Source organism: Zea mays, chromosome 4 (assembly GCF_902167145.1).
Source record: "Zea mays cultivar B73 chromosome 4, Zm-B73-REFERENCE-NAM-5.0, whole genome shotgun sequence".
In the NCBI taxonomy this organism is placed as follows: domain Eukaryota; kingdom Viridiplantae; phylum Streptophyta; class Magnoliopsida; order Poales; family Poaceae; genus Zea; species Zea mays.
In genome coordinates, this window is record NC_050099.1 from 204,153,249 (window position 1) to 204,223,983 (window position 70,735).

Below are 70,735 nucleotides of genomic sequence, written 5' to 3' on the forward strand. Positions count from 1 at the left end.
TGCAACTAGAATGAATCAATTTGGAGCTAAAATGAATTAAATATGAATTCTACAAGTTTTTGGATTTATTTTTGTATTAAAAATCCATTTCTAATATTAATTTCTGAATATCCTAAGTGTTCTGGACTGGGCACAATATTTCTTAAAAGATCAGGGGCTAAAGCACAATTTTCCCAAGACTCAGTATTCCCACAGTGTGGACTGCGGGGTGTTTTTGAATAAGCCAAGGGGCTAATCTGTTAATCCACCATAACGAAGGGGTACCGGAGGATCACAACCATCTGATCGATCACCAACCATTCAGATTAGATCAGAGAAGTGGCATGTAATGAAGCCAATCCAGACCGTTGGCGTTTGGATCCACCGTCAAGATTTTACGCGGTCATATTCTAATCCCATACGCCTGATCTGGAATCAACGGCTGCCATTAGTTCTGACCGATTCGCCGCTGGCACCAAATCTCCACCGCTCACTGGTGAACCGAAGGCCAAGGGGCATCTTCTCCACCCAACACTGGAGCACGGCGGCGCCCAGGCAGCCACGGCAGTGCATACCCAAAGAATCCGCCATCGACGCCCTAGCGCCCCAATATGCAAACGGACGGGTGCATCACATCGAGGGGAAAATGGCGAGCCTTATAGGGGACATCTTACCAGTGATTGCGCTGCGACAAACCCCGACCACGGAAAATGGCGCCCAACAATGCCCGCCGAGCCCCGGCGAGTAATTGGTGTTGCCAACGACAGCCGATCTTCCCTGTCTCGGCCACGGCACATCTAGGTGACAAGGTAAAGCATCCAAAGCTGACACCGAGGCCCGGGCATGGTCGAGCGTGATAACCAGTTGGGGCAAATCTGGCGGCCACCACGATGGCAATCTCTCTTCCTCTCCCTTCTCTCGGTCACTCCACTTCTCTCCCTGTTCACGATGAAGCCCTCGATGAATGTCAGGTGTTGGAAAGGGGTGCGGTCATGAATTTATATACCATGGGTAATGGAATTCCGACCCAGACTTCCTAGCTCGCAAATCGGGGTAGCCGCAACGGCATCCGCGCATCGCGCGGGGTTTGGCGGTGCTGCCCTCAGCTGGGCGATCGGGGGGCTGGCTAGGGAGGCCCGCTGGGCAGACGGCACATGCAACGGCATCCGCGCATGGCGCAAGATTCCCGGCACCAACCCCACAGCAGGCGCGCGATTGTTGCGCAAGTCGTTAGGAGGGAGACGGATCTGAGCGACTGGCCCACAGGTCGGCGACGAGAGGAGCAGGTGTGCGCGCGTGAGAGGAGTGAGTCACCGTTCATAGGGGCCCACCTACCATTCACACGCGGAAAAAAAGGAAAAGGGAAGGGAGTGATGATGGGCCAGCGGGCAAAGAGCCGAGATGGGCCAAAATGTGGCGGTCAGGGCCCAAACACAGTTATTCTGCTTTTCTTTTTTTCCATTTCTATTTTCTATTTTCCATTTCCTTTTTTTATTTCCAAATTTTGAATTCAAATCCAAGATAAAGTTTAATAATTCAAATTTAGTGCACACTCAAAATCAATCATGATGCAGTAGATATATGTTTTATTTTAATTAATTTATTTGTTTGGTAGATGTTTGAAATATGCAACACACTCATATTGTTCCTTTCCTTTTAGGAAAATAGCCTTTTGAATGTGGAATAAGGATTAAAAGTTACTTCAAAAATAAATATTCATTATCTATTTATTTTGAAAGAAGGTATTGTATACTTTCATTTAAAGATTTCTTGTTTGTTTTAAGAGTATGTATAATTTATGAGGATAACCAATCAATGGAGTATCATCATTATTTATTTTCTCGAGTTTCATTTTTTTGTGTCAAAAAAAGTCTAGTCTCGATTTGAGTAATCTAAATTTAATACTTATTTAAATTAAATTCTTTTAATGAAATGAACAATCATCTAGTTAGACAAGGAACCTTTCTACTATTTCTTTTGGTTTCAAAATTCAGTCTTCAAAATTCCAAGCTCAGGTATAATTTTGAGATATCTAAATTTACTATTTTATTTTATTTATTTATTTATTTTATTATTTTTTTTCCTCATGCAAATTTTGGGCCTTACAGATCCTACCCCCCTTAACAGAAATCTCGTCCCCGAGATTAGTAAGAAAGAAGTTGCAACAAGTTTGATTTGTAGCCTATGTCCCAACTTCCAAGTGGTTTTAATACCAGAATTCTCTTTTTCTAAGTTTATAACACGAATTAGTATGTGATTAGGAAACCATGGGTATATATATATGTATATCCACCTTATTATGTGGGGTAAAAAAATGTCTTTTAAAGCATATATAGGTTTGGGTAATAAAGAGTGCGGTAAGGAAAGACTCCATCCAAGATTTGTGGATCTTGATTCCTTTGAAGATTTGGCTTGAATCCTTTCCTTCCTTGATCTGATGAGGTCGATCATCTTCGATCTTCGGCCTTAGAGTCATCACCCAAGTTGGGGACATATCGTTAAGATGACTTGTAGGTAAGGACAGATGGTTAGTGGGTAGGTCGCATAGAATGAGTGTTGACATGGCATAATCTAGCTTCTTTTGGGGGTCTAGCTTGACTTCTTTAATGAGATTGATCTCTTCCTTCTGGAGCTTTGGTGTCTCCATCCGGGTTTGGGACAAGAGGTTAAGATAGATCTGTAGGTAACAACTAGGTAGAGGGTGTAGTAGATAGCTATATGCTAGATGGGGTTAGTTATGTAACTTGCTTTTGTAGGTCAAGTTATTGGGTAGGGTCAGGTTGAGCTAAGATCTCAAACTTGTTTATAGGTGCAGGGTCTAATGTATTTCCTCAACATTAGCTAATCATGTTTGCATGACTTACATTAGGTTTGCTCATAATAGATTAGATAGGATTGTGTATGAGTAGAATAAACTAGTTTAGGCTAGATAGATCTACTAGGGCAGAATAAATATTATTAGGATATGTTAGGATGGAGTATATGATGTAGATAGGTCAGAATTCCTGATGGGTTAAAATAGAGGGGTCAACCATCAAATGTTTAAGGTAGTTGCATAAGGTCGAGTTGGTCGGTCGTTCTTAACTTAGTGCAGAGTGAATTAAAACATTTTTATAGGGGTAGAGTCTCATTTATTTTACCACTATTAACTGGTTAAGTGACTAACCTTAGGTTAGCTCAACTTAAGGTTAGACTTCGTTAGGTTAGATTAACCTATTAGATTGGATCAGATCTAGAATAAATTGATATAACTATTTTAGACTAGATAAGATCTAAATATACTTTGGATTAGCTCATGGTTGTTATTCTAGAGTGGGATAAATATGCTATTTAGGGCACGATGAATCCATAAGGATAAGGTAGAATCTTTTGAGGTCAGTTAGATCTATTAGGATGACATAAGATCTTTTCAAGATAGGATGATTCTATTAAGGCAGTAGAGTATCTCTTAAGATAAGGTAAATCTATTAAGCTAGATTAGGAAAAGTTAGGATCTTTTTGAGAGGAGATGGATCTATGAGTGTAGGATATAATATTTTAAGATGGGATAGATATTGTTAGGCTAGCTGCATTAACGGGGCATAATCATTTTTATAAGCATTTTTTCCTATATGCATATGCAGATGTAATTGTGGACATTACTCTACAATTCATCACACTCAATCAAAGATCCAAATCATACAAATATCATAAGAACAAACATTCAAGTTCATATATATCTATAAAAATAGTTTTATTTTTTTGTTCCTAAGAATAGGTCTCCTATTCCTAAAGGTCACTTTAGGTACAGGATTTTAAAGTGTGAAATCCACTTTTGTCTTTAGAGTGAAAAGGTAAGAATAATCAGAGTAAAGCGGAAGTAGACGAGAAAATATTGAGATAAGTTTAGAAAAGAATCAGAGTAGCAAAGGTAAGTAAGTATTGGTTGTCCAGTTCTATCTAGGTTTCGTCCTACAATCAACATTTCTCTGATACCACTTCTGTCACACCCGGGTTTCAGGGCACCAAGACCCGAGCGCGAACATAATCACCAGGTGTGCTAGGACCAAGTCTCACACATATGATGAATCATGGCATAGGATCGAATGTCACATCTTTACTATATAGTAGGAGTTCTGTACAAAATAATTAAATAATTACATTATAAGGAGACAACGGTCCAGCAACCCAAAGTTGACTGGGAGACGACAGCCTAGACCTCTCATGAACACATCGCAGCATCCTCCATGCGCCTCATCCTGGGGTACCTGTTCTTGACCTGTGGGGGGTGTGAGACAGCAAGAGTGAGCTCACATACGTTCATCGCTCAACAAGTTGTGGGGAATAATGTGCATGAACTCGCCAAAGGTGGGAGCTCACGTGATGTGTAAGGCTTACCAAAGAGGATGGTTGTAGCTGAGCATTGCTTTTAAAGTTGGTCAAAATTTTATTAGCAATTACTAAGTATAAGTAAATACCAACCCAATTAAATAGTAGAACAAAAGTAACAACCTCACCTGCGATGCAATGCATATGACAAATTGAATTTAGTTCCATAATTTAATCATGTGAGTGTTCGAGCTGCTCATGACCGTGAGCACGGCTAGTATACCAGTTTTACACTCTGCAGAGGTTGCGCATCTTTACCCACAAGTCATGTTACCCATCTGCCAAGAGACGGCCAATCCCATACACCTCTACCGAGGAGGCGAGGCAGGGTAACACTACGAGGCCTTTACAAAGTTCCACTAGCTTCAGAAAACCCGCTACAGTTTATAGGAAGCTCCAGTGCAGGAATCCCTCGACTAACAGCCATCGCAGCAAAATCAACCAAGGACCTCCCTACACCGACCACTCCCCTACTGCCCTTGCCCCTTTCGGGTAAGGTAATCATCCACTAGCTTTCCTAGTTAATCAGCCAAGGGCGTCCATAAACCCTTATGGTAGTATTGTTTTCCCGGGTGGTTCTCCATGTTCCAATTAACATAATGATCTTAACATGAACAATAAATAACAACTGATAACAAAAGTATAATCATGAATAGTGTAATCTTGATACCCAAAACCACATAAAGCAATAGCAGGTACTACCCAAAAAGTTTAGTGGAGTCAAGGTATAAAGATAATCAAACTAGGGTAACCTATTGGGTCCCATCAAAATTAACCTATGTAGATTATTATGATTAATCAGAACATGACTGGGTAAAAAGAAGTGATCAAGGGCACAACTTGCCTGGGACTTGAGATTCCAGGTACCAACTTGCTCTTCAGCTCACTCGTGACCTCATGCTAGTCGTAGTAATACAAACAAACAATGTGTAGGCAAAATTAACATCACACCAAACATAAGAACAACTTGAGTAATAATGATCTACGCGTTGCTACGAGATCGTGAGAACAAGAACCACTAAATTCGGAGCTACGATTATTAAGTTATGGTTTTCCGAAGATCTACGTTGTTAAATATAGAATAGACTAAGTGCAACATTTTAACCTATATTTCATGACAAAACAAAGTTACCATATAATAATAAATATTATTGTGAGACTAATGCAACTAGAATGGATCAAAACGGAGTTACGGTTGTTGAGCTATGAATTTCTAGAGTTTATTTAATTCTTGGTATACACTAATTCAAGTGAACATATTTAATCTAAGTTTCATGGCTAAACAGAGATACTAGGCGATAGATAATATTAAAACAAAACTATTGCAATTGGAATGAATCAATTTGGAGCTAAAATGTATTAAATATGAATTCTACAAGTTTTTGGATTTATTTTTGTATTAAAAATCCATTTCTAATATTAATTTCTGAATATCCTAAGTGTTCTGGACTGGGCACAGTATTTCTTAAAAGGTCAGGGGTTAAAGCACAATTTTCCCAAGACTCAGTATTCCCACAGTGTGGACTGCGGGTTGTTTTTGAATAAGCCAAGGGGCTCATCTGTTAATCCACCATAGCGAAGGGGTACCGGAGGATCACAACCATCTGATCGATCACCAACCGTCCAGATTAGATCAGAGAAGTGGCATGTAATGAAGCCAATCTAGACCGTTGGCGTTTGGATCCACGGTCAAGATTTTACGCGGTCATATTCTAATCCCATACGCCCGATCTGGAATCAACGGCTGCCATTAGTTCTGACCGATTTGTCGCTGGCACCAAATCTCCACCGCTCACTGGTGAACCGATGGCCAAGGGGCATCTTCTCCACCCAACACTGGAGCACGGCGGCGCCCAGGCAGCCGCGGCAGTGCATACCCAAAGAATCCGCCATCGACGCCCTAGCGTCCCAATATGCAAACGGACGGGTGCATCACATCGAGGGGAAAATGGCGAGCCTTATAGGGGACATCTTACCAGTGATTGCGCTGCGACAAACCCCGACCACAGAAAATGGCGGCCAACAATGCCCGCCGAGCCCCGACGAGTAATTGGTGTTGCCAACGACAACCGATCTTCCCTGTCTCGGCCACGGCACATCCAGGTGACAAGGTAAAGCATCCAAAGCTGACACCGAGGCACGGGCATGGTCGAGCGTGATAACCAATTGGGGCAAATCTGGCGGCCACCACGACGGCAATCTCTCTTCCTCTCCCTTCTCTCCCTGGTCACGATGAAGCCCTCGATGAATCTCAGGTGTTGGGAAGGGGTGTCGTCTTGAATTTATATACCATGGGCGACGGAATTCCGACCCAGACTTCCTAGCTCGCAAATCGGGGTAGCCGCAACGGCATCCGCGCATCGCTCGGGGTTTGGCGGTGCTGCCCTCAGCTGGGCGACCGGGGGGCTGGCTAGGGAGGCCCGCTGGGCAGACGGCACATGCAATGGCATCCGCGCATGGCGCAAGATTCTCGGCACCAACCCCACAGCAGGCGCGCGATTGTTACGCACGTCGTTAGGAGGGAGACGGATCTGAGCGACTGGCCCACAGGTCGGCGACGAGAGGAGCAGGTGTGCGCGCGTGAGAGGAGTGAGTCACCGTTCATAGGGGCCCACCTGCCATTCACACGCGGAAAAAAGGAAAAAGGAAGGGAGTGATGATGGGCCAGCGGGCAGAGAGCCGAGATGGGCCAAAATGTGGCGGTCAGGGCCCAAACACAGTTATTCTTCTTTTCTTTTTTTCCATTTCTATTTTCTATTTTCCATTTCCTTTTTTTATTTCCAAATTTTGAATTCAAATCCAAGATAAAGTTTAATAATTCAAATTTAGTGCACACTCAAAATCAATCATGATGCAGTAGATATATGTTTTATTTTAATTAATTTATTTGTTTGGTAGATTTTTGAAATATGCAACACACTCATATTGTTCCTTTCCTTGAAAATAGCCTTTTGAATGTGGAATAAGGATTAAAAGTTACTTCAAAAATAAATATTCATTATCTATTTATTTTGAAAGAATGTATTGTATACTTTCATTTAAAGATTTCTTGTTTGTTTTAAGAGTATGTATAATTTATGAGCATAACCAATCAATGGAGTATCATCATTATTTATTTTCCCGAGTTTCAATTTTTTGTGTCAAAAAAAATTCTAGTCTCGATTTGAGTAATCTAAATTTAATACTTATTTAAATTGAATGCTTTTAATGAAATGAACAATCATCTAGTTAGACAAGGAACCTTTCTACTATTTCTTTTGGTTTTAAAATTCAGTCTTCAAAATTCCAAGCTCAGGTATAATTTTGAGATATCTGAATTTACTATTTTATTTTCTTTATTTATTTATTTTATTATTATTTTTTTCTTCATGTAAATTTTGGGCCTTACACTTTCTCAAAATGAACATTGGTTAGTCCCAAAATGTGTTCTCTCTTTAGAAGCTTGTGAAGATTCTTCATTCCAACGTGGGCTAGTCGGCGGTGCTAGAGCCAACCCATGCAGCTCTTTCAAAATCAACTAAGTATAGCTGACCCTCTAACACTCCCTTAAATGCTATTGAATCGTCACTTCTTCTAAAGACAGTAACGCCTAAATCTGTAAAAAAGACAGTTGTAGCCCATTTTGCATAATTGAGAAACAGAAAGCAAATTGTAATCTAAAGAATCTACAAGAAAAACATTGGAAATAGAATGGTCAGGAGATATAGCAATTTTACCAAGTTCTTTGACCAAACCTTGATTTCCATCCACGAATGTGATAGCTCTTTGGGAATCTTGGTTTTTCTCGTAGGAGGAGAACATCCTTTTCTCCCCAGTCATGTGGTTTGTGCACCCGCTATCAATTATCCAACTTGAGCCCCCGGATGCATAAACCTACAAAACAAGTTTAGGCCTTGTTCTTAGGTACCCAAACGGTCTTGGGTCCTTTGACATTAGAAACAAGCACCTTGGGTACCCAAACACAAGTCTTTGAGCCCTTGTGTTTGCCCCCAACATATTTGGCAACTATTTTGCCTGATTTGTTAGTGAGCACATATGAAGCATCAAAACTCTTAAATGAAATGTTGAGTTCATTTGATGCAATAGGAGTTTTCTTCTTAGGCAATTTTGCATGGGTTGATTGCCTAGAACTAGATGCCTCACTCTTATGCATACAAGCATGATGAGGGCTAGAGTGAGACTTCCTAGAATGAGTTCTCCTAATTTTGTGCTCGGGATAACCAGCAGGGTATAAAATGTAACCCTCGTTATCCTGAGGCATGGGAGCTTTGCCCTTAACAAAGTAAGACAATCTTTAAGGAGGGGCATTAAGCTTGACATTGTCTCACTGTTGGAAGCCAATGCCATCCTTAATGCCAGAGCGTCTCCCATTATAGAGCATGCTTCTAGCAAATTTAAATTTTTCATTTTCTAAGTCATGCCCATTAATTTTGGCACTAAGTTGGTCTATGTGATCATTTTGTTTCTTAATTAAAGCTAGGTGATCATGAATAGCATCAACATTAATGTCTCTACATCTAGTGCAAATAGTAACATGCTCAACGGTAGATGTAGAGGGTTTGCAAGTATTTAATTCAACAATCTTAGCATGTAAAATAGCATTCTCATCTCTAAGATTGGTAATATCATCATTGCAAACATTTAAATTTTTAGCCTTAGCAATTAATTTTTCATTCTCAATCTTAAGGCTAGCAAGAGATTCATTCGACATGTCAATCTTAGCAATTAAACTAGCATTATCATTTCTAATATTAACAATTGAATCATCACAAACATTTGATTTCTCAACCTTAGCAATCAAATTGGCATTTTCTTTCTAAGGCTAGAAATAGTGTCATGGCAAGTGCTTAGCTCACTAGTTAATTTTTCACATTTTTTTACCTCTAGAGCATAAGCATTTTTAACTTTAACATGCTTTTTGTTTTCCTTAATAAGGAAGTCCTCTTGGCTATCCAAGAGTTCATCCTTCTCATGAATAGCACTAATCAATTCATTCAATTTCTCTTTTTGTTGCATGTTAAGATTGGCAAAAAGAGTAAGCAAGTTATCCTCATCATCACTAGAATTATCCTCATCACTAGAGGTTGCATACTTAGTGGAGGATCTTAATTTTACATTCTTCTTTTTGCCGTCTTTTGCCATGAGGCACTTGTGGCCGACGTTGGGGAAGAGAAGGCCTTTGGTGACGGCGATGTTTGCGGCATCCTCGTCGGAGGAGGAGTCAGTGGAGCTCTCGTCGGAGTCCCACTCTCGGCAAACATGGGCATCGTCGCCCTTCTTTTTGTAATACTTCTTCTTTTCTCTTCTCTTTCCCTTCTTGTCATCGCCCCTGTCACTATCACTAGATAATGGACATTTAGCAATGAAATGACCGGGCTTACCACACTTGTAGCATACTTTCTTGGAACGGGGCTTGTAATCTCTCCCCTTCCTTTGCTTGAGGATTTGGCAAAATCTCTTGATGATGAGCGCCATTTCCTCGTTGTCGAGCTTGGAGGCGTCGATGGGGATCCTACTTGGTGTAGAGTCCTTCTTTTCTTCTTCTGTCGCCTTGAATGCGACGGGTTGCACCTCGGGTGTTGAGGTGGCGCTTTGCTCGATGATTTTCTTGGAGCCTTTGATCATCAATTCAAAGCTCACAAATTTTCCTATCACTTCCTCGGGAGACATCAGTTTATATCTTGGATTACCACGAATTAATTGAACTTGAGTAGGGTTAAGAAATACGAGTGATCTAAGAATAACCTTGACTATTTCATGGTCATCCCATTTGGTGCTCCCAAGGTTGCGCACTTGGTTCACCAAGGCCTTGAGCCGGTTGTACATGGCTTGTGGCTCCTCTCCTTGGTGAAGCATGAAGCGACCGAGCTCCCCTCGATTGTTTCCCTCTTGGTGATCTTGGTCACCTCGTCTCCTTCGTGCGCGGTCTTGAGCACGTCCCAAATCTCCTTTGCACTCTTCAACCCTTGCACCTTATTATACTCCTCTCGACTTAGAGAGGCGAGGAGTATAGTAGTGGCTTGGGAGTTGAAGCATTGGATTTGTTCGACCTCCTCCGAATCATAATCCTTGTCCCCCTTCTTCGGTACCTGCGCTCCATACTCAACAATATCCCATATGCTTTTGTGGAGTGAGGTTAGGTGATGCCTTATTTTATCACTCCACATTGAATAATCTTCACCTTCAAACATAGGTGGTTTGCCTAATGGGACGGAAAGTAATGGAGTGCGTTTTGAAATGCGAGGATAGCGAAGGGGCATCTTACTATACTTCTTGCGCTCATGGCGCTTAGAAGTGGCGGATGCCGATTCCGAGCCGGAGGTGGAGGGTGGCGAAGAGTCGGTCTCATAGTAGACCACCTTCTTCATCTTCTTCTTCTTCTTGTCACCCTTCCGTTGGGACATGATGGAGCAAGAGGATTCCTCCTTGTGCTTGTGGGCGGACTCCCTTGAGTGTGTTCTCCTCGAGCTTGCGGATTTTTCGCCGGTCCCGATCTCCCTCATGGCGGATGCTCCCGACATCACTTCGAGCGGTTAGGCTCTAATGAAGTACCGGGCTTTGATACCAATTGAAAGTCGCCTAGAGGGGGGTGAATAGGCAAATCTGAAATTTATAAAGTTTAAGCACAACTACAAGTCGGGGTTAGCGTTAGAATTATAAACGAGTCCGAAAGAGAGGGAAAACAAATCACAAGCGAATAAGAACGGATGACACAGTGATTTGTTTTACCGAGGTTCGGTTCTTGCAAACCTACTCCCCGTTGAGGTGGTCACAAAGACCGGGTCTCTTTCAACCCTTTCCCTCTCTCAAACGGTCACTTAGACCGAGTGAGCTTCTCTTCTCAATCAAATGGGACACTAAGTCCCCACAAGGACCACCACACAATTGGTGTCTCTTGCCTTGATTACAATTGAGTTGGGAACAAGAAAGAAGGAAGAAAAAAGCAATCCAAGCGCAGGAACTCAAATGAACACAATTGTCTCTCTCACTAGTCACTATTTGATTGGAATGATCTTTGGACTTGGAAGAGGATTTGATCTCTTTGTTTGTGTCTTGGAATGAAGTCTAGAGCTCTTGTATGAGGTTTGATGGCTGAAAACTTGGATGCATTGAAGTGGGGGTGGTTGGGGGTATTTATAGCCCCAACCACCAAATTGACCGTTGGTGGAGGCTGCTGTCGTATGGCACACCGGACAGTCCGGTGCGCCACCGTACACTGTCCGGTGCGCCACCGTACACTGTCCGGTGCGCCAGCTATGTCACCAGGCCGTTGGGTTCCGACCGTTGGAGCTTCTGACGTTCGGGCCACCGGACTGTCCGGTGCGCCTTCTGACGCCTGCTCTGACTTCTGCGCGTGCAGTGAACACTGTTCACTGTTCCTGTACCGTTGCATACGACCGTTGGCGCTTGGAGCCGTTGCTCCGCTTGGCACACCAGACAGTCCGGTGAATTATAGCGGAGCGGCCTCCCAAATTCCCGAAGGTGGCAAGTTCAGAGTGGAACTCCCTGGTGCACCGGACACTGTCCAGTGGCACACCGGACAGTCCGGTGCGCCAGACCATGGCTGCCTTTGGGTTGTCTTTTGCTCTCTTTATTTGAACCCTTTCTTGGTCTTTTTATTGGTTTGTTGTGAACCTTTAGCACCTGTAAAACTTATAATCTAGAGCAAACTAATTAGTCCAATTATTTGTGTTGGGCAATTCAACCACCAAAATCAAATAGGAAAAGGTGTAAGCCTATTTCCCTTTCACTAGTGCATTTGCATCCATTGGTGATTCTTGAGGCACTAGGTGGTACACCGAGCAAGCGTCATCGACTTGTTACTCTTGGAGGTTGTCGCCTCCTAGACGGCTCGGGTGTTATCTCCGTCGAGCTCTCCAAGAAGATTGTGAGGAGCCGTGATGTCGATTGTGAGGGGTTCACGCCTACCTCGCTGGAGCGGCAAAGGTGACATTAGTGGAAACGAGGTATTGAGTGATTTCTTGTCCACTTGGCTCAAAGATCAAGTCGTGTCTTGATAGAGGAGCAAGTGAGAGCTTGAAGTCCACCTCAACGTGGATTAGGGTGATCGGCAAATCACCGATACCACGGGATAAAATCCGGTGTCTTTCTTTTCTTGCATTACTTAATGTCGTGCAAGTGATTAGTATTTTGCATATTGTTCTTCGAGTATACAATCACCATAGTTGATTCTCATAGATTGTTTACTTGTTGTCACTAGAGAATTTATACCTCTTGTCATATTGATTAAATTTCTCTAGTGTTTTTTTATTTTAGTCAAAACCGTCTATTCACCCCCTATAGCCGGTGTCCTAGATCCTACAGTGTTTAAGAGTCCTATCAACCCGAGGCAACAAAAGGGAACACGCCTGGTATATCAGTCGTGCTCGTGGTAAAAAGCGACTCAGGACTCTCGTATGATTAACTTATGAAATTTAACTTAATATATCATATGCATTGCATTGCGAGAGTTATTATAATTGTGGACTATTTTTTATTGGGATGATATATACTTATATTTAGTAATTGCTAATAAAATTTTGACCAACTTATTAAAAGCAACACTTAGCTTTAACTATTATTTATTGATCAGCCTTACACTATACATGAGCCCCCACAGTAAGTGAGCACATGCACATTATTCCCCACACTTGCTGAGCGATGAACATCTGTGAGCTCACCCTTGCAATACCTCCCCACAGGTGAATAGTAGGGGCCACCGGAGGAGTACTACTATGACGAGTTCGACAAGATTTAGGTGTCAGTCTTCCAGCCAGCTTGATGCGGCCAAGGGATAATAATATTAGATCGATTTATTTATTATCAATTTTTTGTAAGATATTTTTGTTATGTTATAAAGATTATGACATTCGTCTTTATACACTGAGTCATTGTACGTGTTGATCTCGTTTGGTGCACATATGAGTTTGCCCTTAAAATCGTGTGTGACAAGGCTGGATATTGTATATAGGAGTGACTGTTTGGTGTGTGGGGGTGTCAATCAACTCTAAGACATGTGCGGTCTGACTAGAAGAAGGAGGTGCGACACATAGATTGCTCGAGCTAATTATGTCGGCCCATTACATGGAGAGATAGAATAAACACACAATCTATGTGTTTGATGTGTGACTCACGATAATGGTGGAAACTAGTGCGTTTGTAGTAGTAGAGACGTGTTTACTTCATGCATCCATGCAAAGATGTACTTGAACCTCATTCTAATAATCATAATTTAGGTATAGATCAACTAAGTGTTGACACCTTTTTAGGGCGCCAATCACTCAACACGAACCAGCGGCGGTGCTCTCTGCACAGGGGCGGACGGTCCGCGGCCAGGGGCCGGACGGTCTGTGGCCTGGCGCGAGGCTAGGGTTCCTGCCTGACGGCTGGACGGTCCGCACCCTGGGGCTGGACGGTCCGCGCGTGCGTAGGGGCGGCGGAAGATCGTCGGCGGTGTCTAGATCTCCCTCCCGGGAGGGACCCCGTCGGGAAGGAGAGATCCTAGGAGTTGTCTAGGCTCGGGCAGGCCGACCTAGACTCCTCTAATCGACGTAGAGTCAAAGAGAAGCGGAGAATTTGGGGATTAGAAGGCTAAACTAGAACTAGAATAGAACTACTCCTAGGAAATAAATGTGAAATAGAAGTGTTATTAATTCGATTGATGATGACAAATCGGTCGTATACCTCTCTATTTATAGAGGAGGGGGCTGGACCCTTTACAAACTTATTTCCGAGCTAATTCCGTGAATCTAGCTAACAACCGTAGCACAAAACTCGGAACCCTAAACTGCTCTGCGCACGCGCGGACCGTCCGGACCGTCCGCCACGCTCAATTTGGTGCCCAACATATGCCCATGCCTTTTGGTGGAGCTGAGCAAATCAAAAGCAACTAACTCGATGTGATTACATCGGTTCTCTTAGGCATCTTGCCACATACTAGGGTGATACTATTTGAGGAAACGTCCATTCAAAGCCTTGGGTAAATCCTTGCCTTGTAATGTTTGTAGTAAATAGGCGTTACCAGACATTACCTGTTTTACTTTATAAGGACCCTCCCAGCTTGGCGACCATTTCCCAAACTTCCAGACTTTATTCCTTAGAGGCAGGATAGTCTTCCACACCAGGTCCCCTACTTGAAATAACTTTACTTTGACCTTCTTGTTGTAGGCCCTGGCTACCATGATCTTGTCCTTTTCTATTGCTCCTAAAGCTATCACCCTCTTGTCGGTCACCTCATCAATATTATCCATCATTGAATTATAATAATCAATGATGGTTAGATCATTTTGTCTGGCGAACCTGACAGCATTCAAACTTATTTCCACAGACAACACTGCTTCCTGCCCATAGACAAGCTCAAAAGGAGATACTTTAGTAGCACTATGTTTAGATATTTTGTGAGCCTATAAAGCTTCGGACAAAATCTTATGACAATGCTTAGGATTATCGGATATCTTCTTTTTTATCAAGTTAATCAATGTCCTATTACTAGACTCGGCCTGTCCATTGGCCTGAGCATAATATGGAGATGAATTAAGCAACTTAATTCTATATAATTCATCAAATTCACGTACCTCTTTTGACATAAAAGAAGTTCCTTGATCTGTAGTCAAAGTCTAGGGAATGCTGAATCTATGAATAATATGCTCAGTTATGAACTCAATTACCTCCTTGTGTGTCATGTTCTTCAGAGAAACGGCTTCAGTCCATTTGGTAAAGTAGTCAGTGGCAACTAACACGAACCGATGCCCCTTTGATGATGAAGGATGAATTTCTCCTATAAAGTATAATCCCCATCCTCTGAAAGGCCAAGGTTTGATGATAGGATGTAATTCGACTGCAGGGACCAACTGTAGGTCGCCGAATTTTTGACACACTTGGCACCCTTTGTAGTACTTGAAACATTCAGCTATCATGTTAGGCCAATAAAAACCAGACCTTCACAACAACCACTTCATCTTTGGAGTCGATTGATGGGTACCACAAATTCCTTCATGTACTTCGGCCATGGCTAATATAGCATCATCTGGGCCCAAGCACTTAAGCAGGACGTCGTTGACTGTTCGGCGGTAGAGTTCATCACTCATCAAAACATACTTGAAAGTTGTACGCTGAATGTTCTTATCTGTTCTGATACTGGGATTTCGTAAATAATTAGTTATGGGCGTCCTCCAATCACTTGCATCGGCTTCATTATCAGCCGAATCAATTAGAAGAACTTTCCTGGCAACCCCGGACAGTCCGGAGTCTCTACTCGGACGGTCCGCGACCTGGGAATTGGCCCTGCACCGGTTATCAGATTTTCAGTGTTGTGAAATCTTCCTCGCTTTATCCGATAACCTGATGCATCTTGTGTCAAATTGTTAGCTCTATGATTCTCAACTCTAGAGATATGTCGAATACTGAATTCGTCAAAAGAATGAATTATGCCCCAACATTTTTCAAGGTAACTATTTAGAGTGCCATCAAAACATTGATATTCTTCTAACACCTGTTGGACGACCAGCTGAGAATCACCAAATGCCTTTACATTTTTTACTCCCATACAATTTAAAAGTTTCAAGCCGAACAAAAGGGCCTCATATTCGGCTTGACTGTTAGTGCAATAAGTTTTCAATCGGCTAGAGAAGTCGAAGGAGACATCGTTTGGTGAAACAAGTACGATGCCAATTCCTTGCCCTTCATTGCAAACTGATCCATCAAAATATAAAGTCCAAGGAGTAATAGTGAGGTATGACATATCTAGTTTATGAGTATCATTAATCCGATGTTCTACAATAAAATCCGCTACGACCTGGCCTCTCATAGATTTCAATGGTTCATAGGCCAAGTCATATTCTATGAGTGCATAAGCCCACTTACCAACTCTACCACTCATAATTGGGTTATGCAACATGTATTTGATCACATCGGCTTGACTAGAAACAGTGCAATGACTAGACAGTAAATAACATCTACACTTGGTGCATGCATAAAACAAGCATAAGCATAACTTCTCAACAAAAGTGTACCTCGTTTCAGCATCCACCAACCTCCGACTTAGATATGTCACCACATGCTCCTTTACTTTAGTTTCTTGTGTCAGAATATCCCCAATGACCTTATCTTCAGCTGCAATGTATAATCAGAATGGTACTCCTGCTCGTGGTGCTTTTAATACGGGAGCCAAAGACAAGTATTTTTTAATGAGATCAAACGCTTCCTGCTGCTCTGCCCCCCAAGTGAATTCGGCATCATTCTTAAGCCGAAGGATAGGGGTGAAGGCATCAATCTTCCCGGCTAGGTTAGAAATAAACCTTCATAAATAATTCACCTTGCCGAGAAACTTCTGCACTTCGACCTTACAGGTCGGAGGTCCCACATTCCGAATAGACTTGATTCGGTCAGGGTCTATCTCTATACCATGTTCATGGATGACAAATCTTAAAACTTACCAGCCGACACTCTAAAAGCACATTTACGTGGGTTCATTTTCAAACCATACCGACGCATCTTATCAAAGGCTTTGCGCAAATCAGCTAAATGAGAACTAAACTCAGCCGATTTTACTACAATATCATCAATGTAGACTTCAATAGTGTTTCCCAACAACTCGTGAAAGATCAAATTCATAGCCCTCTGATAAGTAGCACCGGCATTTTTTAGACCAAATGTCATGACAACCCACTCAAATATATCAATGAAGCATGGACATACAAAGGCTGTTTTAGACGCATCCTCTTCGGCCATGAAAATCTGATTATATCCGGCATTACCATCAAGAAAGCTAATAATCCTATTTCCCGATGCATTATTGATTAATGTGTCAGCTATGGGCATGGGATACTCATCTTTAGGAGTCGCTCTATTTAAATTGCGAAAATCAATGCATACTCTAAGCTTACCTGACTCCTTTTTCTCCATCGGCACAATATTGGAGACCCACTCTACGTATCTGCAAGGTCTAATAAAATTAGCTTCTAGTAGCCGGTGGATTTCGTCCTTGATTCGTGGGAGAAGATCTGGACGAAATGTTCTAGCTCTTTGCTTGAAAGGTCTGAAACCGGACTTAATGGGCAGTCGATGCTCTACGATCTCTCGGCTTAATTCCGGCATCTCAGTGTAATTCCAAGCAAAGCAATTCGAGTATTCCTTCAATAGACCGATCATTTCATTTCTAGGATCGGCCTTCAGGGTCTTGTTTACAAAAGTCGGCCTTGGAGTTTTACCATCTCCTATGTCGATCTCCTCCAAAGGATCGGCCGATGTAAACCCCTGTCCTAATTTATCGAGATCTTTGAATTCCTCTATCATGTCCCCCACAGAGGAATCAGATGATCTTTGTGTGATGGCGGACTCTCCGGTCTCGGGGGCCGGATCATCCGTAATACTATCTTTACACTGTGGTAGATGTTCGGTCTTAAAGTCTGAACTGTTTTGTGAAAGACCAGACCATCCGGCCTTAGAAGCCAAACTGTCCGTGACCAAGGACTCATGAATTTTGTGTGTACTCATCATTTAAACTTTATTTAGGATTTAGCTGATTCTCCATCGGCTCTAGCATTACAGGAATGAAACCCTTCTTATCTATACTTATGGACTGGTAATCAGAAAAATCTACTCCCGTGAGACATGTAGCAGTCTCATAAGTCCAGAGTACAGGGGCATCGGCCACAGCGATACAGGCCGATACATCAGCATGTACTTGTTCTATATCATCACCTACCCATTGTATTAACATTTGATGTAATGTAGAAGGTATACATTGGTTGGCATGAATCCAATCTCTGCCTAGGATTAGACTGTAATTTCCTTCTACATCAACGACAAAGAATGCAGCAGCAAGGGTTTTAGTCCCGATGGTTAATTCAACGGACGTGACTCCCCTGGCTTTGATCGAACTATCAGTTCCAACATCGCTGAGGGTCATGTTGGTCTTGACAAGTTCGTCATCTTGTTTACCTAATTTTTTGTACAATGAATAAGGCATTAGAATTACAGCCGCCCCTCCATCTACCAATATTTTAGCAATCGGTATCCCATCAATGTGACCGCGCACGAAGAGCGGCTTTAAATGATTTACTGATTCCTTTGGCTTAGTAAGGGCGGCTTCTTTAGGACCAAAATCAAACTGGGCAACAACAGGTTCATCGTCGCCGACAATAGTATAATCAGTGGAAAATGTAATAACATTTACATCCATACTTGGGCGCTCTAGAGAAGCTTCGTAGTTGACCAGGTCTTCTCCCAGTAGGTCGTTCTCCTTCATTGGTGTTGGCACATCGTCAGAGGCGTCCTAGTGTGGTGCGGACGGTCCGGACTCAGGGGTCGGACGGTCCGTGCCTGGTGCAGATTGTCCGGCTTTGTTAGCCATGCTGTCTGCCATACCTGCAGGGTGCTGCACAAGTGTTGTTTTACTTTCTATTTTTGTGGCCGGTGGCTTTTCCTCAACGGCCTTTGGTTTCCATTTCTTTTGCGGTGGCGAGTACTGTGGATGTGTGTCATTGAATATCTTTTTGGCCTCCTTTTTCTGGTTCTCTTTTGCTCTTAGGCGCTGTAATTTTTGCTTTTGGGACCGTGTCAATCCCGCTGGGCACCAACGAGGCATGGAGTATTTTGGATCGGCTGTTTTGATGGTAGCCATATCTTCTGTTTTGTTCGTGTTGGTCGATTCACCAAAAATCATCGTCCCTTCGCCTTCTTTCTGTATGATGACATCCATTGTACCTATTTTGATTATATCCTTTTTGTCTTTCTTTTAGTGGCATGAGAAAATGAGTTATGCCACTTGCAGTATGCACGACGTTTCAGCTCGTCGGCGGATGGAACATTGTGATTTATTTTAATGTTGCCATTTTTGAGTAATTCATCACATATTTTATCACATTTACCAACGTTAAATGTAAACTTAACCTCCTCTTGTCGTTTCTTTTGAACCGGCTGCAATGAGAAACAAGCCGAAGATTTGGCCTGCTTTGGCCAAACCATTTCAGCAGCATATATTTCTGTTGATTCGTCGTCCGAGCTACTTTGGTCGCACTCTACTATATGGACATTGTGACGAATGGTTTTGGCAGTCTCTTTGCTTCGGCTTTCACAGGCCAAAGCTTTCTGGTGTAATTGTGCTAGCGTAAAAAATTGGATGCCTTCTAATCTTTCTTTTAAATAATATCGCAGTCCATTAAAGGCTAATCATGCTAGCTGTTTTCTGCTAAGTGTATTTAGAAGCATCGGTTTCTTGTATCCCGGAACCTCCGGATATATTCATTAACTGATTCATCCTTCCCCTGTCGCAGGGCCACCAAGTCTACCAAATCTAACTCATAGTCACCGGAGAAAAAGTGGTCATGAAATTTTTGTTCTAAATCCCCCCATGACGAAATAGAATTAGGAGGTAAAGTGGCGTACCACGCGAACGCAGTTCCTGTTAAAGACAATGAAAATAAACGTACGCGAAATGCTTCTGTGTCGACCAATTCTCCTAATTGTGCTAAGAACTGGCCTATGTGTTCGCGCGTGTTTTTTCCTTGGTCACCCGATAATTTTGCAAATTCGGGTATCCTGGTTCCCTGGGGGTATGGGTGGTGATCAAATCGGTTGTCATAAGGTTTCCGATATGATTGCCCCTAGGTACCATGCTTACTCCGAGCTTATCCCGGAATGCCCCGGCTATTTCCTCCCTCACTATATCGATGGCAGCCGGTGTGAGACCACCGGCTCTCTGGTCAAACATAGGTGGGGTTGGATGGATATTAGCATGTTGTCTTCCCCCCCATTGGTTTGAGCTATGTGGTGCATTGCCATTTACCCTATATGACTCATAGGATTGATCGTTCCTTTCCGGCCTTCTAGGCGGGGCTGGAAAGCTTTATTGGGCTCGGGATTTTGTATTAATGGGTTGATGCATCTCATAGTGTGATGGGAAGTGTTGCTGGGATGGGTGAGGATTCATGTAACAATCTTCCTCAAAAGACTTATGTGCGGACTGTCCGAACATGTACCCAGACCGTCCATGATTATATGTGAAAGACGCCTAGAGGGGGTGAATAGGGCGAATCTGAAATTTAACAACTTAATCACAACTACAAGCCGGGTCAGCGTTAGAAATATAATTGAGTCCGAGAGAGAGGGTGCAAAACAAATCGCAAGCGAATAAAGAGTGTGACACGCGGATTTGTTTTACCGAGGTTCGATTCTTGCAAACCTACTCCCCGTTGAGGTGGTCACAAAGACCGGGTCTCTTTCAACCCTTTCCCTCTCTCACACGGTCCCTCGGACCGAGTGAGCTTTTCTTCTCAATCACTTGGAACACAAAGTTCCCACAAGGATCACCACACGATTGGTGTCTCTTGCCTCAATTACAAGTGAGTTTGATCTCAAGAAAGAATGAGAAAGAAAGCAATCCAAGCGCAAGAGCTCAAAAGAACACAACAAATCACTCTCACTTAACACTAAAGCTTTTGTGGAATTGGGAGAGGATTTGATCACTTGGGTGTGTCTTGTATTGAATGCCTAGCTCTTGTAAGTGGTTGGAAGGTGGAAAACTTGGATGACTTGAATGTGGGGTGGTTGGGGGTATTTATAACCCCAACCACCAAACTAGCCGTTTGGTGGAGGCTGCTGTCGCATGGCGCACCGGACAGTCCGGTGCGCCACCGGACACTGTCCGGTGCGCCAGCCACATCACCAGGTCGATGGGTTCCGACCGTTGGAGCTCTGACGTGTGGGCCCGCCTGGCTGTCCGGTGGTGCACCGGACAAGTCCTGTAGACTGTCCGGTGTGCCACCCGCGCGTGCTCTGCTCCTCTGCGCGCGCTGGCGCGCATTTAATGCGTTACAGTCGACCGTTGGCGCGTAGTAGTCGTTGCTCCGCTGGCTCACCGGACAGTCCGGTGTGCACCGGACATGTCCGGTGAATTATAGCGGAGCGGAAATCCGAAGCTGGCGAGTTCAGAGCCGCTCTCCTCTGGAGCACCGGACACTGTCCGGTGGTACACCGGACAGTCCGGTGAATTATAGTGAAGCGTCTATGAGAATTCCCGAAGGTGCGAAGTTTGGCTTGTAGTCCCCTGGTGCACCGGACAGTCTGGTGCGCCAGACCAGGGCAGCCTTCGGTTATCCCTTGCTCTCTTTGTTGAACCCAATTCTTGGTCTTTTATTGGCTAAGTATGAACCTTTGGCACCTGTATAACTTGTAGACTAGAGCAAACTAGTTAGTCCAATTATTTGTGTTGGGCAATTCAACCACCAAAATCAATTAGGAAATAGGTGTGAGCCTAATTCCCTTTCAATCTCCCCCTTTTTGGTGATTGATGCCAACACAAACCAAAGCAAGTATAGAAGTGCATAATTGAACTAGTTTGCATAATGTAAGTGCAAAGGTTGCTTGGAATTGAGCCAATATAAATACTTATAAGATACACATGGATTGTTTCTTAATTTTTGATATTTTTGGACCATGCTTGCACCACATGTTTTGTTTTTGCAAATTCTTTTGTAAATCCTTTTCAAAGTTCTTTTGCAAATAGTCAAAGGTACATGAATAAGATTTTGCGAAGCATTTTCAAGATTTGAAATTTTCTCCCCCTGTTTCAAATGCTTTTCCCTTTGACTAAACAAAACTCCCCCTCAATAAATTTCTCCTCTTAGTGTTCAAGAGGGTTTTAAGATACTGATGTTGAAAATACTACTCTCTCCCCCTTTTGAACACAATGAGATATCAATTTGAAAAATCATACCAATTGAAAAAAACTCTTTTTAAAATTAGGTGGTGGTGCGGTCCTTTTGCTTTGGGCTCATGCTCTCTCCCCCTTTGGCATAAATCGCCAAAAACGGAATCATTAGAGCCCTTTGAATTACTTTCTCCCCCTTTGGTCATAAATAATTTGAGTGAAGATTATACCAAAGCCGGAGAGATGCTCAGAGCGACGGCGAAGGATGAGTTACAGAGTGGAAGCCTTTGTCTCCGCCGAAGACTCCAATTCCCTTTCAATATACCTATGACTTGTTTTGAAATTCACTTGAAAACACATTAGTCATAGCATATATAAAAGAGATATGATCAAAGGTATACTTATGAGCTATGTGTGCAAATCAAAAGAAGTTCTTAGAATCAAGGATATTTAGCTCATGCCTAAGTTTGTTAAAAGTTTGTTCATCTAGTGGCTTGGTAAAGATATCGGCTAATTGATCTTTAGTGTTAATGTATGCAATCTCGATATCTCCCTTTTATTGGTGATCCCTTAGAAAATGATACCGAATGGCTATGTGTTTAGTGCGGCTATGCTCAACGGGATTATCCGCCATGCGGATTGCACTCTCATTATCACATAGAAGAGGAACTTTGGTTAATTTGTAACCGTAGTCCCTAAGGGTTTGCCTCATCCAAAGTAGTTGCGCGCAACAATGACCTGCGGCAATGTACTTGGCTTCGGCGGTAGAAAGAGCTACGGAATTTTGCTTCTTTGAAGCCCAAGACACCAAGGATCTTCCCAAGAACTGGCAAGTCCCCGATGTGCTCTTTCTATTAATTTTACACCCCGCCCAATCGGCATCCGAATAACCAATTAAATCAAAAGTGGATCCCCTAGGATACCAAAGCCCAAACTTAGGAGTATAAACTAAATATCTCAAGATTCGTTTTACGACCGTAAGGTGAGCTTCCTTAGGGTCGGCTTGGAATCTTGCACACATGCATACGGAAAGCATAATATCCGGTCGAGATGCACATAAATATAGTAAAGAGCCTATCATTGACCGGTATACCTTTTGATCTATGGATTTACCTTCCGTGTCGAGGTCGAGATGCCCATTGGTTCCCATGGTGTCTTGATGGGCTTGGCATCCTTCATCCCAAATTTGCTTAGAATATCTTGAGTATACTTCGTTTGGCTTAGGAAGGTGCCCTCTTGGAGTTGCTTCACTTGAAATCCTAAGAAGTACTTCAACTCCCCCATCATTGACATCTCGAATTTTTGTGTCATGATCCTACTAAATTCTTCACATGTAGACTCGTTAGTAGACCCAAATATAATATCATCAACATAAATTTGGCATACAAACATGTCATTTTCAAGAGTTTTAGTGAATAAAGTAGGATCGGCCTTTCCGACTTTGAAGCCATTATCTATAAGGAAATCTCTAAGGCATTCATACCATGCTCTTGGGGCTTGCTTGAGCCCATAAAGCGCCTTAGAGAGTTTATACACATGGTTAGGATACTCACTATCTTCAAAGCCGGGAGGTTGCTCAACATAGACCTCTTCCTTGATTGGTCCATTGAGGAAGGCACTCTTCACGTCCATTTGATAAAGCTTGAAGCCATGGTAAGTAGCATAGGCCAATAATATACGAACTGACTCAAGCCTAGCTACGGGTGCATAGGTTTCACCAAAATCCAAACCTTCGACTTGGGAGTATCCCTTGGCCACAAGTCGGGTTTTGTTCCTTGTCACCACACCATGCTCGTCTTGCTTGTTGCGGAAGACCCATTTGGTTCCTACAACATTTTGATTAGGACGTGGAACTAAATGCCATACCTCATTCCTCGTGAAGTTATTGAGCTCCTCTTGCATCGCCACCACCCAATCCGAATCTTGAAGTGCTTCCTCTATCCTGTGTGGCTCAATAGAGGAAACAAAAGAGTAATGCTCACAAAAATGTGCAACACGAGATCTAGTGGTTACCCCCTTATGAATGTCGCCGAGGATGGTGTCGACGGGGTGGTCTCGTTGGATTGCTTGGTGGACTCTTGGGTGTGGCGGCCTTGGTTCTTCATCCTTCTTGTCTTGATCATTTGCATCTCCCCCTTGATCATTGTCATCATCTTGAGGTGGCTCATCTCTTTGATCTTCTCCTTTATCAACTTGAGCCTCATCCTCATTTTGAGTTGGTGCAGATGCATGCATGGAGGAGGATGGTTGATCTTGTGCATTTGGAGGCTCTTCGGATTCCTTAGGACACACATCCCCAATGGACATGTTCCTTAGCGCGATGCATGGAGCCTCTTCAACACCTATCTCATCAAGATCAACTTGCTCTACTTGAGAGCCGTTAGTCTCATCAAACACAACGTCACAAGAAACTTCAACTTGTCCAGATGACTTGTTAAAGACTCTATATGCCCTTGTGTTCGAATCATATCCTAGTAAAAAGCCTTCTACAGTCTTAGGAGCAAATTTAGATTTTCTTCCTCTTTTAACAAGTATAAAGCATTTGCTACCAAAGACTCTAAAATATGAAATATTGGGCTTTTTACCGGTTAGGAGTTCGTATGATGTCTTCTTGAGGATTTGGTGTAGATACAACCGGTTGATGGCGTAGCAGGCGGTGTTGACCGCCTCAGCCCAAAACCGATCCGAAGTCTTGTACTCATCAAGCATGGTTCTTGCCATGTCCAATAGAGTTCTATTCTTCCTCTCCACTACACCATTTTGTTGTGGGGTGTAGGGAGAAGAGAACTCATGCTTGATGCCCTCCTCCTCAAGGAAGCCTTCGATTTGTGAGTTCTTGAACTCCGTCCCATTGTCGCTTCTTATTTTCTTAATTCTTAAGCCGAACTCGTTTTGAGCCCGTCTCAAGAATCCTTTTAATGTCTCTTGGGTATGAGATTTTTCCTGCAAAAAGAACACCCAAGTGAAGCGAGAATAATCATCCACAATAACTAGACAGTACTTACTCCCGCCGATGCTTATGTAAGCTATCGAGCCGAATAGATCCATGTGTAGGAGCTCCAGTGGCCTGTCGGTCGTCATGATGTTCTTGTGTGGATGGTGAGCACCAACTTGCTTCCCTGCTTGGCATGCGCTACAGATCCTGTCTTTCTCAAAATGAACATTTGTTAATCCTAAAATGTGCTCTCCCTTTAGAAGCTTATGAAGATTCTTCATCCCAACATGGGCTAGTCGGCGGTGCTAGAGCCAACCCATGTTAGTCTTAGCAATTAAGCAAGTGTCGAGTTCAGCTCTATCAAAATCTACTAAGTATAGCTGACCCTCTAACACTCCCTTAAATGCTACTGAATCATCACTTCTTCTAAAGACAGTGACACCTTCATTAGTAAAAAGACAGTTGTAGCCCATTTGACATAATTGAGATACGGAAAGCAAATTGTAATCTAATGAATCAACAAGAAAAACATTGGAAATGGAATGGTCAGGTGATATAGCAATTTTACCCAATCCTTTAACCAAACCTTGGTTTCCATCCCCAAATGTGATAGCTCGTTGGGGATCTTGGTTTTTCTCGTAGGAGGAGAACATCTTCTTCTCCCCTGTCATGTGGTTTGTGCACCCGCTATCGATGATCCAACTTGAGCCCCCGGATGCATAAACCTACAAAACAAGTTTAGTTCTTGACTTCAGGTACCCAAATGGTTTTGGGTCCTTTGGCATTAGACACAAGAACTTTGGGTACCCAAACACAAGTCTTTGACCCCTTGTGCTTGCCCCCAACATACTTGGCAACTACCTTGCCGGATTTGTTAGTTAAAACATATGATGCATCAAAAGTTTTGAATGAAATGTCATGATCATTTGATGCACTAGGAGTTTTCTTCTTAGGCAACTTAGCACGGGTTGGTTGCCTAGAACTAGATGTCGCACCCTTATACATAAAAGCATGGTTAGGGCCAGAGTGAGACTTCCTAGAATGAATTCTCCTAATTTTACTCTCGGGATAACCGGCAGGGTATAAAATGTAACCCTCGTTATCCTGAGGCATGGGAGCCTTGCCCTTAACAAAATTGGACAATTTCTTAGGAGGAGCATTAAGTTTGACATTGTCCCCCTTTTGGAAGCCAATGCCATCCTTGATGCCAGGACGTCTCCCACTATAAAGCATAATACGAGCAAATTTAAATTTTTCATTTTCAAGTTCATGCTCGGCAATTTTAGCATCTAATTTTGCTATATGATCATTTTGTTGCTTAATTAATACCATATGATCATGAATAGCATCAATATCAACATCTCTACATCTAGTGCAAATAGACGTATGTTCAACAGTAGATGTAGAGGGTTTGCAAGATTTTAATTCTACAACCTTAGCATGTAATATATCATTTTTACTTCTAAGGTCGGAAATGGAAGCATTGCAAACATCAAAATCTTTAGCCTTAGCAATTAATTTCTCATTCTCAATCCTAAGGCTAGCAAGAGTAACATTTAATTCCTCAATCTTAGCAAGTAAATCATCATTATCATTTCTAAGATTGGGAATATCACAAACATTTGAATCAACCTTAGCTAACAAATTAGCATTCTCATTTCTAAGGTTGTCTATAGTCTCATGGCAAGTGCTTAGCTCACTAGATAGTTTTTCGCATTTCTCTACTTCTAGAGCATAAGCATTTTTCACCTTAACATGTTTTTTGTTTTCTTTAATAAGGAAGTCCTCTTGAGTGTCCAAGAGATCATCCTTCTCATGAATAGCACTAATCAACTCATTTAATTTTTCCTTTTGTTGCATTTTTAGGTTGGCAAAGAGAGTACGCAAATTATCTTCCTCATCACTAGCATTATCATCGCTAGAAGACTCATATCTAGTGGAGGATTTGGATTTAACCATCTTATTTTTGCCGTCCTTTGCCATGAGGCACTTGTGGCCGACATTGGGGAAGAGAAGTCCCTTGGTGACGGTGATGTTTGCGGCGTCCTCGTCGGAGGAGGAGTCGATGGAGCTCTCGTTGGAGTCCCACTCCCGGCAAACATGGGCATCACCGCCCTTCTTCTTGTAGTACTTCTTTTTCTCCTTTCTTCTCCCCTTCTTGTCGTCGCCCCTGTCACTGTCACTAGAAATAGGACATTTTGCTATAAAGTGACCGGGCTTACCACACTTGTAGCAAACCTTCTTGGAGCGGGGCTTGTAATCTTTCCCCCTTCTTTGCTTGAGGATTTGGCGAAAGCTTTTGATGACAAGCGACATTTCCTCGTTGTCGAGCTTGGAGGCGTCGATGGGTGTTCTACTCGGTGTAGACTCCTCCTTCTTCTCCTCTGTCGCTTTGAATGCGACCGGTTGAGCTTCGGACGTGGAGGGACCGTCAAGCTCGTTGATCTTCCTTGAGCCTTTGATCATAAACTCAAAGCTCACAAAATTCCTGATTACTTCCTCGGGAGTCATTAGTGTATATCTAGGATTGCCACGAATTAATTGAACTTGAGTAGGGTTAAGGAAAATAAGTGATCTTAGAATAACCTTAACCACCTCGTGGTCATCCCATTTTTCGCTCCCGAGGTTGCGCACTTGGTTTACCAAGGTTTTGAGCCGGTTGTACATGTCTTGTGGCTCCTCCCCTTGGCGAAGACGGAAGCGACCGAGCTCCCCCTCGATCGTCTCCCGCTTGGTGATCTTGGTTAGCTCATCTCCTTCGTGCGCGGTCTTGAGCACGTCCCAAACTTCCTTGGCGCTCTTTAATCCTTGCACCTTGTTATACTCCTCTCGACTTAAAGAGGCGAGGAGTATAGTTGTGGCTTGGGAGTTGAAGTGCTCGATTTGGGCCACCTCGTCCTCATCATAATCCTCATCCCCTACGGATGGTACCTGTGCTCCAAACTCAACAACATTCCATATACTTTTGTGGAGTGAGGTTAGGTGAAATTTCATCAAATCACTCCACCTAGCATAATCTTCACCGTCAAAGGTTGGAGGTTTGCCTAATGGAACGGAAAGTAATGGAGTATGTCTAGAAGTGCGAGGATAGTGTAAGGGGATCTTACTAAACTTCTTGCGCTCATGGCGCTTAGAAGTTATGGAGGGCGCGTCGGAGCCGGAGGTGGAAGGTGATGAAGTATCGGTCTCGTAGTAGACCACCTTCCTCATCTTCTTTTTCTTGTCGCCACTCCGATGCGACTTGTGGGAAGAGGCTTTCTTCTCCTTCCCCTTCCCTTTGTTGCGGGACTCTTCCGATGTAGCCTTCCCGTGGCTTGTAGTAGGCGTTTCGCCGGTCTCCATCTCCTTCTTGGCGTGATTTCCCGACATCACTTCGAGCGGTTAAGCTCTATTGAAGCACCGGGCTCTGATACCAATTGAAAGACGCATAGAGGGGGGTGAATAGGGCGAATCTGAAATTTAACAACTTAATCACAACTACAAGTCGGGTTAGCGTTAGAAATATAATTGAGTCCGAGAGAGAGGGTGCAAAATAAATCGCAAGCGAATAAAGAGTGTGACACGCGGTTTCGTTTTACCGAGGTTCGGTTCTTGCAAACCTACTCCTCGTTGAGGTGGTCACAAAGACCGGGTCTCTTTCAACCCTTTCCCTCTCTCAAACGGTCCCTCGGGCCGAGTGAGCTTTTCTTATCAATCACTTGGAACACAAAGTTCCCACAAGGATCACCATATGATTGGTGTCTCTTGCCTCAATTACAAGTGAGTTTGATCTCAAGAAAGAATGAGAAAGAAAGCAATCCAAGCGCAAGAGCTCAAAAGAACACAACAAATCGCTCTCACTTAACACTAAAGCTTTTGTGGAATTGGGAGAGGATTTGATCACTTGGGTGTGTCTTGTATTGAATGCCTAGCTCTTGTAAGTGGTTGGAAGGTGGAAAACTTGGATGACTTGAATGTGGGGTGGTTGGGGGTATTTATAACCCCAACCACCAAACTAGCCGTTTGGTGGAGGCTGCTGTCGCATGGCGCACCGGACAGTCCGGTGCGCCACCGAACACTGTCCGGTGCGCCAGCCACGTCACCAGGTCGATGGGTTCCGACCGTTGGAGCTCTGACGTGTGGGCCCGCCTGGCTGTCCGGTGGTGCACCGGACAAGTCCTGTAGACTATCCGGTGTGCCACCCGCGCGTGCTCTGCTTCTCTGCGCGCGCTGGCGCGCATTTAATGCGTTGCAGTCTACCGTTGGCGCGGAGTAGTCGTTGCTCCGCTGGCTCACCGGACATTCCGGTGTGCACCGGACATGTCCGGTGAATTATAGCGGAGCGGAAATCCGAAGTTGGCGAGTTCAGAGCCGCTCTCCTCTAGAGCACCGGACACTGTCCGGTGGTACACCGGACAGTCCGGTGAATTATAGTGAAGCGTCTCTGAGAATTCTCGAAGGTGCGAAGTTTGGCTTGTAGTCCCCTGGTGCACCGGACAGTCTGGTGCGCCAGACCAGGGCAGCCTTCGGTTATCCCTTGCTCTCTTTGTTGAACCCAATTCTTGGTCTTTTTATTGGCTAAGTATGAACCTTTGGCACCTGTATAACTTGTAGACTAGAGCAAACTAGTTAGTCCAATTATTTGTGTTGGACAATTCAACCACCAAAATCAATTAGGAAATAGGTGTGAGCCTAATTCCCTTTCAATATGCGGACCGTCCGTCGTTGTACGCGGACGGTCCGACTGGGTAGTTTAGACTCTATGCCAAATGTGGTGGCTCGGGTGCATGTCTGGGTAACTCATTAAGAATGGGCCCGACTGTGGCTGGTCCGGACGGTCCGCGCTCACGAGCGGACGGTCCGGGCATGTGCAGATCGACTGATTTACTGCCGATTTGCGGTTGCTCAGGGTATGTGTCCATCGGCATCCCATAAAGGAGTTGTGGCTGGTCGTGACAACCTATAGCCGACGTATTACGTGTGTTACCCCCTAATTCAACCTCGTGCGATGGAAAATTTGCTATACTAGATTTATCAAATGCACTTACTAGTCTCCTATAATCGTTTTGCATACCCCCTATGATATTTTGCATTTGTTCTCACTGTTCATCAACATAATTCTTAAGAGATTGTAGCTCGTTTGTATTACTTACATTGGGGATATCTGGTGTGGGTCGGAGCGAAGCCGGATCCATCGCCCGTTGTCGGACGACTTTATTGTTCCTGTCCACCTTGAAGTTGGCCAGAAACTTTGCTCTCGCCTCTTGAATCAGCTGCTCCTTATGCTCCTCGAACTGGAGCTGTTCGTCAGCCGACAAGGTTTCCCAAGTCGGCTCTATAATGTTGCTGGGGAGACTTCAGAACTATCCCTTGAACCGGCCATTGAGGGCCGATTTGATGGGTCTAGACGTGTTGTTCCCAGCGGAGTCGCCAAAAAGTATGTTGACACCTTTTTAGGGCGCCAATCACTCAACACGAACCAGCAGCGATGCTCTCTGCACAGGGGCGGCGGTCCGTGGCCAGGGGCTGGACGGTCCGCGGCCTGGCGCGAGGCTAGGGTTCTTGCCTGACGGCTGGACGTTCCGCGCGTGCGCAGGGGCGGCGGAAGATCGCCGGCGGCACCTGGATCTCGCTCCCGGGAGGGACCCCGTCGGGGAGGAGAGATCCTAGGAGTTGTCTAGGCTCGGGCAGGCCGACCTAGACTCTTCTAATCGACGTAGAGTCGAAGAGAAGCAGAGAATTTGGGGATTAGAAGGCTAAACTAGAACTAGACTATAGAACTAGACTAGAACTAATCCTAGGAAATAAATGCGAAATAGAAGTGTTATTGATTCGATTGATGATTACAAATCGGACGTATACCTCTCTATTTATAGAGGAGGGGGCTGGACCCTTTACAAACTAATTTCCGAGCTAATTCCATGAATCTAGTTAACAACCGTAGCACAAAACTCGGAACCCTAAACTGCTCTGCGCACGTGCAAACCGTCCGGCCCACAGGCGCGGATCGTCCGGACCGCGGACCGTCCGGCCTTAGGGCCGGACCGTCCGCCACGCTCAATTTGGTGCCCAACACTAAGCTAATATGATTTTATGTACACTATTTATATACTATTGTTGGTTATATGAGGGAGATATTTGTGTACTACATTTTAGGAGTCAACTGAAGAGCGTGCTATAAATTGTAAAGTAAAAACATAATTTGATGATATATAAAATCATTTTCACCCCTCGCTTTTTCACCTCTCGCCTATATAAATTTGAGATAGACTTATGTGTAAACTTTGGAAGTGGTGGAATATCAAATTCTAAATCAAATAGCCTACTCTATCAAGTAGATTCTAACTCCTCAAAAAATGAACGGATCCAAATGAACCTACGATAACTCGTCTTTTTCCTTTTCTCAACATATATATGTTAAAGACAAAGTTGGATTAATATCTAACCAAAATCTCATATGATACTAAACATAACATATTTCTATAAATATTTCTACTCCTATAGAGCACAAGTTTTCCTGATTTTGTCGTCAGTTTTGCAAAAAAAAACTTAGATTTCTTTCTAATTTAACACGATCCAAATATCTCTTCTCTACTCTTGTAAAACTCTTATAAAGTACAAATTTCTATGATTTCACTTTTATCGTGTGTTATCAAGTGACGTAGACCGTCATCAAGCTCAACACGACAATAATTCACTTATAATCTCATCCGCCAAAAAATAACGAAACCAGATCCATCTCATCCGCCTGAAAGCGAACGCGCCACATTTTCAGGTGATGAAAAAAAAATCATTCCTTTGGCTGGCCCATCCATCACGGAGTATCGTCTTTCTGCAGCAAAAAAGCAGCGTACTCCTCGTCTACGGGTATCTACGTATGTGCGGACAAGGATTTATACAGTGCGTCTCCGGACAAAATACAGTCATAAAGCTGCCGAGGCAGTGCGCACCTCCCGTCCTCCAGTTTACCGTCCCCAGAAGGAGCAAACTGAGAGGAGACAAAGCGGCACAGGAGGGAGAGGAGAAAATTGGAATTCTGCCATTATCAAACTACGGATTCGCTCGAATGCCATTATGAGAACACGCTTCGTTATTACGCCATTTTTAAACACTGGCTTACAGATAAAATGCCATTTAGGGGGTTATTTGATAAAGTATCAACTGTTTGGACTGTTTTACCCCTAAAGTAAACTGCAGTCGCTCGTTCTCTGTCTCCAGTCGCGCAAAACACTTCATTCTCTCTGTTCTCCTCCTCTCGCTCCTTCTCTCTGTTCTGGACCGCGCCTGGGCAAGACGCACGCACGCCTGGGCTGCAGCACGCAGCAGCGGCGAGCTCCAGCACGCCGGCCGGGACCTCCTCTCTGCTCTCTGCATCGCACAGCACGCCGCCCGGGCTCCAGCGAGATCTCGGCTCCAGCACGCCGCCCACGGCGAGCTCCAGCACGCCGGCCGGGCTCCCCACGGCGAGCTCCAGCACGCCATCCGGACTCCCCACGGCGACCCTCGGCGGCCTGTTCCCCTCGGCGAGCTCCAGGTATGCATACGGGTTTTAGGCTTTAGGATTTAGGCTTTACACTTTAGGGTTTCTTCTGATTTGAGTTAGCAGCAGCGGAGATCTCATATTATTGGTCACCAACAGTTGGCTAGATGGATTACAGCTGGAATGATTCTATGTACGGGTATGATTCTACATTTAATAACTTTTATAGAAATCGAATGAAGTAGTATGATTGTACATTTTTATTTTTTATTTTCAGTTTTGACGATGAGCTTCCGCCTAGCTTAGCATTGGTAGTACATCCTAGTGGTCGCCCAAAGGTTGGTATTGACTGGGACGCACTTCAAATTGTTGAGAGGCAAGATGAGGAAGGTAGGATAGAAATTGTTGATGATGACAGAATGTATGAGTTGATCGGTTTGAGAGCTGAGGATGAGGAAGGCTGGTGAAGCTTTAAAGATGCAAGAGGGTGATGATAATTGGGTATGGTTCATGAGCCAACTGAAAAAGGCAATAGGAGATCTTCCATTGCTTGCTGTATGTACAGATGCATGCAAAGGGTTAGAAAATGCAGTAAAACTTGTTTTCCCTCAGGCTGACCAAAGAGAATGCTTTAGGCATCTAATGCAGAATTTTGTTAAGAGGTTTGGAGGTGACATATTCTCTAAGATGTACCCTACAGCTAGGGCATATAGGTCAGAAGTTTCACAATTCTTTTACAATCAAGTTGTGGAAGCTTCCCCAGATGTAAAGAAATGGCTAGATACTTACCACAAGCTGAAATGGAGGAGGAGTCAGTTTAATCCTGCCATCAAGTGTGATTATGTCACCAACAATCTAGCTGAAGTCTTCAACAACTGGATTAAAGATTGGAAGGACCTTCCAGTTGTTGAGCTTGCAGACAAGTGTAGGGAGATGATAATGGTGTTGTGGGAGAAAAGGAGAAGAATTGGAGATAAACTTAATGGGAAGATCTTACCTGCTGTTTTACAACAATTGAAGGCAAGGACCAGAGGCCTAGGGCATCTATCAGTGACAAAGGCTGGTTTTTTCTCTGCACAGGTTGAGGACAACACAAACACTCACAACAGACATGTAGTGAAGTCATACTTGCATGAGTGTACATGCCTAGAGTGGCAGCACACCAGCAAACCTTGTCCACATGCATTGGCTTTGATTACAGCACAGGAGAGTGTGGATGTCGAATTGGAAGATTTTGTGCATGAATTCTACTCTGTACAAAGGTTCAAAAATGCATATAAGAGAATAATTGAACCACTACCTGATAAGTCTCAATGGCCAACAGTGGATCTGCCCTATGCGGTTGCTGCACCACTTGACAAGAGAGGTAAAGGAAGGTATAAGAAACTAAGAATTAAGAGTTGTTTGGAAGGTGGGAATAGCAAAGGGAAAAAAGTAGCTACAGAGAAAGGCAAGGAAGCTGACAAGAATGCAGTACTAGAAGCTGACATGGAGGGTTCAAACCAATCTGAGAAGGGGAAAAGGAAGATGATTAGAGGCAAAAGAAAGTGCAAAAGATGTGGAGAATTAGGTCACAGTGAAACTAGCTACAAGTGCCCATTGAACGGAACAAAGAAAAGGTAAGTGATGAAATGTCTAATTTGAACGTGTGCACTGTTATATTTGTATCTAACTGTGCTGTCCAACTTGTAGGAAGAGAAAGCCTCGCATGAATAGAACAAAGTATGGGGATAATGCCAAAATCCCCAAAACTCGACTTCAACGAAGTGTCCAAGGTCAAGGTGCTGTCCAAGGTGAAGCTAATGTCGAACTTGAAAGTGTTCAAGATCATGGTGTTGTCCAAACTGAAGCTGATGTCCAACTCGAAGTTTCTCTCCCGGTTACACCAACAAGGGAGTCTATTTTACAGGACAGCCCAATCAGAGTCACTAGGAGGTAAACATATCATTACGATTATGTTGCATCAAGTCATTGTTGTCTCATTAAATTACTGGTCTTTATTTTTTTCAGTCGGCTTGCTATGCTACTGGGAGATGGACAGATTGATATCCAGTCACCTCCCAAGACTACAACTCCTAAGAAGATGCTAGTGAAGAAGCTCACACCAAGGAAGCTGAAGAAAATGTGACAAGATTGTAATAACCTGCTGATTTCTATGTTATCTAAGATTTTAGTAAGCTAGTGTTAGAAGTGAACCTTGTTATGCTATCAGATGAACTATATTTGGATGGATATCGTAGTTATTTTGAACCTTGTTATGCTATCAGATAAATTGTGTTCTTTCTGAAACTGTGTTCATTCAGTTAAGAATGGGAAACTGTGTTCTGAATTTCTTAAACTGTGTTCATTCAGTTAAGATCGACTACTTTTTCACTTTGATGTTTCCCTGCCCCTCGCTGTTCATTCAGTTCTGAATTTCTGGAGCTTGCCCTGGTGCGTGCGTGCTGGAGCTTGCCTGGTGCGTGCAGGAGCTTGCCTTGTGCTTGTCGTGGGAGAGGATGAGAGGAGGAGATAATGGCTGAGAGAACAGAGAGGAGCCTGGTTTGGTGTGGTGCGGTACAGAGAGGAGGAGAAAACGCGAGAGACAGAGAACAGAGAGGAGCTGTTTTAGTTTAGGGGTAAAATAGTCCAATTAGTTGATACTTTATCAAATAACCCCCTAAATGGCATTTTATCTGTAATCCAGTGTTTGAAAATGGCGTAATAACGAAGCGTGTTCTCATAATGGCATTCGAGCGAATCCGTAGTTTGATAATGGCATAAATCCAATTTTCTCGAGGGAGAGAGGGGCAGAGACAGCAAGGGAACAGGGAAGGGAGAGAGAGAGGAACAGCTCCGAGCTCTCGCCTCTGCCCTAGCTGCCAAGGTTCTTGATTGATTCCAATCCAAAACAAAAATCTGAGTTCTCTCATCCTCTCTCCTGTCCCAACTCCCAAGAGTGATTACTGTTTTTTGTTTCGTGGATGCGATCTGTTTTACGCGACGATCTGCTTCGCTGTTCGCGTGTTCGTTAACGGCGGGCGCCGACGGATTGGAGCTGTCATTGTCAGGCTTCATCTTTCGGTTTTAATTCTCCCAGGAGAAGTTCCTGGGCTGGGAGTAAATGAGCGGCGCCCTCCCCTGTCGATACATGCCGTTTCTCTGGGTGGAATTTATGGCTGCTCGGACGCCACGCTGCTTTTAGTAGTAACCAATGCAGGTTCCTCTTCTTCCACAGGGCCTGGCTGTGGCTGGAAGCTGCAATTTTTTTTTTGGCAACGAGATTTGGTCCCTCGCCAGTTTCCACCCTCTGTTTCTTCCTGCTCAGATCTGTCCGTGTCGCAGGACTCGCACTCCTGCCCGCCAGCTCCTTTTCTTTAATGGTTGCTGCAGCGAACTGATCGTTCGTGGTATTTCTTTTCTCCCGCAGACAGTGGCGGTAGAAGATTGGGTGCGGGAGCGCGACGTCTCAGCTGGGCTATCCAGGAATCCAGAATTTACTTCGGTGGCGAGGATGTCTGGTAGGGGGAGAAGCGATTCCTCTTCTTTGTTTGGGGAAGCAAAACAGCATCTTTTTTCATGGGATGATTAGCGCGGCGCCGTGCCCAATCTGTGCCTGCAGTGAGCCATGCGCAGGACATTGAAATATCGCTGTGCGACGGCAACTCGGAGGACGAGCGGCGGCGGCGCAAGATCGGCTCGCTGCGGCGGAAGGCCATCCACGCGCTCAAGAAGCGAGGGAGGCGTCGCGTCGACTCCCGCTTCCCGCCGCCGGCCATTTCCATCGAGGACGTCCGCGACGCGGAGGAGGAGCGCGCTGTCGCCTCCTTCCGGGAGCGGCTCGCGGCGCACGGCCTCCTCCCCGAGAAGCACGATGACTACCACATGATGCTAAGGTTGCATTAAATCCCGTCCCTTGCTGTCGTTGCCTGCGTTTGGCCGTGGTTTGTTGAATGCCGGTATCCAGTATTCCAGTATTTGAAACTCGCATCGCCTTGTCAATGCCTGGTTCAGGTTCCTCAAGGCCAGAAAGTTCGAAGCCGAGAAGGCAATGCAGATGTGGTCAGAGATGCTGAAATGGAGGAAAGAGTTCGGAACTGACACCATCCTTGAGGTGATCACTTTGAAGTCTGCACTGCAAGCAATTCTTGGGAAATACTAATCTTTGTTTGGTGTACTAACAATCTGCTGTGACTTCATGCGTCCAGGATTTTGATTTTGAGGAACTGGATGATGTGCTACGCTACTACCCTCAGGGCTACCATGGTGTTGACCGCCAAGGCCGGCCGGTGTACATTGAGAGGCTAGGGAAGGTGGATCCGAACAACCTTATGCAGATCACGTCAGTGGATCGCTACATCAAGTACCATGTCCAGGAGTTTGAGAGGGCCTTCAGGGAGAGGTTCCCTGCCTGCACATTAGCTGCTAAGAGGCACATTGACTCCACCACTACCATCTTGGACGTCCAGGGTGTGGTATGTGAACGATTCAGTTTGAGCTGTGCGAACAGAACACAGATCTGTTCTGTATGTAGTTTTTTTTTAATCTGGTTGTATTCTGCAGGGGTTTAAGAATTTCTCCAGGACTGCTAGAGAACTTGTAAACCGAATGCAGAAGATTGATAGCGATTATTATCCTGAGGTAATTATACTTTTTGAAGGTGTATTATGTTGTTGGGACTTTTGCCTGGTGATCCAATCAAGTAAAATGTTATAAATGCAGACACTCCACCAAATGTTTGTTGTGAACGCTGGCAGTGGATTCAAGTGGATCTGGAACAGTGTGAAGGGCTTCCTTGACCCAAAAACTTCATCCAAGATTCATGTGAGTTCCAGCATTTATATACCATCCTTAGTGCAAACTTGTTTGGTATCGCAATCTTTAGTTTTCTTTTTCTTCTTACTTAGGTGCTCGGTTCGAACTACCAGAGTAGGCTTCTTGAAGTAATAGATTCGAGGTAGGTTTGTACTCAAGGGTTGCATAACCCATTCTCTTCATAAGATTCAGCCCTCAACCTGTAATAATGCTTGTATTTTCTAATAATGCTTGTATTTTCTCAGTGAGTTGCCAGAATTCCTTGGTGGTTCATGCACATGTAGTGACAAGGGTGGTTGCCTTGGATCGAACAAAGGGCCATGGAATGATCCTTATATATTGAAGGTACCCTTTACTGCTTCGTGTTTACATGAAAATAATTCATCTAGATGCTGTCCTTGTTTTTCTATGTACTGAAGGATATATTATTTGTAGCTGATCCACAATTTGGAAGCTGGATGCATGAGGGAAACCACCAAACCCGTTTCTGAGGGCGGAGAAAGAAGCAGCTCTTCCTTTCGGTTGGAACAGATGAAAGTAAAATTCTAAAATTACAGCCTTCATCAGTAGTAATTCAGGAAACTGGTTGCTTTTCAGTAATTCAGTAAGCTGGTTGCTTTTCTGGATTCTTGTTCTAAACTACTACTATATTTGCCTCTTTCAGTGGCAGGGCATGTTAAGCGATACATCAAATGCTGAATCAGGATCCGATGTTGATGATTTTGGTCCATCATTTGTTCATAAAGTTTCAGGCTATGGTTGCTTGACTCCGGTTCGTGAGGAGGTAAGTTTATATGTCTGCCTTTGTTCTTACAGTTGGGTCCGCTTTTCCCTGTGCTATTAGTCTTATGAACCGCATTGGTCATGCTGTCCTGCTTGTGTCCATGACTCCATGGCACGTTGCATTATATTGATTTTTCGTATTTATTTCTACCAAAGGTAAAGGGCACAGATTGTGCAACATACTTGAGCTGCGATGATCAAAGTCACCCGGATATGGTTCCTGAATTTTACCATGGAGTGCAACGGACTACTGAAATGGTGCAGAAACAAATGGCTGATTTCAGGCAATATTCCACCAACAGAAGGCCTCGTGAATTAGGTATCTTATTTTCCTATCGTTCCGGGTAATTGAATTCTGAACCTGTAGTTGTTTGTTAACATTTAATAAAGAGTAAGGCCATTGAAGATGGTGTATGATTTTCTAGTGTCATGTCGCGTTGAAGCTCTGTAACCATGAATTTTCTGTTTGTTTGCTACTGCATAAAACACCATCAGCCATACATTCCCTGGTACCATAAGACTTTAAACCCTAGTAAATGGTAGTTGAATTTCTACTGCAAAGATGGCTGTCAGCCATACATTCCCTGGTACCACAGACATAAAACTCTAGTAAATGTTAGTTGAATTTCTACTGCAAAGATGGCTGTCAGACATACATTCCCCGGTACCACAGACATAAAATTGTAGTGAATGATAGTTGAATTTCTACTGCAAAGATGGCTGTCAGCCATACATTCCCTGGTACCACAGACCATAAAGCTCTATCTAGTAAATGGCAGTTGAATTTCTACTGCAAAGATGGCTGTTATTGTCCAGGGGACAGAAGCGTGGTACCTGTCAGGTGTGTTGCTGTATGGTCTTTGGTGTCCCTCTTATGTAGGACTGGTTCATTTACTGTGATGTGTACTTGGTATGTCGGTTTGACTCATGGTGGATCTGCGTCGTCGTCGTTAACATACCGCAGTGTAAAATTTGCACGTGTTCTTCTGCCTGCTAGAGTTACAAAACGAAAACCTTGATTCATTGCAGTGTGGAAGCAAACAATTGGTTCCTGCTAGTTTGTTAGCCATACTCACTGAATAGCACTAATATGCTCAATTTGATTCCTTCCCCCCTGGTTCACTTTCTCTGCGTTCTTTCTCTTGTTACGCGGTGGCAATCTTAATCTTAGCAAGAACCTTTTTGCTGGAATAACCAAACATGTCTTTTTTTTACACTGCCTCGATTATCTGCAGCCACATTGTTAAAACGTTCTGTTACTTAATTCTCAGGGAACGGCTCTCTTAATGCCAATGGTACAGCAGCTGCTCAGAGGGGCTGGGAAGACGTGGCGAAGCTAGTAGTCACAGCCTTGATCAAGCTCTTCTCCTTCATCCGGCTGTTCCTTTCCAGAGCCGCCGAGAGTAGGCTAGAGAAGGTCCGTCGCACTGCCCCACCACCAGCAGCAGAGAAGCCAAAGCCGCCCCGAGCCGTCAGCGAAGAAGAGGTGCGCGCCTGCCTGCAGCGCCTGGACAGTCTCGAGTCGCTGTGCGGCCACCTTGCCACCAGGCCTGCGCAGATCCCGGAGGACAAAGAGCGCGTTCTGCTGAGCTCGTTCGAGCGGATCCGGTCTGTTGAGGCTGACCTCGAGAGGACCAAAAGAGTAAGCTAAGTTGTTGTTATGGTTTATATATATATCACGGAAACATCACAGCATAGTAGCAATCGGCGCCATTTGAAAAACCTGGCCTGGCCTTCCTGCGTTTCCTGATCCTTCTCACTACTTTTGCTTGCTTGCTGGTCAGGTGCTGAACGCGACCGTGGCGAAGCAGAAGGCGCTGGTGGAGGAGGTGGCTCTGGAGTCTGTGCAGGAGCTGCCTAGAGCCAAGGTACACAACAGTTCGCCGATTCAATGTCCTCCGCCCTCTTCCAATGGTCTGCTGGAATGAATTTCGCCCGCCGGTTTCGGTAGTTCTGCTAATGAGCTTGAACAACACGACCCTGCTCTCCCTCCCTGTGTACGTCGCAGAAGAGGATGTTCTGTTGATAGGACATGGAGGTCAACAGCACGGGACCCCGAACCATGTCGTCGACATTAACCGACCGACCAACCGACCGTGAAGCTGACGCGACTCTCTGCCACCAGCCAGCCGGAGCCATTTTTGACCTCGCTGCCGCCGCCGCCGAAGCCGACGCCGCCGACTCTCACCTAACACCGAAATGGAAGAGAAGACCGGCGGCGCCCCCTGTTGGCTGCTGCTTCCCTTTTCATGCCGCCCCTTTTTTGTAGTGCCTCCATTTGGCCGTACTCTGCTGGCGGGGCCCGGGCCGGGTGGCGCCTTTTTGATTGGTGAATGCTGCGGCGGTCGCCAAGCACCACCCTTGTTTCTTGGCCAGGCGCGCGCGAGAGAGAGAGAGATAGATGGTGCTGGTTGGTGTCCGAATGGCTGGAGTCGTTCTGTACGTACTTGAGTACTGCTGAGTGCTGACCCCGTGGCTGGAGGTGGGAGACAGACAGTGGCGAGCTTGGTGCCGTCGATGCACCTGTACATGCCATGCCACACCGGCTGTGATTCTAGTGGCCTGCTAATATACAGATTGTTGCGACAGCCCATGTTACTGTTGGCCTTCTGTGCTGGGTGTGTTGGTGGAATAGTTTGGGCCGCCATGCCGATTTGGCGAGGGCGACGACATGGATGAGCCGATGCCGAGCGGATGGTGCAGGCGTTCGGTTGGATGAGCCGATGCCGTCATTGTGGACTTCTCTATTTTATCATCAGACCTACAAATCATAGATATAAATAGTCCACAAGTTATAAACAGAGGGTCACATAATAGCAGGGAGCTCATGTTAGAAGGGCTAAAATAACAAATTTTTTCACGCCACCAGCTGTGCTCGTCGGCCGTGGCGTGCCGCCGACGATGCTGCGGTGCCCGAGGTTCGGCTGTCGTGGTGTTGCCGTCGTTCGATGATTTATCACGCTCAATCTATCTATTTGACGAACTATCTATTTGACGAACTATGTCGCTGTACTGTTTGCGGTCGTTCGATTTGTCATATTTTTATCTACAAAACTAAAAAAAAATCTAACCTCGCAACTTTTGAGAACCGTTCACATTTACACGCTGGCAGAAGGTTGACGAGGTCATTCTGGTGCCTACGACTGCCTAGCTTGAGGAATTACTCAAATTTTTGGTGGACTTATTCTAGTGTTCGTTTACTAGTACTAGTAGAAGCTCTTAGGGGAGGCTGGTTCTAGTGCAGGTGGTTTTGATCGATGGGATGTTAGCGGCTGGGCGATGACACGCACGCGTCCGACTGACGTCGTCTCGGCACACCATGCTTGCACGCTGCATCACCATCCGGATCGGAGCAGGCAGCAGAGGTTAGTGTCAGGAAGGAGGAGTAGGTTATATTATCATCTCGGGCCCCGATCGAGTGAGTGGCACGTAATGCGCTACTACTATTATGTTTATGTTATCCTCCTGAGGTGGTCTCTCTGAGGATATGCATGCATGTCTCCATGGGTAGGGTACGGGCGACGACGACTGTGATTCTTTGCTTCCACCTCCTGCCCTCCGTGCCGGGCTGGCGGACGAGACGACAACGACACGCCCGCCATCCCGACCGACCGAGGAGGCTTATCTCCCCGCAGACTACAGTGCAAGCCCATCCCTTCCCCTACCCGACGACGCGCCAATCATGGCCTCGCCGCCGGCCGCCACTCTCCGTCACTCATGGATCGACACCTAACCGCCTCGGTCACTCATGGATGATCGACACCTAATATAACCGCCTCGGTCCATGCATGGACGACGCTGTCGTCGTCAATTTTAGTTACAGCTGCACGCATGATGTTGCATTGCATTCCAGTTGTTGCAGTACATCGCCGGATGTTCAACTCAACACACACAGTGCAAGTACAAAAAAAAAAAGAACAAGAACCATGCATTATTAATTGACGACGGCAGCGGACAGCGGCGGGCAGGCAGTTGAAAGATGACAGAGACGACGAGCGAATGATATATGATCTTGGTCGTCGGATCATCATCACATCAGACGACGCGGCGGCAGATGGTGACGCCGTCGGCGATGGCGAGCTGGCAGACCTCGACGCGGGGATCCTGAGAAAGCCGGACGTTGAGTTCCCTGATGGCGGCGGAGAACCTGCGGTCGAGGTCGCTGAGCGGCGCGTCGGGGGGAAGCGCCACAGTACCGGCCCACAGCGTGTTGTCGTACACGACGGTACCCCCGACGCGCACCAGGCGGAGCAGCTGCTCGTGGTACCGGACGTAGTTAGGCTTGTCGGCGTCGACGAAGGCGAAGTCGAAGGCGCCGTGGTTGGCCGGGTCGGCGAGGAGCTCGTCCAGCTGCTCCAGCGCCGGGCCCTCCCGGAAGTCCACCTTGCCCGCCACCCCGGCGCGCTCGATGAAGGGGCGGCCGATGTCGTAGTACTCGCGGCTCACGTCGAATGCGATGACCTTGCCGTCGGCGGGCAGCGCCAGAGCCGTCGCCAGCAGCGAGTAGCCCGTGAACACGCCCACCTCCAGCGTCCGCCGCGCGCCGCTCAGCTTGATCAGCATCCGCAGCAGCGACGCCTCGTCCGGGGACGACTGCATGAACCCCCACTCGTGCTTGTCGGTCACCAGCCGCAGCTCACGCATGCTCTCCGGCTCGTGCGGCAGCACCGACGTGTCCAGCACGTACTGTTGTTGTTCATCCCACAAATTAACGACGAGATTAGATTAGATTAGATTAGCGGCAGGCAGGCAGGCATATGCATGCATGAATACGGACGGACCTTGTAGAGGGCCTCGCTCTTGAGCAGCGTCTTGTTGCTGCTGTCGATGCCGCTGTGGACCTGCGCGATGGTGGTGTCGTCGCCGCCGGCAGCCATGGTCGATCTGTTCGTCTCGGTGCGGGTGCGGTGCAAGGTGGTGGTGCTAGCTGTGGCTCGCGGCGCTGCTTGTGGCTTCGTTCGTTCGGCCATCTGCTGCTGCTGTATTTAAATATGACGAGCAGAGGGTAGGTGACAGCGGCACTAGCGTTTGCTTGATTGCTCTTTTATTTATTTTTTTTCGTTTTTAATAAAGCAAAGCAAACTGCCGTAGACTTTACGCGCCGGAGGCACTCACCAACTTAACCCCCCTGGGACGGAAAATTGAGTTGGATTCCATGGAGCCCGTTGATGCCTGAATAACTGAACCTGCCCTGAACCTTCCGCCAACGGAACGGAACGGAACGGAACGGAACGCCACCTGCCGCGTCGGGGCCCGTCGTCGTGCGCTGGTTTGGTTGGGTTGGGTTGGGCGCACGACTTCATAATATAATTTCACCAATCGCATGTTAGTCGTTTGCTGTCTGCCACCGGCCGGGCGGTGATGGATGATGGCTGACGACACGTCTGGAGCTCGCGTTAGTTTTTTTTTTCTTTTCTTTTCTCCTGGGTTCAACTACTACATGGCGAACCACCGTCCCGTCGTGGGTGGGTGTGTACAGTCTGTACATACGGCGATATCTGTCACAGGGAACCATATTATAACGAATATTGTACCACCGTTTGTGAACTTGTAGCACGTTGTTAGTTTCATATATTATAACCTTTGGTTCCCTTAGTCACCCTTCTATATTTTAGTTTCACTTGTCTTTTTAATTTCTTGCGATTTTGCTTCTTCCCAAGCTCTCTCTGTTCACTTGTGTTGTTAGCTTCTTTATGCATGGAGGAGTACAAGAAAGTAAGTGGTTTCGACAATGCCTAAAAAAATTTGGGACACATTGAAGATAGCTCGCGAGGAGATTATGAGACACTAAATTACTCTAGGAGATTATGAATGTAATGCTTTGTAATCCTTTCATTTTTGAAGAAATTGGAAATTTACTTAATAGAGTAGGTTATTTAGTTTGATATATGTCAATCCTAAATTTATAGGACGATGGGCGAAAATTGATTTTATGTATCAATAGGTTATGATTCTACTGCGCAACTCATAACACGCTTCCCGACTCGCTTCTCTATAGTAAAAATATAGCATATAAACAACTCCCACATAAGACCAACACCATTATACAAATAATTTTTGTATAAAAAAAATATTAGCTTAATTGATTTATGCCTAAATTAGGTTATTAGAATGAAATTCAATTCCAAGAATCCAAACGGAACCCTAAAGACTTTTTCTCTAAAACTATGGCTTGTCTTTCAACAAACTTTGCAAATTATAAGCATGAGCACAATACTTTTAAGACGAGGGTGTATACATACAACTCAAAGTAGGATCTTACAAACATAGACACTTTAGGGCTTTTCGGTTAGCTCTTAATCCGTGTGAATTGAGTGGGACTGGATCGGTTTGAATCCCAAATAAGTCAAAATTCTTCTTAATTTTTTCCAATCTCATTCAATTCATGTGTATTGTGAATAACCAAACAAGGCCTTAATGTGGTGTAGTTGTTCCAAACCAGGGAACATAAATGAACACAGGATCTGTCGACCTGACGCTCCCAACTCCAAAAGTGAAAAAAGAAAACAGAACGAAGGAAAGGAAAACAGATCTTTATTGAAAGCATCATGCAACAACAAACGGATCGGATGGAGAACTGGTCGACGGAACATCCACACGCGAGCCATGCATGCATGCCCTGGGCACGCACTGACTCCATCAGACGAGGCGGCGGCAAATGGTGACGCCGTCGGCGATGGCGAGCTGACAGACCTCAACGCGCTCGTCCGCGGAGAGGCGAACGTTGAGGTCCCTGATGGCGGCCGAGAACCTCCTGTCGATGTCCGACATGGGCGTCTCCGGTGGCATGGCCACGGTCCCGCACCAGAGCGTGTTGTCGTACACGATGGTGCCGCCGACGCGCACCAGGCGGAGCAGCTGCTCGTGGTAATTGACGTAGTTGGGCTTGTCGGCGTCGACGAAGGCGAAGTCGAAGGCGCCGAGGTTGGCCTCGTCGGCGAGGAGCTCGTCCAGGTTGCCCAGCGCGGGGCCCTCGCGGAAGTCGACCTTGCCCGCCACGCCGGCGCGCTCGATGAAGGGGCGGCCGATGTCGTAGTAGTCGCGGTTCACGTCGAAGGCGATGACCTTGCCGTCGTCGGGGAGCGCCAGCGCCGTGGCCAGCAGCGAGTAGCCCGTGTACACGCCCACCTCCAGGGTGCGGCGGGCGCCGGTGAGCTTGATCAGCATCCGCAGCAGCTGCGCCTCGTCGGGCGACGACTGCATGAACCCCCACTCGTGCTTGTCGGTCACGAGGCGCAGCTCACGCATGCACTCTGGCTCGTGCGGCAGCACCGACGTGTCGAGGACATACTGCAACACACACACACACACAAAAGTCCTCCGTATTTAAAATAATACACTAAAACTAGCAATAAAAAGTAGAGAAATAAAGAGTCCATGGCAAACTAGACAAGGCAAAATTTTGAAATGGAAAAAAAAGTTGCACGTGTGTACGTATACCTTGTAGAGGGCCTCGCTCTTGAGCAGCGTCTTGTTGCTGCTGTCCATGCCGCTGTGGACGAGGGCAATGGTGTCACCGGAGGGCGCCATGGATGATGGTGCCTGCCTCTCCAAGCCGCCTCTTGTCTATAGCTGGCCGGCGCAGGTACTTGAGCTCTGCTAAGGTCCTTCGTCCGGCCTGGAAGCGGTGACACCGTCTATTTATGAGCCGGTCGGAGGCCGGAGAGAGACGGGGAGGGGAGTAGAGTACGTAGAAGCAGAAGAGCCGGCGACGGCGAAGTTGACTATCACTTCATTCGCTCCGCCGCCATTCTTAAATCATACTAGCCTTTTGTTCGGATTTAAATACTCAGGCCGACACTCACTAACCATGTTTATCTGTATTTAAAGAGAGAAGTGGTTCGGTTTTTTTAAGTCTTTCGAGGTCAGTATCAATGAGGTGTCATGTATTGCTACAGATTTACATATGTAGATCTTATTTAAACGAGATAGTTTTTCAAACACGTACCAAGCATTTATAATGATTTGTGTTATATTTAAACTGTCGTTGTGTCCGATCGGAAAATGTCTATCATGTAACCCAGCAAATCATAGCCGACGCCACGACTCCATCCTCCATTACTCTCCACCTTGTCACCACCGTACCAAAGTAAGTAGCCAAAAGTCCCAAGCGGCTTACGAGGATGGTAGCGATGGATCCTTTTCATGACTTTATGTCTCGTAGACGTGGCGGACAGCGATGTCACGACGAGTGTACGCGTTGGCGCCCCTTCAATCCTCAATCAAACAACTACAATCTAGAATCGAAAATTCCAAATTTACTAAATCAAAAACCCATGCACCTCGATGACGAGACATCTATGTTGCGTTGTAGGGCGGCTTGTGGCCTGACACGATTTTAGCCCGGCCCAATATATATTTGTAAAGTGTAGAGTATTAAACACAAAAACATGTATGTTTTGTGAGATATGTGAGTGTAAATGTGAGTTTAGGGTACAACAATCATAGTTTAAACCTCCAACTATACATAATTTTGTATATTTGTTTTTCAAGGATGCGACACCCGGGTGCCACGCAAACTAAAAGGCAAATTCTACAGGACAGCAGTCCGGCCGGCTATGTTGTATGGAGCAGAATGTTGGCCCACTAAAAGACGACATGTCCAACAACTAAGTGTGGCAGAGATGCATATGTTGCGCTGGATATGTGGCCACACAAGGAGAGATCGAGTCCGGAATGATGATATACGAGAGAGAGTAGGAGTGGCGCCGATTGAGGAGAAGCTTATGCAACATCGCTTGAGATGGTTTGGACATATCCAACGAAGACCTGAAGAGGCACCAGTGCATATCGGAATAATTAGGCGTCCCGAAAATGTGAAGAGAGGTAGAGGTCGACCAACTTTGACGTGGACAGAGGCTGTGAAGAGAGACCTGAAGGAGTGGAATATTGACAAAGAGCTCGCCGCAGATAGGAAGGGGTGGAAGTGTGCAATTCACGTGCCAGAACCCTGATTGATAGTTTCGCTTTTCCTCCTTAATAGTTTGACCTTTTCTTGTGCTCATTTTAGATCTTGCTGGTTCTTGTGGGTTTTATCTCTTTTATGTGTTTCCCCGTTTCGTTGTTTTCGGTTCTCCTTTGCCTTTGTTTCCCTTTTCTGTTCTTTGGGTGTTGAGCTCTGAGGTTTTCATACGGGGTTTCATCTCTAGCCTACCCCAACGTACTTGGGACAAAAAGGCTTTGTTGTTGTTGTTGTTGTTGTTGGCTTGGTTTTAGTAGCATTCAAACGCTCGTCTCTCGAATTTTTTATGGGGTTAGTGAAATGGAATAGGGCGATGCATTATCGTCTCGTTCCTCGTCATTTTAATATTATTCGATATAGATTAATGACGGTCGAGTGGATTTAAATCCAAGCAAATTAGGATCGTTTTTAACGTCACATAATCTATATGTAATAGAAATAATCGAACAAGTCCTACTAAATGAATAATCACTAATAGTATGAGAGGAATAGAGCCATTTAGGGTTAGTTTGGGAGCAATTAAGAAAGAGATTAGATGTGATTGATGATTAGTTTGAGGAGCAAGCCAAAGTTTTTTTTTCTGTCTGTTTCTCAAAACCAACCATCACCATCGAAAACGGAACAACGTTGCGCGGTGTCCGTAATTTGACTCGGCCAGTCTCGTCGACGGGCACATTTTTCCTTAGCCGCAGGGGGGAAAAAATGCACATGAAAGTTACTCAAAAAAAACACCTGCTGCGGCCCGACCGTTGTGCGTTGCGTGCGATACCTGTCCACTCAACAGAACGGGACGGATCGAGCGCAGCATCCGATTCCTACCACCTGCCCCGACCTTCACCCACCCACCTACCCACTCACACCCAATGCAACTCACACTCCGTCACCGTCGTGGATGGTAGCAGTTGTTTTTTAAAAGAAAAAAAGGGATAGGTTATTAGTGTGTATATAAAAAAATATTTATTAAAGAAAAGTTGGTGGCCGTTTCAACGAAGGTGGGTAAAAGGAATCCCAATGCTTATTGCTGCGTCTGCATAAATAAAGTGGCTCCTACCCCTCCTTATTTGTATAGATATTTGACACCCCGTCCGTCATCTGATTGTGCCACCTGTTCTCCGTTTCGGCAGACGAGACTGGTGACCTATCAACATGGACAGGATAACAAGCAACGAATGATCGATGAGGGTGAACAGTCACACACACTACCCTCGACTGCTAATATTATTATTATTATTATTATTATTATTATTAATCTTGTTGTTATGTTTATTTTTTATTTAATCTATCTATACAACGACGACCAACTAATAAACACACAAAATCTTCAGTCCCAGCCCAACAGCCTCCTCCCTCCACGAGAGGAGAGAGACGGCTTCGCGGCCCGTTCGCCCTCATTTCTAGCGGGCCGTACGTACGTACGTGGACCCCTTCACTTACAGCCCAGGATCTGGTCCAGGACGCGGCCCCTGTCCTCCGACAGCTGCTCCATGGCGCGCTCCAACTGCGCCACCAGCTCCGGGTCGAACAGCAGCGCCTCCTGCTGCTGCTGCTCGCCTCCCCCGCGCTCAGCCGCCGCCGGCGTTCCGAACCTGGGCGTGACGTAGGAGCCCGGCGAGAAGGTCTGCCCGCCCTGCCGCAGCCAGTCCCGCAGGCTCCCGGACTTGGAGAAGTCGAACGCCGCCGCCGCCGGCACTTGCAGCTCGCCAAGATGCCGCGCGCGCCCACTCCGCTTGGCGCCCTCCGACACGCGTGCTGCCTCTGCCCCCTCCGTGGCTGTAGCAAGCTTCTCGTCCTCCTGCTGCTGCTGATGTTGCGTCAGTAGCAGCATCGCGTCCAGCTCCTCCACCGTGCGGAAGCTCCTGGCCCTACCGGCCGACGCGCGGGGCCGCGACGGAGCCTGAGCCTCGCCTGCCGTTCCGCAGCTGCCTTCCTCCAGGCCGGCGAGCAGCTCGGCCACGTCGACCGTCTCGATCCTGGCAGCAGCAGCAGCTGCCGGCGGCGGCGCGGGGCTATGCGCCTCGGCCGACGACGAGCTGGCGCGGGATGATGTGCGGAGGAGCGCCATGAACTGGTCGCCGCTGCTCTTGGAGGTGGACAGGATGATCTCCTCGATGGCGCTGCTCCTCTGGAAGCCGTGGGCGTGGCCCAGGCCGCTCACCTTCTCCTGAAAGCTCCCTGATTTCGCTAGGATCTTGGACGACACGCACCCCATCTTATATTATCTTCTGGTTCCCTGATCTTGGTTTGGTTGGAGGACACAGAACCACCATGATCACAAACTGAAACCATCCCTCCCTTCTGAATGGAGGGGGAAAAAGTTCAGAAAAAAGCTTATAGTACCTGATGAGATGCACTACTGGCCGCTGGTCAGAAGGGGAGGCTGAGTGAGGATCACGGTGCTCCCTCCCTCCCTCGCGTCGCTCCTGGCCCGGTTCTTGAGCTCACACATGCAGCAGAGATGCAGTCATGGGTGATCGTCAATAGCTGATATTCTTTATTTTGATTTGTATGCATCAAGAACCGTGTGTCCTTCTTCTCTTTTACCATTACCAGGTGCACGCCACCAACCCGTTTGAACAGTAGCATCGTTTAGCGGCCACGCCGTGTTTGACCGGGAGACATCGCTCCTCTCCAGCACCAGCATGACGAGTGGCATTCCGATCTGATTGACTCATGCCTCAAGGCGTGTGGTTGGTGTGCAGACCATCACCGATAGAGCGAGCGACCAGAGGTGCACCGAAAGGACGGCAAACTGGACCTGGACCTGGACCTCTGTGGGGAGCAGGGTTTGGGCCTTGCGATTTCCGATGATGAGCTCTCCCGGCTCTTGTCTAGACGGCATCTTGGGCCTCTTGGATCAGGAACAGAGTACATTTTCTTCCTTTTTATATTTAAAGTAACCAAAATTGAACTTTAAAATCACAATATAAAATCTAAATTTTGATTACTTTTAATTAAATACATAGGGCGAGGGCTTTGATTGTCAGATACTAATATCGCCCCCCTCGCCCCAACTCCTTAATCCTTTTTTTAAAATTTACTTTGCTATGCATAGACCCCCCCCCCCCCCCCCCCCCCTCTTCATACCACAAGATCGACCAGTAAATGTTGAAATTAATGTCTCCGTAGCTACTTTTTGTTTCAATAAACACACCGCCTTTTACCTTTTCTCTCCCTCTCTCTCTCCCTGAAATATCTGCACATAAAAGCTTTCCAGGTACTGCAGCGATCGAACATAAGTAAAGTACTAAACCGTGGCGTGATTTCAAGTTGCTTGGCGATGGATTTAATTGGTTAATTTATGGAGTGTTTGGTTTAAGAAATTATGTAGTCCATCATCTTCTCGCTCCTCACTTTTTTGTTTGATCTGTGGAATGGATTAAGTTAATTCATCACCACCTCATTCCTCATAGTTAGTTGTTTAGTACTAATATGTGGAATGAAGTTATCCCACCAAATTTGAAGAATAGACCCATTATACACTATTTTATTTTAAATAGAGTAATTCATCAAACCAAACACCTTATTACAACGTAAGACAGTACAGAGAAACATGCCCCCGCGCTGTCGTCCTTGGCTGTATGATTGTGTTTTACTCCATGTCAGTTCTTGGGTGGTCTTATTGCCGGTACTATTTTGTAGTACTGTACACGGAAACAATTTATGCGGCTAGCTAATAATCACGCCGGACGTAAATACAAAAAAGGAAAAAGTTTACTTGCGTACACGGAAACAGTATATGCATGTCCTACTATGTATAAATAGAAACGAAAAAAAAACATACTGATAGAGTGAAAAGGGGAAATGCAATAAGCAAATACCATAATGACAACTTTTTTTCTTATATTATCAAGCACATTATTATAAATAAAAATAAAATTTTATATACAAAATAAAAAAATATCCGTATCTAGATTTTTATATCTATCGTTTGAGAAGATAAACTTATTTCTAAAAACAAGAATATTAGCGGATTCTACATCCTATTTATTCACAATTTGAGAAATACCCGTTTTTTTATCCCTAGCTAGCCAAGCTATGAAATATATGTATAAAAACATCGTTACAAGATACTCCCGAGTCCTGACCCATGACACTCGTGCATCAAGCTTTTGAAAGAGTATATATCTTTGCACGTTTATTTAAATACATAAAAACACCAGTATTTATAATATATATAATAAGTATCAGAAAGTTAATACTAGTAAACGCTCTATAAATCTCTACTACTACATAAGACACTACTGTAGACGTCCACAATCATTTGGTGCACGGTTCTGTCGAGGTTCCCGAGGATCCCCACCGTCCTCCCCACGCCGATCCGCCCCACCCTCCTCCCCACCGTCGATGGAACCTTCCATCAACACCCTTCTCTGCTCTGCCATTAACGGACGTCTACAATAGCGGAAGGTGGCCGAGGATCCCCGCCATCAACGCCCGCCATCGGACCCTTACGCGATATTAGCACCGCCCATCATGGAAGGTTGCCGAGGCCGCCATCAACGCCCCATCCCCGTAGACGTCACCAGCGCCACACCAATTCCTCCCCTGTCCAAGCCCGGATCCATGGCGCACCTCTCCCTTTCCCCCTTCAACACCGGATCCCTCGGTACGTCGCCGGAGATCGCGCCCTTCCTACCTTCCCCACCGGATCCGGCATGGCGGTGCGGATCCATGGCGCCCACCGGAGACCTCTCCCTTGCCCCTTCAACACTGGATCCCTCGGTATGGCACCGGAGACGGCGCCCTTCCCACCTTCCCCACCGGATCCGGCGCCCGCTCTATCTCGAATGAAGGCAGTGATGGAGACCTTCCCACCTTCCCCACCAGGTGCAGCGCACTAGACTACGGCTCGCCGACGGTGGCACGCATCCTAACATCGTCGCTTGATCTCAGTCCCTTCATCGGCGACGACGAAGAGCCTGGCAGGCCAACCACCGGCGACCTGCTCCTCGCACGCCCTGTTAACGAAGCTGGGCCGCGGTCGTCAAGCGACGAGCGGGAGCGCCTCTCCCGTCGGGCCGGCTTCTCCTGACTGCTCTATCTTCCTGGCGTCCGACGACCTTGAAAGGGAATTAGGCTTACACCTATTTCCTAAATGATTTTGGTGGTTGAATTGCCCAACACAAATAATTGGACTAACTAGTTTGCTCGAGTCTATAAGTTCTACAGGTGCCAAAGGTTCACAATAAGCCAATAAAAAGACCAAGAAAAGGGTTCAAACAAAGAGAGCAAGGGACAACCGAAGTGTGCCCTGGTCTGGCGCACCGGACTATCCGGTGTTCCACCGGACAGTGTTCGGTGCACCAGGGGACTTCAAGCTGAACTCCTCACCTTCGGGAATTTTCAGAGGTGCTTCGCTATAATTCACCGGACAGTCCAGTGCATCACCGGACAGTGTCCGGTGCTCCAAGGGAGAGCGACTCTGAACTCGCCAGCTTCGGGAATCCGCTCCGCTATAATTCACCGGACTGTCCGGTGTGACAGCGGAGCAACGGCTACTTCGCGTGCAACGGTCGACTGCAACGCATTAAATGCGCGCCTGCGCGCGCAGAGGAGCAGAGCACGCGCGGGTGGCACACCGAACAGCCTATAGGGCCTGTCCGGTGCACCACCGGACAGTTAGGTGGGCCCACAAGACAGAGCTCCAACGGTCGAACCCTAATGGTCTGCTGACGTGGCTGGCGCACCGGACAGTGTCCGATGGCGCACTGGACTGTCCGGTGCGCCATAAGAATGCAGCCTTCCAACGGCCACTTTGTGGTGGTTGGGGCTATAAATACCCCAACCACCCCACATTCATTGGCATCCAAGTTTTCCACCTTCCAACTACTTACAAGAGCTAGCATTCAATACAAGACACACCAAAGAGATCAAATCCTCTCCCAACTCCACACAAAGCTTTAGTGATTAGAGAGAGTGATTTGTTGTGTTCATTTGAGCTCTTGTGCTTGGATTGCTTCTTTTTCTCATTCTTTCTTGCGATCATCTCAATTGTAATCAAGGCAAGAGACACCAATTGTGTGGTGGTCCTTGCGGGAAGTTTGGTTCCCAATTGGTTGAGAAGAGAAGCTCACTCGGTCCGAGGGACCGTCTGAGAGAGGGAAAGGGTTGAAAGAGACCCGGTCTTTGTGACCACCTCAACGGGAAGTAGGTTTGGGAAAACCGAACCTCGGTAAAACAAATCCTTGTGTCTCACTCTTTATTCGCTTGCAATTTGTTTTCACGCCCTCTCTCGGACTCGTTTACATTTCTAACGCTAACCCGACTTGTAGTTGTGATTAAGTTTGTAAATTTCAGATTCGCCCTATTCACCCCCCCTCTAGGCGACTTTCAATTGGTATCAAAGCCCGGTACTTCATTAGAGCCTAACCGCTCGAAGTGATGTCGGGAGATCACGCCAAGAGGGAGATGGAGACCGGCGACAAGCCCGCTACAAGCCACGGGAAGGCTTCATCGGAAGAGTCCCGCAACAAAGGGAAAGGGAAGGAGAAGAAATCTTCTTCACACAAGTCGCGTCGGAGCGGTGACAAGAAAAAGAAGATGAGGAAGGTGGTCTACTACGAGACTGATACTTCATCGCCTTCCACCTTCGGCTCCGACGCGCCGTCCGTTACTTCTAAGCGCCATGAGCGCAAGAAGTTTAGTAAGATCCCCCTACGCTATCCTCGCATTCCTAAACATACACCTTTACTTTCCGTCCCATTAGGCAAACCACCAACGTTTGATGGTGAAGATTATGCTAGGTGGAGTGATATGATGCGATATCACCTAACCTCACTCCACAAAAGTATATGGGATGTTGTTGAGTTTGGTGTACAGGTACCTTCCGTAGGGGATGAAGATTATGATGAGGACGAAGTGGCCCAAATCCAACACTTCAACTCCCAAGCCACAACTATACTCCATGCCTCCCTAAGTCGAGAGGAGTATAATAAGGTGCAAGGGTTGAAGAGTGCTAAAGAGATTTGGGACGTGTTAAAGACCACGCACGAAGGAGATGAGGTGACCAAGATCACCAAGCGGGAAACGATCGAGGGGGAGCTCGGTCGCTTCCGTCTTCGCCAAGGGGAGGAGCCACAAGACATGTACAACCGGCTCAAAACCTTGGTGAACCAAGTGCCCAACCTCGGGAGCAAAAAATGGGATGACCATGAAGTGGTTAAGGTTATTCTTAGATCACTTGTTTTCCTTAACCCTACTCAAGTTCAATTAATTCGTGGCAATCCTAGATATACACTAATGACTCCCGAGGAAGTAATCGGGAATTTTGTGAGCTTTGATTTGATGATCAAAGGCTCAAAGAAGATCAACGAGCTTGATGGCCCTTCCACGTCCGAAGCACAACCGGTCGCATTCAAAGCGACGAAGGAAAAGAAGGAGGAGTCTACATCAAGTAGACAACCAATCGACGCCTCAAAGCTCGACAATGAGGAAATGACGCTCATCATCAAGAGCTTCCGCCAAATCCTCAAGCAAAGGAGGGGGAAGGATTACAAGCCCCGCTCCAAGAAAGTGTGCTACAAATATGGTAAGCCCGATCATTTCATTGCTAAATGTCCATTATCTAGTGATAGTGACAGGGGCGACGACAAGAAGGGGAGAAGAAAGGAGAAGAGACTCTACAAGAAGAAGGGCGGCGATGCCCATGTTTGCTGGGAGTGGGACTCCGACGAGAGCTCCACCGACTCCTCCTCCGACGAGGACACCGCAAACATCGCCGTCACCAAGGGTCTTCACTTCCCCAACGTCGGCCACAAGTGTCTCATGGCAAAGGACGGCAAAAAGAAGAAGGTAAAATCAAAATCCTCCACTAAGTATGAGACTTCTAGTGATGAAGATAATGCTAGTGATGAGGAAGATAATTTGCGTACTCTCTTTGCCAACCTAACCATGCAACAAAAAGAAAAATTAAATGAATTGATTAGTGATATCCATGAGAAGGATGATCTCTTGGACACCCAAGAGGAGTTCCTTATTAAAGAAAACAAGAAGCATGTTAAGGTTAAAAATGCTTACGCTCTAGAAGTAGAAAAATGCGAAAAACTATCTAGTGAGCTAAGCACTTGCCATGATGTTATTACCAACCTTAGAAATGAAAATGCAAATTTAATTGCTAAGGTTGATTCAAATGTTTGTGATGCTTCAATTCTCAATCTTACAAATGATAATGTTGATTTGCTTGCTAAGATTGAAGAATTCAATATCTCTCTTGCTAGACTTAGGATTGAAAATGAAAAATTGCTTGCTAAGGCTAAAGAATTAGATGTTTGCAATGCTTCCATTTCTAACCTTAGAAGTGAAAATGATATATTACATGCTAAGGTTGTAGAATTAAAATCTTGCAAACCCTCTACATCTACCGTTGAACATACTTCTATTTGTACTAGATGTAGAGATATTAACATTGATGCTATTCATGATCACATGACTTTAATTAAACAACAAAATGATCATATAGCCAAGTTAGATGCAAAAATTGCCGAGCATGACTTAGAAAACGAAAAATTTAAATTTGCTAGAAGCATGCTCTATAGAGGGAGACACCCTGACATCAAGGATGGCATTGGCTTCCAAAAGGAAGACAATGTCAAAATTAATGCCCCTCCTAAAAAATTGTCTAATTTTGTTAAGGGCAAGGCTCCCATGCCTCAGGATAACGAGGGTTACATTTTGTACCCTGCCGGTTATCCCGAAAGCAAAATTAGGAGAATTCACTCTAGGAAGTCTCACTCTGGCCCTAATCATGCTTTTATGTATAAGAGTGAGACATCTAGTTCTAGGCAATCAACCCATGCAAAATTGCCTAAGAAGAAAACTCCTATTGCATCAAATGATCATAACATTTCATTTAAAACTCTTGATGCATCTTATGTTTTAACTAACAAATCCGGCAAGGTAGTTGCCAAATATGTTGGGGGCAAACACAAGGGGTCAAAGCCTTGTTTTTGGGTACCCAAAGTTCTTGTGTCTAATGTCAAAGGACCCAAAACCATTTGGGTACCTAAAATCAATAACTAAACTTGTTTTATAGGTTTATGCATCCGGGGGCTCAAGTTGGATAATCGACAGCGGGTGCACAAACCACATGACTGGGGAGAAGAAGATGTTCTCCTCCTACGAGAAAAACCAAGATCCCCAAAGAGCGATCACATTCGGGGATGGAAACCAAGGTTTGGTCAAATGATTGGGTAAAATTGCTATATCACCTGACCATTCCATTTCTAATGTTTTTCTTGTAGACTCTTTAGATTACAATTTGCTTTCCGTATCTCAATTATGTCAAATGGGCTACAACTATCTTTTTACTGATGTAGGTGTCACTGTCTTTAGAAGAAGTGATGATTCAATAGCATTTAAGGGAGTGTTAGAGGGTCAGCTATACTTGGTAGATTTTGATAGAGCTAAACTCGACACTTGCTTAATTGCTAAGACTAACATGGTTGGCTCTGGCACCGCCGACTAGCCCATGTTGGGATGAAGAATCTTCATAAGCTTCTAAAGGGAGAGCACATTTTAGGATTAACAAATATCCATTTTGAGAAAGACAGGATTTGTAGCGCATGCCAAGCAGGGAAGCAAGTTGGTGTTCATCATGCACACAAGAACATCATGACGACTGACAGGCCACTAGAGCTCCTACACATGGACCTATTCGGCCTGATAGCTTACATAAGCATCGGCGGGAGTAAGTACTGTCTAGTTATTGTGGATGATTATTCTCGCTTCACTTGGGTGTTCTTTTTGCAGGAAAAATCTCATACCCAAGAGACCTTAAAAGGATTCTTGAGACGGGCTCAAAACGAGTTCGGCTTGAGGATCAAGAAAATTAGAAGCGACAACGGGACGGAGTTCAAGAACTCTGAAATTGAAGGCTTCCTTGAGGAGGAGGGCATCAAGCATGAGTTCTCTTCTCCCTACACGCCACAACAAAATGGTGTAGTGGAGAGGAAGAATAGAACTCTATTGGACATGGCAAGAACCATGCTTGATGAGTACAAGACTTCGGATCGGTTTTGGGCTGAGGCGGTCAACACTGCCTGCTACGCCATCAACCGGTTGTATCTACACTGAATCCTCAAGAAGACATCATACGAACTCCTAACCGGTAAAAAGCCCAATATTTCATATTTTAGAGTCTTTAGTAGCAAATGCTTTATTCTTGTTAAAAGAGGAAGAAAATCTAAATTTGCTTCTAAGACTGTAGAAGGCTTTTTACTAGGGTATGATTCAAACATAAGGGCATATAGAGTCTTTAACAAATCCTCTGGACAAGTTGAAGTTTCTTGTGACGTTGTGTTTGATGAGACTAACGGCTCTCAAGTAGAGCAAGTTGATCTTGATGAGATAGGTGATGAAGAAGCTTCGTGCATCGCGCTAAGGAACATGTCCATTGAGGATGTGTGTCCGAAGGAATCTGAAGAGCCTCCAAATGCATAAGATCAACCATCTTCCTCCACGCAAGCATCTCCACCAACTCAAAATGAGGATGAGGCTCAAGTTGATGAAGAAGAAGATCAACAAGATGAGCCACCTCAAGATGACGGCAATGATCAAGGGGGAGATGCAAATGATCAAGACAAGGAGGATGAAGAACCAAGACCGCCACACCCAAGAGTCCACCAAGCAATCCAACGAGATCACCCCGTCGACACCATCCTATGCGACATTCATAAGGGGGTAACCACTAGATCTCGTGTTGCACATTTTTGTGAGCATTACTCTTTTGTTTCCTCTATTGAGCCACACAGGGTAGAGGAAGCACTACAAGATTCGGATTGGGTGGTGGCGATGCAAGAGGAGCTCAACAATTTCACTAGGAATGAGGTATGGCATTTAGTTCCACGTCCTAATCAAAATGTTGTAGGAACCAAGTGGGTCTTCCGCACAAGCAAGACGAGCATGGTGTGGTGACAAGGAACAAAGCCCGACTTGTGGCCAAGGGATACTCACAAGTCGAAGGTTTGGATTTCGGTGAAACCTATGCACCCGTAGCTAGGCTTGAGTCAATTCGTATATTACTTGCCTATGCTACTTACCATGGCTTTAAGCTTTATCAAATGGACGTGAAGAGTGCTTTCCTCAATGGACCAATCAAAGAAGAGGTCTATGTTGAGCAACCTCCCGGCTTTGAAGATAGTGAGTATCCTAACCATGTGTATAAACTCTCTAAGGCGCTTTATGGGCTCAAGCAAGCCCCAAGAGCATGGTATGAATGCCTAAGAGATTTTCTTATCACTAATGGCTTCAAAGTCGGAAAGGCCGATCCTACTTTATTTACTAAAACTCTTGACAATGATTTGTTTGTATGCCAAATTTATGTTGATGATATTATATTTGGGTCTACTAACGAATCTACTTGTGAGGAATTTAGTAGGATCATGACACAAAAATTCGAGATGTCGATGATGGGGGAGTTGAAGTATTTCTTAGGATTTCAAGTGAAGCAACTCCAAGAGGGCACCTTCATTAGCCAAACGAAGTATATTCAAGATATTCTAAACAAGTTTGGGATGAAGGATGCCAAGCCCATCAAGACTCCCATGGGAACCAATGGGCATCTCGACCTCGACCCGGGAGGTAAATCCGTCGATCAAAAGGTATACCGGTCGATGATAGGCTCCTTACTCTATTTATGTGCATCTCGACCGGATATTATGCTTTCTGTATGCATGTGTGCAAGATTCCAAGCCGACCCTAAGGAAGCTCACCTTACGACCGCAAAACGAATCTTGAGATATTTAGTCCATACTCCTAAGTTTGGGCTTTGGTACCCTCGAGGATCCACATTTGGTTTAATTGGTTATTCGGATGCCGATTGGGCAGGGTGCAAAATCAATATAAAGAGCACATCGGGGACTTGCCAGTTCTTGGGAAGATCCTTGGTGTCTTGGGCTTCAAAGAAACAAAATTACGTAGCTCTTTCTACCGCCGAAGCCGAGTATATTGCCGCAGGCCATTGTTGCACGCAACTACTTTGGATGAGGCAAACCCTTAGGGACTACGGTTACAAATTAACCAAAGTTCCTCTTCTATGTGATAATGAGAGTGCAATCCGCATGGCGGATAATCCCGTTGAGCATAGCCGCACTAAACACATAGCCATTCGGTATCATTTCCTACGGGATCACCAACAAAAGGGAGATATCGAGATTGCATACATTAACACTAAAGATCAATTAGCCGATATCTTTACCAAGCCACTTGATGAACAATCTTTTAACAAACTTAGGCATGAGTTAAATATTCTTGATTCTAGGAATTTCTTTTGATGTCTTGCATACATAGCTCATAAATATACCTTTGATCATATCTCGTTCATATGCTATGACTAATGTGTTTTCAAGTGTATTTCAAACCTAGTCATAGGTATATTGAAAGGGAATTGGAGTCATCGGCGAAGACAAAGGTTTCCACTCCACTCCATAACTCATCCTTCGCCGTCGCTCCGAGCAACTCTCCGACTTTGGTATAATCTTCACTCATATGTCTTTTACCAAAGGGGGAGAAAGTAGTTAAAAGGGCTTATATTTCACTCAAAGTATCCGTTTTTGGCGATTCATGCCAAAGGGGGAGAAAGTATTCACCCAAAGCAAAAGGACCGCACCACCACCTAATTTAAAAAAATAATTTTCAAATTGGTATCTCATTGTGTTCAAAAGGGGGAGAAAGTAGTATTTTCAAAATCGATATCTTAAAACCCTCTTGAACACTAAGAGGAGAATTTATTGAGGGAGAGTTTTGTTTTAGTCAAAGGAAAAACATTTCAAACAGGAGGAGAAAATTTCAAATCTTGAAAATGCTTCTCAAAATCTCATTCATTTACCTTTGACTATTTGCAAAAGAACTTTGAAAAGAATTTACAAAAGAATTTGCAAGAACAAAACATATGGTGCAAGCGTGGTCCAAAATGATGAAAATATAAAGAAACAACCCATGCATATCCTATGAGAATTTATATTGGCTCAATTCTAAGTAACCTTTGCACGTACAATTATGCAAACTAGTTCAATTATGCACTTCTATATTTGCTTTTGTTTGTGTTGGCATCAATCACCAAAAAGGGGGAGATTGAAAGGAAATTAGGCTTACACCTATTTCCTAAATGATTTTGGTGGTTGAATTGCCCAACACAAATAATTGGACTAACTAGTTTGCTCGAGTCTATAAGTTCTACAGGTGCCAAAGGTTCACAATAAGCCAATAAAAAGACCAAGAAAAGGGTTCAAACAAAGAGAGCAAGGGACAACCGAAGTGTGCCCTGGTCTGGCGCACCGGACTGTCCGGTGTTCCACCGGACAGTGTCCGGTGCACCAGGGGACTTCAAGCTGAACTCCTCACCTTCGGGAATTTTCAGAGGTGCTTCGCTATAATTCACCGGACTGTCCGGTGCATCACCGGACAGTGTCCGGTGCTCCAAGGGAGAGCGACTCTGAACTCGCCAGCTTCGGGAATCCGCTCCGCTATAATTCACCGGACTGTCCGGTGAGTCACTGGACAGTGTCCGGTGCACACCGGACTGTCCGGTGTGACAACGGACCAACGACTACTTCGCGCGCAACGGTCGACTGCAACGCATTAAATGCGCGCCTGCGCGCGCAGAGGAGCAGAGCACGCGCGGGTGGCACACCGAACAGCCTACAGGGCCTGTCCGGTGCACCACCGGACAGTCAGGCGGGCCCACAAGACAGAGCTCCAACGGTCGAACCCCAACGGTCTGCTGACGTGGCTGGCGCACCGGACAGTGTCCGGTGGCGCACCGGACTGTCCGGTGCGCCATGCGACTGCAGCCTTCCAACGGCCACTTTGTGGTGGTTGGGGCTATAAATACCCCAACCACCCCACATTCATTGGCATCCAAGTTTTTCACCTTCCAACTACTTACAAGAGCTAGCATTCAATAAAAGACACACCAAAAAGATCAAATCCTCTCTCAACTCCACACAAAGCTTTAGTGATTAGAGAGAGTGATTTGTTGTGTTCATTTGAGCTCTTGCGCTTGGATTGCTTCTTTTTCTCATTCTTTCTTGCGATCATCTCAATTGTAATCAAGGCAAGAGACACCAATTGTGTGGTGGTCATTGCGGGAAGTTTGGTTCCCAATTGGTTGAGAAGAGAAGCTCACTCGGTCCGAGGGACCGTCTGAGAGAGGGAAAGGGTTGAAAGAGACCCGGTCTTTATGACCACCTCAACGGGGAGTAGGTTTGGGAAAACCGAACCTCGGTAAAACAAATCCTTGTGTCTCACTCTTTATTCGCTTGCAATTTGTTTTCACGCCCTCTCTCAGACTCGTTTACATTTCTAACACTAACCCGACTTGTAGTTGTGATTAAGTTTGTAAATTTCAGATTCGCCCTATTCACCCCCCCTCTAGGAGACTTTCTGAAAGGGAAATGTGCCCTTGGGCCATTTTTAAGTATTTTGGTGATTTGGTGTCCAACACAAGTGCCTAAGTGTAAAAAGGTGGACAAAGTACAAATCAAGGATAAAGGTATGTTTCTCAGACTTAGTACATTGTTTTGTGGACTAATGTATTGTGTCTAAGTGCTGGAAACAGGAAAAATCCAATTGGAAACGTCTTGGCTCGAGCAGCCAAGACTCTGCTGAGTCTGGGAGCACCGGACTGTCCGGTGCGCCAGGCTGGCTCGAGCGAAGTGGCCGCTCTCGGGAATTTCACCGACGACGTACGGCTATAATTCACCGGACTGTCCGGTGTGCACCGGACTGTCCGGTGAGCCAACGGTCGGGCGGGCCAACGGTCGGCCGCGCGATCTGCGCGGGACACGTGGCCGAGCCAACGGCTAGAAGGGGCACCGGACTGTCCGGTGTGCACCGGACATGTCCGGTGCGCCAACGGCTCCAAGTCTGCCAACGGTCGGCTGCGTCTGTTAAGGAAAGAAATCTGGCACCGGACAGTGTCCGGTGTGCACCGGACTGTCCGGTGCGCCACGCGGCAGAAGGCAAGAATTGCCTTCCCAGATTGTTCTCAACGGCTCCTAGCTGCCTTGGGGCTATAAAAGGGACCCCTAGGCGCATGGAGAAGCATACCAAGCATTCTTACAACATTTCTAAGCACCAAGACATCAATTCCGCGCCTTTGATTCATTGTGTTAGCATATAGAGCTCTAGTGGAGTTGTGAACTCATTGAGTTGTGTTGCGAGCTCTTGTTGCGACTTGTGTGCGTGGTGTTGCTGTGATTTCTTGTCTTGAGTGCGTTGCTAATCCCTCCCTTGCTCCGTGCTTCTTCGTGAATTTCAAGTGTAAGGGCGAGAGGCTCCAAGTTGTGGAGATTCCTCGCAAACGGGATTGAGAAAAAGCAAGCAAAACACAGTGGTATTCAAGTGGGTCTTTGGACCGCTTGAGAGGGGTTGATTGCAACCCTCGTCCGTTGGGACACCACAACGTGGAGTAGGCAAGCGTTGGTCTTGGTCGAACCACGGGATAACCATCGTGCCATCTCTGTGATTGATTTCTTGTGGTTATTGTGTTTTGACTCCTCTCTAGCCACTTGGCAATTATTGTGCTAACAATTAACCAAGGTTTTGTGGCCGAAGTTTTCAAGTTTTCACAGGATCACCTATTCACCCCCCTCTAGGTGCTATCAATTGGTATCGGAGCCGTTCTCTTCAAGAAGGGACTAATCGCCCGAAGAGATGGATCCTAAGGGAAAGGGGATGGTGGTCAACAACGAGAAGGAGTCTATCTTCAACGAGACGAAGGATGACAAGCCTACCGACTCGGGCTCGAGCCACAAGCGCAAAGACGGGAAGAAGAAGAAAAAGACAAGGCGCATCAAGGAGATCGTCTACTACGACAGCGACGAATCTTCCTCTTCCCAAAAGGATGACGACGACTACGAGAAAAAGAAAACGGTCAATTCAAACTTTTCTTTTGATTACTCTCGTATTCCTCAAAGTACAAATGCTCATTTATTATCTATTCCACTTGGTAAACCTCCTCATTTTGATGGAGAAGACTACGGATTTTGGAGTCACAAAATGCGTAGTCACTTGTTCTCTCTCCATCCTAGCATATGGGAGATAGTTGAGAATGGAATGCATTTTGATAGTAGTGATAGTCCCATGTTTATAAATGAGCAAATTCATAAAAATGCACAAGCTACTACTGTTCTTCTAGCTTCCTTGTGCAGGGATGAATACCACAAAGTGAGCGGCTTGGATAACGCCAAGCAAATTTGGGACACCCTCAAGATCTCTCATGAGGGGAATGATGTCACAATGCTCACCAAGATGGAGTTGGTGGAAGGCGAACTCGGGAGATTCGCTATGATAAGGGGAGAAGAGCCAACTCAAACGTACAACCGGCTCAAGATCCTTGTCAACAAGATAAGAAGCTATGGAAGCACGCGATGGACGGACCACGACGTCGTCCGCCTAATGCTAAGGTCTTTTACTATCCTTGATCCTCATCTTGTGAACAATATTCGTGAGAATCCTAGGTACACCAAGATGACGCCCGAGGAAATACTTGGAAAGTTCGTGAGCGGGCGAATGATGATCAAGGAAGCAAGATACGTGGACGACGCATTGAATGGTCCAATCAATGAGCCTCAACCTCTTGCTCTCAAGGCAACAAGAAGCAAGGAGACGCTATCTAGCAAGGTGGCACGAATTGAAGCTGCCGGACTTAATGATGAAGAGATGGCTCTTATCATCAAGAGATTCAAGACGGCGCTAAAAGGTCGCAAGGGACAACCAAGCAAAACCAAAGCCAAGGGGAAGCGCTCATGCTTCAAATGCGGTAAGATTGGTCATTTTATTACTAACTGTCCCGATAATGAAAGTGACCAGGAACACGGGAGCAAGAGGGAAAAGAAGAAAAATTACAAGAAGGCCAAGGGCGAGGCACATCTAGAAAAAGAGTGGGACTCGGATTGCTCCTCCTCCAACTCCGACAATGAAGGACTCGCCGCCACCGCCTTCAACAAGTCATCCCTCTTCCCCAACGAGCGTCACACATGCCTTATGGCAAGGGAGAAGAAGGTATGTAGTCGAAACTCTACTTATGCTTCTTCAAGTGAGGACGAATCTAGTGATGAGGATGAAATAGATTATTCATGTTTATTTAAGTGCCTAGATAGAACCAAGGTAGATAAAATTAATGAATTAATTGATGCCTTGAATGATAAGAATAGGCTTTTAGAAAAATAAGAAGATTTGTTGTATGAAGAACATGACAAATTTGTAGAAGCACAAAAATCTCATGCTTTAGAAGTTAAAAGAAATGAAATGCTTTCTTGTGAATTATCTTCTTGCCATGAGACGATTTCTAGCTTAAGGAGCATTAATGATGATTTGAATGCTAAGATAGAAATAGCTAGTAAATCAACAACTTGTGTAGAAAATGTTGGTATTTGCAATAGATGTAAAGATTTTGATATTGATGCTTGTAGTGAACACATAGCTTCTATTGCAAAGTTAAATGATGAAATGGCTAGTCTTAATGCCCAACTTAAGGCTAGCAAAAGTGTTTTTGATAAACTAAAATTTGCTAGGGATGCCTACACGATTGGTAGACACCCCTCAATTAAGGATGGGCTTGGCTTCAAGAAGGAAGCCAAGAACTTAACAAGCCATAAGGCTCCCATCTCCGCCAAGGAGAAAGGGAAGGCCCCTATGGCGAGTAATGCTAAAAAGAACCATGCCTTCATGTACCATGATAGAAAATTTTCTAGAAATGCTCATGATGATAGGAGTTGTAATGCTTATAATGCTGTTGACTCTCATACCATGTTTGCCTCTAGTTCTTCCTATATGCATGGTAGAAATATTGTTCATCATATACCTAGGAGAAATGTTGTCAATATTTCTACGAAAGTTAATGAACCTTCTACAATTTATCATGCTTGTGATGCTTCATTTGCAATTTGTAGAAAGAATAGAAAGGTGATTGCTAGGAAATTAGGGGCAAAATGCAAGAGAGATAAAACTTGCATTTGGGTCCCTAAGACAATTGTGACTAACCTTGTAGGACCCAACAAGAGTTGGGTACCTAAGTCCCAAGCCTAAATTTGCCTTGCAGGTTTATGCATCCGGGGGTTCAAGCTGGATTATCGACAGCGGATGCACAAACCATATGACGGGGAAGAAGAAGATGTTCACCTCCTACGTCAAGAATAAGGATTCCCAAGATTCAATCATATTCGGTGATGGGAACCAAGGCAAGGTGAAAGGTTTAGGCAAGATTGCATTATCCAATGAGCACTCTATCTCTAATGTGTTTTTAGTTGAGTCTCTTGGATATAATTTACTATCTGTCAGTCAATTATGTAATATGGGATATAATTGTCTATTTACAAATGTAGATGTGTCTGTCTTTAGAAAAAGTGATGGTTCACTAGCATTTAAGGGTGTACTAGACGGCAAACTTTATTTAGTTGATTTTGCAAAAGAGGAGGCCGGTCTAGATGCATGCTTAATCGCTAAGACTAGCATGGGCTGGCTGTGGCATCGCCGCTTAGCACATGTGGGGATGAAGAACCTTCACAAGCTTCTAAAGGGAGAACACGTGATAGGTTTGACTAACGTGCAATTCGAAAAAGATAGACCTTGTGCAGCTTGTCAAGCAGGTAAACAAGTGGGAGGAGCACATCACAGCAAGAATGTGATGACCACTTCAAGACCTCTGGAGCTGCTGCATATGGACCTCTTCGGACCCGTCGCCTATCTGAGCATAGGAGAAAGTAAGTATGGTCTAGTTATTGTTGATGACTTTTCCCGCTTCACTTGGGTGTTCTTTTTGTAGGATAAGTCTGAAACCCAAGGGACCCTCAAGCGCTTCCTTAGGAGAGCTCAAAATGAGTTTGAGCTCAAGGTGAAGAAGATAAGAAGCGACAACGGGTCCGAATTCAAGAATCTTCAAGTGGAGGAGTTTCTTGAGGAGGAGGGGATCAAGCACGAGTTCTCCGCTCCCTACACACCACAACAAAATGGTGTGGTAGAGAGGAAGAACAGTACGCTCATCGATATGGCGAGAACGATGCTTGGAGAGTTTAAGACCCCCGAGCGTTTTTGGTCAGAAGCCGTGAACACGGCTTGCCACGCCATCAACAGGGTCTACCTTCACCGCCTCCTCAAGAAGACGTCGTATGAGCTTCTAACCGGTAACAAACCCAATGTATCTTACTTTCGTGTATTTGGAAGCAAATGCTACATTCTAGTGAAGAAGGGGAGAAATTCGAAGTTTGCTCCCAAAGCTGTAGAAGGGTTTTTGTTAGGTTATGACTCAAATACAAAAGCGTATAGGGTCTTCAACAAATCATCGGGTTTGGTTGAAGTCTCTAGCGACGTTGTATTTGATGAGACTAATGGCTCTCCAAGAGAGCAAGTTGTTGATCTTGATGATGTAGATGAAGAAGATGTTCCGACGGCCGCTATACGAACCATGGCGATTGGTGATGTACGACCACAGGAACAAAAGGAGCAAGATCAACCTTCTTCCTCAACTATGGTGCATCCCCCAACTCAAGACGATGAACAGGTTCATCAACAGGAGACGTGTGATCAAGGGGGAGCACAAGATGATCATGTGTTGGAGGAAGAAGCGCAACCGGCACCTCCAACCCAAGTTCGAGCGATGATTCAAAGGGATCATCCCGTCGATCAGATTCTGGGTGACATTAGCAAGGGAGTAACTACTCGATCTCGATTAGTTAATTTTTGTGAGCATTACTCCTTTGTCTCTTCTATTGAGCCTTTCAGGGTAGAAGAAGCATTGCTAGATCCGGACTGGGTGTTGGCCATGCAAGAGGAGCTCAACAACTTCAAGAGAAATGAAGTTTGGACGCTGGTGCCTCGTCCTAAGCAAAATGTTGTGGGAACCAAGTGAGTGTTCTGCAATAAACAGGACGAGCACGGGGTGGTGACGAGGAACAAGGCTTGACTTGTGGCAAAAGGTTATGCCCAAGTCGCAGGTTTGGACTTTGAGGAGACTTTTGCTCCTGTGGCAAGGCTAGAGTCCATTCGTATTTTGCTAGCATATGCCGCTCACCATTCTTTCAGGTTGTTCCAAATAGATGTGAAGAGCGCTTTCCTCAACGGGCCAATCAAGGAGGAGGTGTACGTAGAGCAACCCCCTAGCTTCGAGGATGAACGGTACCCCGACCATGTGTGTAAGCTCTCTAAGGCGCTCTATGGACTTAAGCAAGCCCCAAGAGCATGGTATGAATGCCTTAGAGACTTTCTAATTGCTAATGCTTTCAAGGTTGGGAAAGCCGATCCAACTCTTTTCACTAAGACTTGTGACGTTAATCTTTTTGTATGCCAAATTTATGTCGATGACATAATATTTGGTTCTACTAATAAAAAGTCTTGTGAAGAGTTTAGCAGGGTGATGACGCAGAAATTCGAGATGTCGATGATGGGCGAGTTGAACTACTTCCTTGGGTTCCAAGTGAAGCAACTCAAGGACGGCACCTTCATCTCTCAAACCAAGTACACGCAAGACTTGCTGAAGCGGTTTGGGATGAAGGATGCCAAGCCCGCAAAGACTCCAATGGGGACCGACGGACACACAGACCTCAACAAAGGAGGTAAGTCCGTTGATCAAAAAGCATACCGGTCAATGATAGGATCGTTACTTTACTTATGTGCTAGTAGACCAGATATTACGCTTAGCGTATGCATGTGTGCTAGATTTCAATCCAATCCTAAGGAGTGTCACTTAGTGGCGGTGAAGCGAATTCTTAGATACTTAGTTGCTACGCCTTGCTTCGGGATCTGGTATCCAAAGGGGTCTACCTTTGACTTAATCGGATATTCAGATTCCGACTATGCTGGATGTAAGGTCGATAGGAAGAGTACATCGGGGACGTGCCAATTCTTAGGAAGGTCCCTGGTGTCATGGAACTCTAAGAAACAAACTTCCGTTGCCCTATCCACCGCTGAGGCCGAGTATGTTGCCGCAGGACAGTGTTGCGCGCAACTACTTTGGATGAGGCAAACCCTCAGGGACTTTGGCTACAATCTGAGCAAAGTCCCACTCCTATGTGACAATCAGAGTGCTATCTGCATGGCGAAAAATCCTGTTGAGCACAGCCGCACAAAGCACATAGACATCCGGCATCACTTTTTGAGAGACCACCAGCAAAAGGGAGATATCGAAGTGTTTCATGTTAGCACCGAGAACCAACTAGCTGATATCTTTACCAAGCCTCTAGATGAGAAGACCTTTTGCAGGTTGCGTAGTGAGCTAAATGTCCTAGATTCGCGGAACTTGGATTGATTTGTAGCATACATGTGTTTCTGCCTTTTGATCATGTTTCTTCTGCATTTTGTTGCTTAATAATGGTGCTCAAGTTGTAAAAACACTCCCTAAACCTCACAAGTCCGTTGCAAAGTGATGCACATGTTTAGGGGGAGATGTGTTACAACTTGACCCTTTGAGACTAATCATGTGCTTGAGTTTGCTTGTTTTAGTCTCAAAGGAGGTTTGAAAGGGAAACGGTGGACTTGGACCATAAAAGGCTTCCACTGCACTCCGATGAGAGGGTAACTTATTCCAAGTTCATCTCATGTACTCTTATTGCCTTTGTATTCTTATTGAAGATTTTGGTAAGGCAATGAGGTTCTTGGGCCAAGATTGATCCCGTTTTGGTGCTTGTTGCCAAAGGAGGAGAAAATAAAGGCCAAAGCAATAAATGGATCAGCTACCACTTGAGAGATTTTGAAAATAGTAGAATAGAGCTTTTGGTTTGTCAAAACTCTTTTATCGTCTCTCTTGTCAAAAGTTGGCTTCTTGTGGGGAGAAGTGTTAATTATGGGAAAAAGGAGGAGTTTTTGAAATCCTTGATCAAATTTCTTTGGAATACCTCTCTTTATGTCTCTACAAGTGGACTTGACTTAGAGATAGGAATTTGAGTTTGATTTGCAAAAACAAACCAAGTGGTGGAAAAGGGTGATCCATATATGTCAAAATTGAATCAAAACAATTTGAGTTCTTATTTGAAGTGGTTTTGTATTTGTTCTACTTGTTTTATATTGTGTTGGCATAAATCACCAAAAAGGGGGAGATTGAAAGGGAAATGTGCCCTTGGGCCATTTTTAAGTATTTTGGTGATTTGGTGTCCAACACAAGTGCCTAAGTGTAAAAAGGTGGACAAAGTACAAATCAAGGATAAAGGTATGTTTCTCAGACTTAGTACATTGTTTTGTGGACTAATGTATTGTGTCTAAGTGCTGGAAACAGGAAAAATCCAATTAGAAACGTCTTGGCTCGAGCAGCCAAGACTCTGCTGAGTCTGGGAGCACCGGACTGTCCGGTGGTGCACCGGACAGTGTCCGGTGCGCCAGGCTGGCTCGAGCGAAGTGGCCGCTCTCAGAAATTTCACCGACGACGTACGGCTATAATTCACCGGACTGTCCGGTGTGCCGGACTGTCCGGTGAGCCAACGGTCGGCCGCGCGATCTGCGCGGGACACGTGGCCGAGCCAACGGCTAGAAGGGTGCACCGGACTGTCCGGTGTGCACCGGACATGTCCGGTGTGCACCGGACATGTCCGGTGCGCCAACGGCTCCAAGTCTGCCAACGGTCGGCTGCGTCTGTTAAGGAAAGAAATCTGGCACCGGACAGTGTCCGGTGTGCACTGGACTGTCCGGTGCGCCACGCGGCAGAAGGCAAGAATTGCCTTCCCAGATTGTTCTCAACGGCTCCTAGCTGCCTTGGGGCTATAAAAGGGACCCCTAGGCGCATGGAGAAGCATACCAAGCATTCTTACAACATTCCTAAGCACCAAGACATCAATTCCGCGCCTTTGATTCATTGTGTTAGCATATAGAGCTCTAGTGGAGTTGTGAACTCATTGAGTTGTGTTGCGAGCTCTTGTTGCGACTTGTGTGCGTGGTGTTGCTGTGATTTCTTGTCTTGAGTGTGTTGCTAATCCCTCCCTTGCTCCGTGCTTCTTCGTGAATTTCAAGTGTAAGGGCGAGAGGCTCCAAGTTGTGGAGATTCCTCGCAAACGGGATTGAGAAAAAGCAAGCAAAACACAGTGGTATTCAAGTGGGTCTTTGGACCGCTTGAGAGGGGTTGATTGCAACCCTCGTCCGTTGGGACACCACAACGTGGAGTAGGCAAGCGTTGGTCTTGGCCGAACCACGGGATAACCACCGTGCCATCTCTGTGATTGATTTCTTGTGGTTATTGTGTTTTGACTCCTCTCTAGCCACTTGGCAATTATTGTGCTAACAATTAACCAAGGTTTTGTGGCCGAAGTTTTCAAGTTTTCACAGGATCACCTATTCACCCCCCCTCTAGGTGCTCTCACTTTCAGACCTCATGCACCGCCGCGGCGCTGACGGCTCGGGCGGAATTCTCCTGTGTTGCTGCGGGAACCGGCAGCTCAAGCGACTGTGGCAGGTGGTCGAGGCTAGGCGTGGAGGGGCGGCCGTGGGAGGCACCTTACTGGTCACCGGGGTCGCCTCATGGAGCTACGGTTGCGCAGTGGAGAGATGGAGTGGAGTGGCGGCCGGAGACCACCTCTCCCTTACCCCCTTCAACATCGGATCCCTCGGTATGGCACCGGAGACCGTGCCTCCGTGACCCCCGCGCCCCGCACACACCCATCGCGCGATGCACGCCGTCGATTTCGCTTCGCCCTTGGATGCACGCGGTGCCTCCCAACCCCACCTCCCACCCCATCGCCCCGTCTCCGTGACCCCCCACACACACTCGCCGCGCGATGCAGCGCCGATCCCCGCTGCACCCAATAACACCTCCCACCCCGCTGCCCCCGCGCGATGACGCGAGGGCGAATCCGCCAACTAATTGCGCCAGACCCGACACGAGGAGGA

General features: G+C 45.6%; 5 protein-coding genes across 17 annotated transcripts; 1 reads left to right on the forward strand and 4 right to left on the reverse strand.

Annotated features, from left to right (window-relative positions):
* Nucleotides 1-35,154: 35,154 nt before the first annotated feature.
* On the forward strand, nt 35,155-43,905 carry LOC100279612 (putative CRAL/TRIO domain containing, Sec14p-like phosphatidylinositol transfer family protein). Of its 12 annotated transcripts, XR_002268605.2 has the most exons (16): nt 35,155-35,257; nt 35,801-35,891; nt 35,993-36,266; nt 36,385-36,484; nt 36,579-36,845; nt 36,934-37,011; nt 37,093-37,194; nt 37,278-37,327; nt 37,431-37,530; nt 37,621-37,722; nt 37,850-37,969; nt 38,125-38,287; nt 39,240-39,610; nt 39,753-39,836; nt 41,213-41,333; nt 41,480-41,883. XR_002268605.2 is itself a non-coding variant. In XM_035966870.1 (15 exons), exons 2-15 carry the CDS (start codon nt 35,885-35,887, stop codon nt 43,685-43,687), a joined length of 1,851 nt encoding a protein of 616 aa, XP_035822763.1. In that variant the 5' UTR covers nt 35,155-35,257; nt 35,801-35,884; the 3' UTR covers nt 43,688-43,801. The 12 variants fall into 12 exon arrangements, 10 of the variants coding, with proteins under 10 accessions (XP_035822763.1, XP_020407084.1, XP_008677111.1 ...); XM_035966870.1 differs by lacking the exons at nt 41,213-41,333; nt 41,480-41,883 and adding an exon at nt 43,655-43,801; XM_020551495.3 differs by having other exon boundaries at nt 41,213-41,889.
* On the reverse strand, nt 39,892-40,616 carry LOC111591368 (uncharacterized). The gene has a single exon (XM_023302394.2). It carries the CDS (start codon nt 40,614-40,616, stop codon nt 40,008-40,010), a length of 609 nt encoding a protein of 202 aa, XP_023158162.1. The 3' UTR covers nt 39,892-40,007.
* LOC100286091 (uncharacterized) lies at nt 41,727-42,928 on the reverse strand. The gene is made up of 2 exons (NM_001158979.2): nt 42,750-42,928; nt 41,727-42,654 (listed from the first exon to the last, which is right to left on the reverse strand). The coding sequence occupies exons 1-2, from the start codon at nt 42,843-42,845 to the stop codon at nt 42,004-42,006; spliced, it is 747 nt and encodes a 248-aa protein (NP_001152451.1). The 5' UTR covers nt 42,846-42,928; the 3' UTR covers nt 41,727-42,003.
* A 397-nt stretch (nt 43,906-44,302) lies between the features above and the next one.
* Nucleotides 44,303-45,581, reverse strand: LOC100286151 (caffeoyl-CoA O-methyltransferase 1). Its single transcript, NM_001159039.2, has 2 exons — nt 45,409-45,581; nt 44,303-45,258 (listed from the first exon to the last, which is right to left on the reverse strand). The coding sequence occupies exons 1-2, from the start codon at nt 45,496-45,498 to the stop codon at nt 44,608-44,610; spliced, it is 741 nt and encodes a 246-aa protein (NP_001152511.1). The 5' UTR covers nt 45,499-45,581; the 3' UTR covers nt 44,303-44,607.
* Nucleotides 45,582-48,100: 2,519 nt separating this feature from the next.
* LOC100384287 (Caffeoyl-CoA O-methyltransferase 2) lies at nt 48,101-49,608 on the reverse strand. Of its 2 annotated transcripts, none has more exons than XM_008679466.4 (2): nt 49,268-49,608; nt 48,101-49,165 (listed from the first exon to the last, which is right to left on the reverse strand). In XM_008679466.4, exon 2 carries the CDS (start codon nt 49,137-49,139, stop codon nt 48,357-48,359), a length of 783 nt encoding a protein of 260 aa, XP_008677688.1. In that variant the 5' UTR covers nt 49,140-49,165; nt 49,268-49,608; the 3' UTR covers nt 48,101-48,356. The 2 variants fall into 2 exon arrangements, with proteins under 2 accessions (XP_008677688.1, NP_001170320.2); NM_001176849.2 differs by having other exon boundaries at nt 48,109-49,160; nt 49,268-49,420.
* Nucleotides 49,609-70,735: the final 21,127 nt, after the last annotated feature.

Coding starts and splice junctions, on each gene's coding strand:
- LOC100279612 (XM_008678886.4), top strand. CDS start 35,585: ATGCAGGTTCCTCTTCTTCCACAGGGCCTGGCTGTGGCTGGAAGCTGC. Junction 35,892..35,992: donor TTCGGTGGCGAGGATGTCTG/GTAGGGGGAGAA, acceptor CTGTGCCTGCAG/TGAGCCATGCGCAGGACATT. Junction 39,611..39,752: donor ACCTCGAGAGGACCAAAAGA/GTAAGCTAAGTT, acceptor CTTGCTGGTCAG/GTGCTGAACGCGACCGTGGC.
- LOC100384287 (XM_008679466.4), bottom strand. CDS start 49,139: ATGGGGTGCGTGTCGTCCAAGATCCTAGCGAAATCAGGGAGCTTTCAG.
- LOC100286091 (NM_001158979.2), bottom strand. CDS start 42,845: ATGGCTGCCGGCGGCGACGACACCACCATCGCGCAGGTCCACAGCGGC. Junction 42,655..42,749: donor AGAGCGAGGCCCTCTACAAG/GTCCGTCCGTAT, acceptor GAACAACAACAG/TACGTGCTGGACACGTCGGT.
- LOC111591368 (XM_023302394.2), bottom strand. CDS start 40,616: ATGGCGGCCCAAACTATTCCACCAACACACCCAGCACAGAAGGCCAAC.
- LOC100286151 (NM_001159039.2), bottom strand. CDS start 45,498: ATGGCGCCCTCCGGTGACACCATTGCCCTCGTCCACAGCGGCATGGAC. Junction 45,259..45,408: donor AGAGCGAGGCCCTCTACAAG/GTATACGTACAC, acceptor TGTGTGTTGCAG/TATGTCCTCGACACGTCGGT.